The sequence below is a fragment of the Chiloscyllium punctatum genome, unplaced genomic scaffold (genome assembly GCF_047496795.1).
Source record: "Chiloscyllium punctatum isolate Juve2018m unplaced genomic scaffold, sChiPun1.3 scaffold_121, whole genome shotgun sequence".
NCBI classification, from domain to species: domain Eukaryota; kingdom Metazoa; phylum Chordata; class Chondrichthyes; order Orectolobiformes; family Hemiscylliidae; genus Chiloscyllium; species Chiloscyllium punctatum.
Genome location: NW_027309855.1, coordinates 402,680 through 474,768, shown reverse-complemented (window position 1 = coordinate 474,768; position 72,089 = coordinate 402,680). Strand labels below are relative to the sequence as shown.

General features: G+C 43.3%; 1 long non-coding RNA gene across 5 annotated transcripts; it reads left to right on the top strand.

Moving 5' to 3' along the window:
* The first annotated feature begins 27,187 nt into the window (after positions 1-27,187).
* On the top strand, positions 27,188-59,745 carry LOC140471566 (uncharacterized). 5 transcript variants are annotated; one of them, XR_011957103.1, is made up of 7 exons: positions 27,188-27,272; positions 29,130-29,236; positions 35,554-35,642; positions 38,065-38,172; positions 44,247-44,391; positions 54,882-54,999; positions 58,976-59,745. It is a non-coding gene; the product is annotated as an uncharacterized lncRNA (long non-coding RNA). The 5 variants fall into 5 exon arrangements; XR_011957100.1 differs by lacking the exon at positions 44,247-44,391 and adding an exon at positions 38,440-38,619; XR_011957102.1 differs by lacking the exon at positions 44,247-44,391.
* The last annotated feature ends 12,344 nt before the right edge of the window (positions 59,746-72,089 follow it).

Here is a 72,089-nt window from a genome sequence, read left to right as displayed (position 1 = left end):
TCTGCCTTTCACCTTGTATTCTGCATTCAAATGCAACCTTCCAGAATGAATCACTTCACACTTTTCCAGATTGAACGCCATGTGCCACTTCCAGCCCAGCTCTTCCTTCTGTCAATATTCCATTGCAACCTACAACAGCCCTCTACATTACCCACCACTTCACCAGCCTTCATTGACAAACTTACTAACCCACTCTCAAACATCCACATGCACGTCATTTATGAAAATCACAAAGAGCAGGGTTCCAGAGCCGATTGTTACAGAACACCACTGGTCACTGAACTTCAGGATCAATACTGTCCATCTGCTGCCATACTCTGTCTACTCTGGGCCATCCAATCCTGTATCCAGACAGATAGATTTCCCTGTTTCCCATGCCTCCTCATTTTCTGAATGAGCCATCAACATATTCTGCCATATCCTCAAAGGATTCATTTTGAGGCATGACCTGCCCCTCACAAATCCATGCTGACTGTCTCTAATTTTTAACTATGGTTTTCCAAGTAGTCATATATCCTGTCTTTAGAGTCCTCTCCAATAATCTGCACATTACAAACACTGGACCAAATCTGTAATTCCCAGGATTCTACCTCCTTAACATGGCCAGGACTCCAAAAGTCTTCCCTCCTCTGCCATGCTCCCCAGAGATAGGGACGAATATCAGAACAGGAGGATTTTGCAGACATTAGGAGGTTTGCAGTTTCAAAAGGAGGCTTCAGTAATTATGAGTTTTCATGATGATGAAGGCATTTGAGGATAGAGGGAGGGAGGATTGTAGGGAATTAAGAGGTTTCAGAGTTTAGGTGTTTTGTTAGGGCTGCAAGTGGTTACTGAGTTGGGGAGGGTGTAAGCACTGGTAGATATTACATAAACATGTGGTTTTGGTTGCAATGGCAGGAAGAGGATGCAGGAAGCGGGAGAGTATGGGGTCTGAACGAGGTTACACAAATGGGAAGAGTTTTCAGGAGTGGAGGTGTTTACAGAGATATCAATGGTCTGATCTGGAGCAGAGGACCCAGACTGGGCGGGATGTGGGTAGGGGAGGTAGTTTCACAGGGTGGGAGTACCTTTGAACCACAGGAGGTTACAGAAATGTGGAGGGCTACAGGGATGACAGGGGTTCATGAAGTTTGGAAATTTGGGAGGGATGGAGACGTTTACAGGGATAAGGATGTTTGTAGGACAGGGCTGGATCACAGACAGGGAGTGTTTTATGGAGCTGAGCCGATTACAGAGATAAAGATATTTGTATCGACTGGACGAACAAACAGAGATATGCAGGGTATCGTGACTGAAGATGGTTATAGATATAGGAAGGCTTAGGTTGTGCAGGTTGTTTAGACATGGAGGATGTGGAATCTGGAATATTTTTCAGAGATTAGTGCAGGAAGTTTGGTTGGAGACAGTTTCACAGATAAGGGAGCACAGCACTAACAGGAGGAGGTTGTAGAGGAGGGTGATGTTTACACAGATGGGGGTATAAGAGTTGGACAAGGTTATGGAGATGGGTAGATGGTGGAGACAGTGGAGGAGCTAATATTGACGGGGGATGATAGTGACAGGAAAGTGTTAAATAGATACTGGATTTTGTAGAAACTTGATTGGGAGAGTCACAGGCATGGAGTGAGTTCGACAGATCAGGATTACTGCAGAGACTGGAGAGGATTACACTGATAGGGATACTGGTCGGGTCTCCCCAGACTGTTGGTGTTTAGGGACTGGAAGAGATTTGGTAGATAGGGAGGGATGTAAGAGCTGCAGGAGCTTATGGAAAGTTGAAGAGTTGGAGCAGTTCACAGAGGGAGGTTTCTCAGATAGGAGTAGGTCACAGATAGTGAGGGTTGTGTGGTCTGAGAAAGTGAAAGAGAGGGAGAGTTTTCAGGTCTGGAAGAGATTACACTGACAGGAACCGTTGAAGAGAGTGAAGCAAAAATGCATGGAGAAGGTTACACAGATAGGGAGGTGAGGAGGGACTGAAGGTGAATACACAGACATGGAGGGTTATATTGTTAGACAAAGCTGAGAGGGATAGGGACTGGTGTAGTGATTTACACAGATAGGGAAGGTTGTGTTTTGGTGAAGGTTACACTGATAAAGACAGTGTTAGGGAGTGTTTCATGGACTACAGAGGAGCTCAGAGAGAATGTATTATGGGGAGTGGAGGAGATTGCAGACACAGAGATGACTGTCCAGTTGAAAGGAGCTTCTACAGACCCTCAGTGTTGTAAGGCTGGAGGGAGGTTACAATAATGAGAGAGACCAAGACTTAATTACTTCACTGATATAGAGCAAGTCTCAGCACATAACTGTCAAAGGGAAGTTGAGACAATTCAAATGAGTTTCAGAGATCTGAATGTTCATGGGAGTTTCAGGAGGGAACAGTGATTGGGAGTGGTGTAACAAATGGCAATAGTTATAGGTAGGGTTCTAAGAACAGGAAGAGGTGACAGATATATCGATCTTTGTAAGGACTGGAGAAGCTTACATTTGAAAGGAGTGTCTTAGAGACTGGAGGAGGTTACAGTGTTAAGAAGAATACTGGGGATGAGGCAAGGTTCAAGAGACAGGGATGGTTGGCAGGAGTGGACAAAAATCTGAACAGAATCTCCACAACCTGGAACCAGGCCATTCGGCCCAACCAGTCCATTCCAAACCCCTGAAGAGCATCTGACCCAGACCCACCCCGCTACCTATCCATTAAACCCTGCATTTCTCATGGTTAACTCATCTAAACCACACTTTACGATCATCAATCCGCCGATCGTGCAACGTTTGGATTGTGGGATGAAACCAGAGAGCCCAGGAAAACCCACACAGTCGGAGGGAGAACATGCAAAGTCCACACAGACAGTCGCCCAAGGCTGGAATCGAAGCCAGGTCCCAGGCGCAGTGAGGCTGCAGTGTTAACCACTGAGCCATCCCTGTGTTATACAGAGCACTGCAGACATTAGACCAGGTTCCAAAGTTCACAAGGGTTTATTGGAAAAGGAGGAATATATAGTCAGGAATAGGACAAGGTTACATAGATGGTGTCCATGAGAGGGACTGGAGGAGGTTAACGCAATAGGGAGGGCTGTGGAATCTCCAGGCAATAAGAGGTAGGGACGGTTGGGGAGACTGAATGAAGTTAGTACTACTCAGAGATGTACACACTGGGTGAGGTTCCAGAGTTAGCAAAGATTCTATGGACTGGCTGAGGTTATAGACAGAGGCAGTTGTGTGAATGAAAGTTGTTACAACAATTGAGAGGAGGTTTCAGACACATGAATGGTTTTAGTGGCTGCAGGATGTTCGAGAGCTAGAAAGGCTAGTACTGACTGGAGGTGGTCAGAGGTAAGGAACATTGTAGAGAAGGGAGTTTGTTACAGAGACAGAGAGGTATGGAAAGAGAAGGCAAGGTTACAGATATTGGGACAGTTCAAGTGGCTTCAGAACGTTACACAAAGGGAGGGTTGGCAGGAAACGCTATAGAACTGAAGGACTCTGTACATAAAGGGAGGTGAAATGGATGGTGGAAGGTTAGAAGTAATGGGATGCTGTAGGACAGGATAGAGGAGTGCTGTGGGGACTGGAGAAGGTTAGAGTGACATCATGTGCTGGAGAGGCTGGAGGAAAGTACGCAGATGGGGAGGTCAGTAAGGGCTGGATGTTACAGACAGATTGGGCTGTAGGTGCTGGACAAGATGGCAAACATAAGGATTTTTGTAATGTTTTGGCGATGCTGGTCATAGCACTAGGTTTCAAAGTCATTTTGGAAAAAGAATAGTGCCAAAGTGAAGAGGCCAAATTTGGGGAAGCCCCGTAATCGTTCTAATCTGACTGTCACTGGGCATTCTCACTATCAGGAGACAGGGTCTGGCAAACACAGACACGGAGGAACTATTTGCAGTTACGTTCACATTCGGAAAGAGGAAGTATGTTAAAGTGATACAGTGAGAATTCAGGGCCGGTGTGATCCCTGAACAGCAAATACTGGTCAAGCAATACTGTCAGCTGGATAAAGGAGGTATGGAACGATGGAAACAGGCGAAGCTCTTCAGAAGTATCAAGTGTGCAAGGGGGTCCTTAAAAATGAGTAGCAAAGAATGGCCATGAAATATCCTCAGTAAAATACTGTTAAGGAAAGGTCACAAGGTATTTTATGAGTGTAGTTTGAGGAAGAGGATTCCCAGCTAAAGAGTGGGGCCTGTTAGAAACCAAAGGGACAAACTGTGCATGGAGCCAGAGGAAGGAGTTGAGGTCTTCAATGAATACTTCCCATCTGTATTCACACAGGAGAAAGACATTGTAGCCACGGACTTCATTTTGGATGGTGAGGTTCTATAACATGGTACGATCAATAACGAGGAGATATTAAATGTTTTCTTTGGCGTAAAGTTGGAGATAATTCCCAGTGCCCAATGAAATGTATCCAAGGCTGCTATGGGAGGTAAGGGAGGAGATTGCTGGGTCCCTAGTGGATATATTTAATACTTTGCTGGCCACAGGTGAAGTGCCGAATGACTGGAGGATCGCTAATGTGGTTCCTTTATTCAGGAAGGAGGAGAAAGTGAGGACTGCAGATTCTGGAAGAAGGGCTGATGCCCGAAACGTCGATTCTCCTGCTCCTTTGATGCTGCCTGACCCGCTGCGCTTTTCCAGCAACGCATTTTCATCTTTATTCAGGAAGGGCAACAGTGGTAGGCCAGGGAATGACAGAACAGGGAGTCTGACAGCAGGGGGAGGGACATTATTGGAATCAATTCTGAGGATGAATCAACACTTGAAAAGGCAGTGATCAACTCAGCTTAGTCATCACGGATTGAGTAGAGGAAGATACTGTCAGTGGAATTCAGATTTTGAAGTGGTGTCTAAGAATATTGATGAGGGCAGTGCAGATCATGTTGTTTACATGGACTTGAATAAGGCCTTTGACAAGGTCCGTCATGGAAGGCTGATCCAAAGGTAAATAGCCATTGGGATCCAAGGCAGGTTGGCAAATTGGATGTAAAATTAGCGGATAGACGTCTTTGTGTTTGAAATTCTTTCACCAGCGGGTGTACCACAGGGATCTGTGCAGGAACCTCTGTTGTTTATGATGTACATTAATGACTTGGATGTGAAAGCGGAAGGTGTCATTAATTGGTTTCCAGATGCCATGAAAGGGGAGGGTGTTGTCCACAGTGAGGGGGATGGTCTCAGGCTGCAGTCCGATGTCAATCAGATGATAATTTGAGCAGAGCTTATTTCTGATCAATGTGAGGTAATAACTTGTGGGAGGTATGATAAGCAACGGACAGACACAATGAATGGTCAGTCCTTGCGGCGTACTGAGGAACACAGGGACCTTGGTGGATAAGTCCATTGATCTCTGAAGGGGTCAGCACAGGTAGACAGGGTGGGCAAGACACCTGAACTGGGAGCGGGAGGGAGACCCATATCTTGATGGGGTAAATCACTAGAGCTGCTTGAGAGGATATAAACTAGTCTGGCAGGGTATTGGACCTTAAACAGTTGTAAGGTTAGATCGAAGATTGAGGCTGGCACACAAGTTAAAGAGAGTGATTTCAATAGACAAGGCAGGCAAGAACATAGCAGGGAATGGGGGGAAACTGATGATTAAACTGCATTTATTTCATTGCAAGGAGCCTGACAGCTAAGGAAGATGAACTCAGGACATGGATTGGAACATGGGACTGGGATATTATAGTTATTACAGAAACAAAGCTGAGGGAGGGGCAGAACTGGCAGCTCATTGTTTCAAGGTAGAGATGCTATAGGAAGCATCGAAGGGGAGGCAAGAGAGGACACGTGGTAGTGGGTTTTGATTGCATGAATCATCACAGCAGTACTTAGAGAGGATATTCCTGAAGCATCGCCCAATGAAACTATGTGGAACTCAGAATTAAGAACGTGTCATCACTTTGATACAATTGTCCTACTAACCCCGAATAACCAGTGGCAAATTGAGGAACAAGTATGTCGAGAGATCTCAAATATCAATCAGAATAATAGGTCTGTAATTTTAGGGATTTTTTAAACTTTCCAAACTTAGATTGGGACTGCCAGTGTTCAGCGTTTGCAAGGGATGAATTTGTTAATTGCGTTTCAAAAAACTCCCAGTCAATATATGAACGGCCTAAAAAGAGAAAGGGACAAATCCTGACCACTCCTTGGGAAACAAGATCAGGAAAGGGACAGAGGTGTCAGTGGGAAGGCATTTTGCGAAAGTGACCACAGTTCTACTAGTTTGCAAATAGCTCTGGAAAAGGACAGGCCTGATCCAGAAGTTCAGTTTATAAAACGGGGCCACCCCAATCTTGATAGTATTAGCGAGGTACTTTCAAAAGGTGACAGGGGAGTGTATTTGCAGGGAAAGGGAACTCTGGCAAGTGAGAATATTTTAAAAATGAGATAATTTGAGCGTTCAGCGCCAACATGTTCCTGTTTTTTGTGTAGGTCAATGCTGACAGCATTTGGAAATGCTGGCTGTCTATTGAGGGTCTGGTCACGGAAAAGGGGGCAAATGTCAGGTATAGCCAGCTGGATCAAGGGGATCCTTGAGAATCATAGGGACTGTAGGAATACACTTTGGGTAGAAATCAGTAATGCAGAAAAGATATATGAAAAAGCCTCGGCAGAGAAGGATAAGGAGAATCCAAAAGTGATTGTATAAAATATTAAAAGTAAACGAGTACCTCAGGCCAAAATTGGGGCCCTTAAATATCAATGAGGCAATTCATGTGTGGAACTGCAGGATATTTCCTAAGACCCTAAACACATTTTTCACTCCAGAACTTACTGTGGACAAAGACTGGGGAACTCAGGGAACAAGAGTAATAGGTTAGACCACAATTGGATTTCTCTGCAATTCCAGTCTCCCTGCTATAGGAATGATGTTGTGAAACTAAAAAGAGCTCATAAAAGATTTACAAAATGTTGCCCGGGTTTCTGCTGAATAAGCTGGGGTTATTTTCAGTGGAGCATCGGAGACTGAGGGGTGACCGGACAGAGGTTTATATAAACATGATGGACATGGATTGGGTAAACAGTCAAGGTCTTTTCCCAGGGGTTGGGGAGTCCAAAACTAGAGGGCATAGGTTTAAGGTTAGAGGGGAAAGGTTTAAAAGGGACTGAAGGGATAGCTTTTTCATGCACATGGTGATGTGTGTATGGAATGAGCTGAGAGAGAAAGTAACAAAGACTGATATTATGACAACATTTATAAGGTATCTGGATGGGAACATGAATAACAAGGGTTTTGAGGTACATGGGCCAAATGCTGATAAATGGGAGCGATGTGCTAGATCTTCTGGTCAGCATAGATACGTTGGACCGAAGGCTCTGCTTCCATGGTATCCATCTCTATGACTTGAAAAGAGTGTATGTTTTAGAAGAGGTGATGCTGGAGGTTTTAAAACACAAAGGTATGGAAAGCCCTCGGACCTCATTAAGTGTATCACAGGACATTGTGGGATGCTAGGGAAGAAATGGTGGAGCCCCTAGCAAAGGTATTTGTACCATTGACAACCAAGTGTGAGGTGCTGGAAGGCTGGAGGGTGGCATAGTGGACAGTGAAGGAGGTTTACTCAGATTACAAATGGACCTTGATAATATGGGTGAATGGGCTGAAAAACCGTAGATGGTATTCAGTCTGAATAAATGCAACGAATACATTTAGTACAACAAACAAGGGTAGAACTTATACAATTAATGTTCGGGGCCTCAGTTCGTGTTTTAATGCAGAGGGACCTCCAGGTTCAGGGAAATAATTCTTGAAGTTTGTATCACAGAATGGATAAGACAGTGCTTGGTATGTTTGACTATTGCTGAGTCTATTGATTGGAGGTTTTGGGACGTCATGTTGAGATTGTATGGACATTGGTGAGGCCTCTTCTGCAATACTCCATGCAAGTTGTGGCCGCCCAGTTATAGGGAGGATATTATTAAGCTGCACGGGTTCAGACGAGATTAACCAGGATGTTGCTGGGTATGGAAGGCTCGAGATTGAAAAATGGCTGGATAGGCTGAGTCCTTTTTATGAAAAAAATTAGATATATAGACCAATTTAATGGTAGGTGCCTTTTCCTCAGGGTGTGGGATTCTCAAGAGGAGAGACCACATTTTTAAAGTTAGAAGAGAGAGATTTAAAAAAAAAGGCATGGGGGCAAATTGTCACACAGAGGGTGGTTTGAGTGTAGAATGAACTTCCGGAGGAAGGGGTGCATGTGGGTACAATTACAACGTTAAAAAGACATTTGCATGAGTATGTGAGCAGGAATGGTTTGGAGGGATTTGGGCCAGCAAGAGGCAGCTGGGATAAGTTTAGTTTGAGATTATGGTGGGTATCAAGTGAAGGGTCAGCTTCCATTCTTTATGGCTCTATGACAAGGATATGGGTTAATTCCATTATTTAAGAAAAGCTGCAATAGAAAACCAGGGAACTAAAGACCAATTAGCCTAATGGTGGGTAAGTTGTAGATGTGATCCTGCCAGACAGGAGTCACATTCATTTGGAAAAGGCAAGGATTGATGAAAGATAGTCAGCACGGCTTTGTGCAGACAAAGTCAGGTCTCATTAACTTGATACTTTTGTTGAAGTGGTGACCATACATTGTCTACACTAAAGTCAGCAGGGTCTTTGACAGGATTTAGCAAGATATACTGGTTCATAAGATTAGTTCACATGGGATCAGGGGGAACTAGCCAACTGGATGCAAAATTGGCTTGACAATAGGAGACAGAGGGCGGTGAGAAAGGGTTGCTGTTCAGACTGGAGTCCTGTGACCAGCGGTGTGCCAGAAGGTTCAGGGCTGGGTCCACTGATATGCATCACCTACACAAACGATTTGATTGAGAATATAGGAGTCATTGTTAATAAGTTTGTAGATGATCAAATTAATGGTGTAGTGGGCAGTGAGTACAGTTATCGAATACAGTGAATACACTGACCAACTGGGCAAGTGGACCAGGGAATGAAAGATGGAGTTTAATTCAGGTTTTGGATTTTGTTAAGACAAACCAGGGATGAATGACACAGTTAATGGGAGGGCCCCGGCCAGTGTTGTCGAACAGTGAGAGACCAAGGGGTACAGTTACAGATGGACAGGATGGCGAAAGTGGCATTTAGGACACTTGCTGTCATTGTCCAGCGCTTTGTTAGATACGTTGGAGATATTTGTAACATTGTCCTAAATAGTTCTCTTGGGCAGAGGAGGCTACGGAGTGACGTTATAAAGTTTTACAAAACCATACAGTTCCTAAGAATGGTGAATAGCCAAGGGGAAGTGAGTCTAAAACTAGAGGCTATAAACGGGAGGTGAGAGAGCAAAGATTTAAAGAGGGAGCTGAGGGGCAACGTTATCCACAGAGGATGGTGCATAGACGGAATGGACTGCCTGAGGTACATGGGAGAAACAAGAATAATTACAACATGGAAAAGACATTTGGGCAGGAACATGGAGAGGTACATGGAGAGGAGAAGGTCAGAAGAGAAAAGAGGCAAATGCAGGCAAATGAGAGTCGTTCGGTATAGGAAACCTGGGCAGCATTGAGGAGTTGGACCACAGATTCTGTTTCCGTGCTGTATGACTCTGTATGCAGTTAAAGAGGATTGGAGTACCGAAATAAAGCATGTTGTAGACACTGAAGCACTTTACAGCAATACGGATGGTAATCTAGAATGCAGTACCTTTCAAATATGCAGGGGGAGTACAGGGAAGGGAGGAGGTTACAGGGACAGGAACTGTTCTAGGAGTTACAAATTATTGAAGACACTGGTGCACAAGCCATGCCACAGATACAGTGTTACAGGTACTGAGTCTTAGTGCAGTGTTGGAGGGAGAACACAGAAGAGAAAGATCCCATGCAGCATTCCAAACGTCTTGTGGGAGGCCTGCTTGAACCTCTGTTGTACTGATGCTCACTAAGACAGCAGAGGCCTGGATTGATAGCTCTGAACTCCCGATGCTGTCTCACAACGTAAGTTAAAGTAGATGTGGTGATTGAGCCTGGGGTGTGTCTGTACAATGCTTCCCCCTCCAGCACTGCATCTGTGTCATGTCTTGTTTGCCGGTGTTTGGAGCCCACTCATTGCTCCCTGCTCTGTGCACTGTGAGTGATCTCACCTCACTGCAGGATTTATTGAAGGCTCCAGATCTCTCTTCCCTTTGTCTCTTTGGCTGACCAAACATCTTCAATGTGGTGACAGACGAGACACCAAGCAGTTGGGAAGTCTATTGAGCCAGGAACTTCCCGAGTACCTACAGGAGACAGGGAAATAGACAGAATGGGACATTAGACAGAATGGGACATTAGACTGATGCAGTGAGGGTTACACAAGGAGAATGGTACTGAGTCCCACAGAGATCTGGAAAATCCCAAACTCCATCCCTGCTCTGTGTTGCTGTGTCTTTCTGGAGGTAGAAATCTGTTGACCCAGGATCTAGACTAACTGCAAGAGCAGGAAGCACTGACAGAGACTGCAATTAGACCCACACCGTGAGAGATACGACATAGAGAGATACCGAGTGATATCACTAGAGTGCTGGAAGGTATTGGGATCACAGAATCATGGGTTTAGCTTCATGATGCACTGGTTTCAGGGATGAGCAACCAGTGAGCAGGTGAAGTGATGCCCTAGTGGTATTATTGCTAGAGCATGTATCCCAAACCACAGCTAATGTTCAGGGGAGACAGATTTGAATCCCACCACAGAAATAGAGAATTTCAAATGAATAATTTCAAAAATAGTAAGTAAGAATCCATAAGTAAGTATGAAACCATTGCTGATGTACAAAAAACCCAAACACTTGTCCTTTAGATAAGGACATCTGCCAATCCTCACGTGGTCGGCACGACATACCCACAGCAAAGTGCTTGCCTCTCAATTACCCTCTGAAATGGCCGAGCAAGTTACTCAGCTCAAGGGCAGCTCGGGCTGGGCAAGAAAGGCTGGTCAGCCAGAGACACCCACATCCCATAACTGATTTAATAAATCGTCCATTAGGATGGTCCCACTGGAACTGGGTTGGGAGCAGTGTCCTGGCCAATCATGTCGGTAGGTTTATGGACAGGGCTTTAAACTGACAGAGAGGATGCAGGGCCAGGGTTCAGGTGAAAGGAGCTTTCCAAATCCAAAAAGAAAAGGTGAAGCATCGGAACAGCATGGGAATGTGGCTAAAGACAAGCAGAAAGGAACAGGATGGGACAAAGTTTAACTAAAACTGTACATCAGGGAATCGGTTTGTGACAGGAAATTGTGGGAAAGAGTAAAATATGACTTTTTTTTGGAATTGACGAATTCTCATCAATAAGGTAGATGGATTTGTGATGCAGTGATAAGAAGAGATTTCGTCACCAGGGAGACGTGGTTACAGGGCGAACAAAAGGTGAAACATAAATATTCAATGGTTCACAATCTTGTGGAAACTCAGGCAAAATCAGTAACGCTAACAATAATGGATAACAAAGGCATTACAGAGAAAGCATTTGGCAGCAGATCATGAAGTAGAGTCAGTCTGAATGTAAATTCTGGCTACTACTTGCCAAGGACACAAGCAGCAGAACAGTTTTTAGCCACCGAACAGTATTTCATTGCTCATCACTGCATTGAACAGGAACTCAATGGAATTTTTAACTAAGGCATTGTGATAATTTTGGGAAACTTCAATTTTCGCATAACCTGGGGCAGTCAGTTGGACAACTGTGATATTGGAAGAGGAGTTCCAAGAATTTTTTTTCAGTGTTGTTTTGAATAACACATTGGGCAACTGGCTAGGAACGTAACGATCTCAGATTGACCGTTGTGCGATGAAACTTAGTGAATGAGTCATATCACCTTAAGAGATCCTCTAGGAAATTGTGCTAAGTGCAGTTTTAAGAAATATAATGTAAAGAGACTCACAGAAAGGACAAGTTACAACTAGAAATGAAAATAGCCAATTACTTGTGTTTGAGCAGACAAGTGACCAAGGTAAACAGGCTAAACAGACTGAAATATGTGTCTGTAAATGAACAGTGGAAAACATTTGAAGGAACAGTGTAAAACACTCAACAAAAGGACATTCCATTGAAACAGACAAAACCTCAGCAAGAAATTCCCACTGGTCCCTCACTCAGGACAGAATGCATCATATTAGATTATCAGGCTGAGAGGATCACCAAATTCTGCAATAAGGGAGTGTTTAGGTGTAATTTTTAAAGGAATTACAAAGGGTCGTCTAGCAGGAGGAAGTCAGATGGAAGGGGTACAATTGTCAGGGCTTATTGTCACAAAAGGAACAGGGAGAGATGAAGGGGATGGAGGTGGTGAGTGTTACAGAGAGTGGTCAGGGCCTGAACGTTGTTACAAGGTCAGTACGGATTGCTGCAGCTGGAGGGGTTTGCAGAGGTAGGGAGCGCCATGGGTATTTTTAGTTATTTATTCATGGGATGTGCGTGTCACTGCCTGGACTAGCATTCTTTGCCCCCACTGGTAATTACCCAGACGGCAGTTCAGAGTCAGCCATATTGCTGTGGGTCTGGAGTCACATGTAGGCCAGACCAGGATAGAATGTCAGTGGTCTTCCCTAAAGCAGGTAAGTGAACCAGGTGAGTTCTTCCTACTGATCAACAATGTTTTTTATGGAGGCCTCACCGATGTTTTGTACAGAGTAAACATGACATCCCAACTCCGACTCTCAATGCTCTAACCAATGAGGGTAACCATCCCAAACACCTGCTTCACCAGCCTGTCTACCTGTGACACTACTTTCAAAGAACTGTGTACCTACATCCCTGGGTCTGATTGACCACACCACCCAGGGCCCAAGCATTAACTTTACAAGTCCCACCCTGACTTGTTTTACCAAAATGGCACACTTCACATTTATCAAATTAAACTCCATCTGCTATTCTTCAGCCCACTATCCCAGCTGGACTGTTCATCCTGTAGAATCACAGATAACCTTCTTCACTGTCCACTTTACCACAAATTTCAGTATAACTCAAAAACAAAATCTTACTTTCCAGGATACCAATATTCCCATCCAAACCATTAGTCCAAATGACAAACAACAGGGGACCCACTGCACCGCTGGTCACATGCATCCAGTCAGAAAAACAACATGTCTCTCATCACCCTCTGTCTCCTACCATCAAGCCCAGTTTTGTATCCAGTTCCCCCACTCCTCCTGAATGCCATATCCTTTTACATTGATCTGAGCTCATTACCCACTTAACCATATGGAACAAAGAACACAGGACAGTGCAGCACCAGACCCTTCGGTCATGATGCCATACCAATATTTTATCCAAACGTAAGATCAAACTAACATACACACCCTTCATTTTATTATCCATGTGCCTATCCAGAAATATAATAAATGTCCCTAACTTTACTGCCACCTCTGGCAGTGCATTCCACTCGCCCACCACTCTGTATGTAACGAACCTACCTCGGAAATCTCCCCTTAACCACTCGCTAATGACCTTAAAATTACACACCCTTGTAATAGCTATTTATGTCAGGGTAAAAAATGTCTCTCACTATTCACTCTTTCTATGCCTCTCATCATCTTGTTCACCTCTGCCAAGTCATCCTCACACGTCTTCACTCCAATGAGAAAAGCCTTCGCTCCCTCAACCTTTCTCCATAAGACATACTCTCCAGTACAGGCAGCATCCTGGTAAATCTCCTCTTTACCCTCTCTAAAGCTTCCACATCCATCCTGTAATGAAGAGACCAGAACTGAACACAATATTACCAGTGGGGTCCAGACAGGGCTCTATAGAGCTACAGCATAACCTCGCGGCTTTAAAACTCGATTCCCCCAGCTAATGAAATCCAACACAATATGTTCCTTCTTAACAAGACTATCATCTTGGGTGGCAAACTTTGAGGGATCTCTGGACCTGTTACCCAAGATCCTTCTGTTCCTCCACAGTGCCAAAGATCCTGCCTTTAACATTGCATTCTGTATTCAAATTCAATCTTTCAAAATGGATGACTTCACACTTTTCCAGATTGACTTCCATCTGCCACTTGTCAGCCCAGCTCTGCATCCTGTCATTGCCCCCTTGCAAACTACAACAGTCCTCCACACTATTCACCACTCCACCAACGCTTGTGTCATTGGCAAACTTACTAACCCACTCTTCCACTCACACATCCAAGTTATTCATAAACTCACAAAGAGCAGAGGTCCTGGAACCTCTCCCTGCAGAAAAACACTGGTCACTGAGCTCCAGGATGAATGCTTTTCATCTGTAATCACCCTCTGTCTTCTGGGAGCCATTAATTCCATGTCCAGAAAGAGAGGTTTCCCGGCAACCCATGTCTCTGTACTCTCGGAATGGAGCCTAAAAGGTATTTTGTCACATTCTCAAAAGATTCAATAAGATTTATAAGGCATGATCAGCCCCTTACAAAGCCATGCTGACTATCTGTAATCAAACTATGGTTTGCCAAGGAATCATAAATCCTGTCTCGGAGTCCTCTCCAATAATCTGCACACCACAGACATAAGACTGAGAGGTCTGTAATTCCCAGGATTCCATTTCCTCAACAAGGGAATAAAATTTGCAACTCTCCAATCATATGGTCCGACTCCAGTGAACAGTGAGGGTGCAAAGTCATCGCCAAAGTGCAACAATCTCTTCCCTCGCTTCGTGCAGTAACTTTGGGCACATCCCATCTGGTTCAGCGGACTTATCTATCCTTATCTTTTACAAAATTCTCAGCATATCCTCATTCTTAACATCAACGTGTTCACGCATATCAGCCTGTTTTAGGCTGTCCTCACAAATGTCCCTCTCAGCAGTGAATACTGAGGCATAGGATTCATTGAGGTCCTTCCCAACCTCCTCCGACTTCAGGCACTAGTTCCCTCCATTATCCCTGACAGGCCCTACTCTCACTCTGGCCATCCTCTTGTTCCTCACTTAGGTGGAGACTGCCTTATGGGTTTCCTTAATCCTTCCCAACAATGATTTTTCATGTCCCTTTCTCGCTGTCCAAAGTCCACTCCTAAGTTCCTTCCTGGTACTTTCAGAGAATCCCTACAGTGTGGAAACAGGCCATTTGGCCCAACACCTCCATATCAACCCTGCAAACAGTATCCTACCCAGACTCATTCCCCCACCCTATTACTCTCCAATTGTCCTGACTAATGCACCACACCTACACATCCGTGAACACTATGGCTAATTTAACTTGGCTGAGTCACCTGACATACACATCCGTGGGCTGTGAGGGGAAACTGGCGCACCTGGAGGAAACCCAAGCAGACGCAGGGAGAATGTACAAACTCCACACAGACAGTCGACTGAGGCTGGAATCAAAATGGAGTCAGTGGTGCTATGAGGTAGCAGTGCTAACCACTGAGCCATCGTGCTGCTCTATGTTACCCTCGAAAAAGCTTTCTGACCCTTGCTTCCTCAACCTTAAATAAGCTTCCTTCTTCCTCTTGACTGGATGTTCGAAATCCCTTCGAACCATGTTAAATGCTTCGCTGTCCATGTGGACAATGTTGACTGCTCTGCCTTCATCTATCTCTTGGCCACCTCCTCGAAGAGTCAAACTGGTTTGTGAAACAGTGTTTTCCACTCACAAAGCGATGCTGACCACTTCGAATCAACCCTCGCCTTTGTTAATATATGTGGTAGCTTTTTCTCATAATCTCCTCCAACAACTTCCCTACCACTGGGCTCACCTGGCTGTAATTTCCTGGCTTTTCCCTGCAGCCCTTAAGTGATGGAACAGCATTATCCTCCCTCCAGTCTTCCGGCAACACACTGCATCTGTTGATAACATAAATATTTCTGTTAGGGGCAGTGCAATCTCTCCCCTAGATTTCCACAATATTTTAGGATACACCTAATGAGCTACTGAGGATTGATCTAACTTTATTTGTTTTAAGATTCCAGCACTTTATCTTCTCTGTTGAGGATTCTTTCTAAGACATCACTATTTACTTCCCCATTTTCCCGAGCTTTCATGTCTTTCACCACAGTAAATACTGACAACACTATTTTGTCTAATATCTCACCCACCTCCTCTGGTTCCACACATAGGCGAACTTATTCATATTTCAGAGGCCCTATTCTCTACCAAGTTACTCACAAGCCCTTAATGAAATTTGTGTAAAGGTTTCTGATAATTCAAAGACACCATATCCCACGTACCACTACACCCCTTCTATACCCATTCAATTCAGCCATTTATATTCACACAAACAAATTAAATCCAACAGGCTGAAAAACAAATTCTCTTTTATAAAATGTGTTTCTAAATGGCCAGTTATTGCATTTTAAAATATTCTTTCTAACAGTTTTAGTATGCTCCCGACTTAATGTCAGGCTAACACTATTTGGTTTCAGACTGGCAGGAGAAAGGGTTATGGGAGTTCTTGTTCATCAATCTAAAAAGGTTAGCTTCCAAGGTCTGCAGGTAATAGAGAAGTCAAATCAAATGCTGGCATTTATTGCAAAGGGAACGGAGTCTAAAAATAGGCAAACTAGCTAAAATTAGGCAAGGTTCAAGTTAGACCACACCTAGAATATTATGAACAGTTTGAGTGCCCGAAGAAAAGATACTGACGCATTGGAGGCAGGTCAGAGAAGCGTCACTCGGCTGATCCTGGGAATGGAGGGATTTTCTAGTGAGAAGAGGTGGAGGACGTGGACGCTGAATCCATTGAAGTTTAGACAATGAGAGTGAAATGGAATGAACCATCCAAGATTCTAAGGGGCTCTGATCGGGCAGATGCTGTGAAGTTAGAAAATAGAACAGTAGAGAACAGCAACAGGCCCTTCGGCCCACCATGGCTGTGCTGTGTAAGATGCTATTCTAACTCTTATCATCTGCCTGCACATGGTCCACATCCCGTATCCCTGTTCATGTTTCTGTCTAAATGCCACTTTGAAACTTTATTCACATTCTGTTGCTGCGACCTCCCTCGGTAACCTCCACTCTCTATATTAAAAAAAACTTGTCACACGCATCTCGATTACATGTCCTCTTTCTCACCTTAAACCTATGCATTCTAGTATCTAAAACTTACACTTTGGAAAAGAGATTCCGACTATCCACATTATCTATCCCTCTCCGTATGTTATATTCTTGTACCTGGTCACCTGTCAGCCTCTGATACTCTCGCAAAACAATCCAACTTTGTTTAATTTCCTCTTACACCTAACACACCTTGAAAAACATAACACAGGCAACGTGCTGATAAACACCTTTTGTACCCTCTCCAAAGTCTCCCCATAATTCCTATTGCGTGGAGATGAGAACAGCACACAGTACTGCAAATGTGGCCAAGCAGAAGTTTCCGACAATTACAACATCCGATGCAAACCACTATACCCAACGCTGTGACCGATGAAGGCCAGTGTTCTATTTGTTTTCTTTCCTGTCTGAAACACTTCTGTTGTCATTTTCAGGGAGTTAATGTCTTGCACCAAGATCTTTCTATTTATCAACTTCCCTCAGTGTCCTTAATTTCCGCTTGAATCTGACATCACCTCACACTTGTCCAGATTAAACTCAATTTGCCATTTCTCTGCACATCTTTCCAACTGATCTGTAAAGCTCTGCAACCTTGGACATTCTTGTTCGTTAACCCCATCTCCACCAATTTTCATTTCACCTCCAATAATTATCTTTGTCATTTCCCTTCGTTTCAGTTGTGTGAGAATCTGGAACCAGAGACCCTAAAATCCCATCGAGGGCTCACCTATTTAAGATGGAGATGAGGAGGAATGTCTTCGCTCAGATTGTAGTGACTCTTTGGGAATTCCTGACTGGAGGGGGCTGTCGAGGCTGGGTCATTAAGAATATTTCCAGCAGAGATGGTCAGATGTAAATGAATCAGGGAAACAAGGGCTTGGGGAAAAGGCAGGAAAGTTGAGTTGAAGAGTATCAGGTCAGCCATGATCACATTGAAAGGCAGAGCATCCTCAATGGGCCAAATGGTCTAATTTCACTCCTACTTCTCATGGTCTTAGCTCAAACTGAGCATCTACATTACAACATTGTGGGTCTCTGCTCAAAAAAACACCTTTAGATTAGGATTTTTAGATATTTATTATTACACAGTATTTGATCTACAATAGACAATTTTGTTGATGGCTCCTTGATATGATGTCATGGAAAACCATCTCGTATACAATCCAGGATTCCATCCATTATAGCCCTGATATTCATTAGTTAACCAGTCGGGATGGAGACCACCGTCACACACAGTAACTGTACTGCCCTTGCTACAAGTATATTCAGTGTCCTGATCGTAACCATATTGACATTACCATCATTTTCTGGTGCCCATAAAATAATTCTTGCTAACGGTTGCTGCTGCTTGCTCCACCCAAATAGACTCCAACATTTGATCTTCAGATCCACATAACTGTCTCATTAATGCATTAACCTCATCATTTCTTCACAACTTGTTGCCTTTTTGTATAGATCCCAACAATCCTTCAATATTCCCTTCCCAGCGATGGTGATTCTGCAGCTACATCTCCGGAATGACAGTTCCATCATATCTGTTCCCTGTCATTCCATCTGCCTTGTGGCGAATACAGGGAGTCATTCCTCAGTAGTGGGGGTTGAACAGATGGATAGAGGTTACAGACATAGGGAGGCTTACAGGGACACAAGGATGTTAGAGTTAAACAGAGTACATCTGATCAAGAATGTCAGCGGGACAAAGGTGTTTGGGGATTTGAGGAATTTACAGAGATAGAGGGAGCTGGATTAAATTCTGGAGATAGGGATTGGGATGGGTGTAGGGTGAGGCAGGCAGACTGAGAGGGACAGACAGGGGGTGTTTCCAAGAGAAGAGTCCTAAGAGAGGTATGGAAGGTTGTAGTGACGGAAGACGTTTACAGATATTCGAAGGCTTCTAGGTTCTGAAGGCTCATAGATAGGAAGGCAATGGAGAATGTCAGGTTACTTGGTTAGAGACAATTACACAGATGGGGAGGGTTGCTCAAACTGAAAGAGGTTCCTGTGGTTGTGAGGGTTTGGGGAGAACTAGGGTGAAATGTAAAGAGATTAATTTCTAAGAATTGGAGAAGAATAAGCAGATTATAGGTAGGTTTTGAGACTAGATAAACTGGCATTGAAAGTGAGTCTTATCGGAATTGGAGAGTCATAAAGATTGGGGAAACTGCTAAAATTGGGAAATCGCCTGGAACTTCAAGAGATTACCCAACAAGGGAAGATCAAATGGGCTCCATAGTTTGGGGGTTTCGAAAGGACTGGAAGAGGTAATACAAATAGAGATTAATTTAGGGGTAGCAGGTGTTTATGGAAATAGTGAGGGGTTGGAACAGTTTACATAGACATGCACGTTTTTAGGCAGTACTAAGATACACAGGCTTTAGTTAATGCAAAAATGGGAAACTTAATGGGACTGGAAGACCGAAGAAAGTTACGGACAGTAGTGGTGGCTGCAGATATTAACAGATTACAGAGAGACTTGCAGATTAGAGAGAGTGTGGGCATCAGATTCTGACAGACATTGTAGGAACTGGAGTAGCCTTGGCAAACGGGCAGTTTGCAGTTATAGAAGGTGCTGAAGGGACTGGAAGCAGGAAAAGGTGTGGGGAAGGTTGTGGAGGCAGCTTGTGGTTTGAGATACGGATGGCTACAGAGACTGCAGGAGATCATACTGACAGGGAGTGTTCTCAGAGCAGGAGAAAGTAGCAGAAATAGAGAAAGTGCAGAGCCTGAAGTAGGTTCAGCAATCAGGAGGTTTCAAGGTGCAGGATAATGTTAACAAAACAGGGGCAGTTGTAGGGATTGGAGGACCATACAAATATAGGGAGAGCTTTTGACACTGCAGGATATATTACAGACATGGGGAGAGTTTCACAACTAAAGGGAATTAGAAACACCAGGAGGCTTTGAGGTTATTGGAGCAGCTTTGACTGCTCCAGGGAGAGATGTGGAGGCTGGAACAGGAGACAAAGTTAGGGAGGGTTTTAAGAATAAGGAGGACTTTTCAGAAAAACGGAGGGATGTAGGGATGGGACATGGTGAGAGTCACAGTGAGAATTACGGAAGCTCATGAAGGTAACGGAAATAAATAGTGTAGTCACATGGGGAGGACGTTAAAGATATAAAGGTATGTAGTGACTGAAGCAGATTACATGCACAAGGAGGGGAGCAGGGACCAGCAGAATTTACAGAGATTGAGTGCGCTTTAGAGAGGAAGAGTTTATCATCATCATTAGGATAATAGAGACAAAGTTCCATGATAGGGACGGTTGAACTGGAAGGTTTCTTCAGACATGGAGGATGTTATCAGGTGGAGGAGGTTCCTGAAGTCAGGGGTTCCTTGGGAGATTACACGGATAGTGAGATTCTCAGGTAGGAGCCTGACATAGTTTCAAAGACAGGGAGGTATTTAGATCTGGAAGGGATTACACAGATCGGGACAGCTCAATGGAGTGAATAATTTTTCACAGACGAGGAAGGCTTGGAGGAGCTGGAGACGTTTACCCAGATAGGAAAGGATGGAGAGGTTAAAGGCAAATACATTGACATGGAGGGTAGTATTGGTAGGAGGGGCTTTCAGGGATAAACAGGACTCTCTGGGTTAACCAGGATGAAGGAATTTAGTTTCTACTGGAGACGTATAGGGATTAGGTTGTTAGGGATTGGAGAACCTGTCAGAGATAGAGAGCATTGTGTGGACTAGAAGAGATTCCAAACAGAGGAAAGATGATAGGGAATGGAGGATATTACAGGGATCACTAATACAGCATGGGCCAGGATTGATACCTGGGATCACCTGGGTTGTTTCAGTGAGGACCATACATCAGAGGGGAAAGAAATGTCCTCACAAGATAGTGGGATTGAAGCCACGAATATAGCTGTTCCTTGCCCAGCAGTGTCCCCACTCCCAACAATACAGAACCTCATTACCTCAGGATGTCTCCCACCCACAGCTTCCAACTTCATAGTCCGGGAACTCTGCACGGCCCGGTTCTAACTCCTTCCCAAGATCCACAAGCCTGACCACCCTGGCCGACTCATTGTCTCAGCATGCTCCTGCCCCACTGAACTCATCTCTACCTAACTCGACACTATCCTATCCCCCCAGTCCAGGAACTCCTCACATACGTTCGAGACACCACCCAAGCCCTACACCACCTCGATGACTTCCGTTTTCCTGGCCCCCAACGCCTCATCTTAACCATGGATATCCAATCCCTCTGCACCTCCATCCACCATGACTAGGGCCTCCAAGCCCTCTGTTTGTTCCTCACCAGACGTCCCCAACAGTACCCTTCAACCGACACTCTCATTCGTTTTGCTGAACTGGTCCTCATCCTTAAGAATTTCTCCTTTGAATCCCCCCACTTCCTCCTGACCAAAGGCGTAGCCATGGACACACGTATGGGTTCCAGCTATGCCTGTTTCTTTGTTGGCTACGTTGAGCAGTTGATCTTCCGTAATTACACCGGCACCACTCCCCACCTCTTCCTCCGCTACATTGATGACTGCATTGGCGCCACCTCGTGCTCCCGTGAGGAGGTTGAGCAATTCATCAACTTCACTAACACATTCCACCCTGAAATTAAAGTTACCTGGACCATCTCTGACACCTCCCTCCCTTTCCTGGACCTCTCCATCTCCATTAATGACGACCGACTTGACACTGACATTTTTTACAAACCCACCGACTCCCACAGCTACCTGGATTACACCTCTTCCCACCCTACCTCTTGCAAAAATGCCATCCCGTATTCCCAATTCCTCCGCCTCTGCCGGATCTGCTCCCAGGAGGACCAGTTCCACCACAGAACACACCAGATTGCCTCCTTCTTTAGAGACCACAATTTCCCTTCCCACGTGGTTAAAGATGCCCTCCAACGCATCTCATCCACATCCCGCACCTCTGCCCTCAGACCCCACCCCTCCAACCGTAACAAGGACAGAACGCCCCTGGTTCTCACCTTCCACCCTACCAACCTTGGCATAAACCAAATCATCCGCCGACATTTCTGCCACCTCTAAATAGACCCCAACACCAGGGATATATGTCCCTCCCCACCCCTTTCTGCCTTCCGCAAAGACCGTTCCCTCCGCGACTACCTGGTCAGGTCCATGCCCCCAAACAACCCACCCTCCAATCCTGGCACTTTCCCCTGCCACCGCAGGAATTGTAAAACCTGTGCCCACACCTCCTCCCTCACCTCTATGCAAGGCCCTAAAGCAGCCTTCCACATCCATCAAAGTTTTACTTGCACATCCACTAATATCATTTATTGTATCCGTTGCTCCCGATGCGGTCTCCTCTACATTGGGGAGACTGGGCGCCTCCTAGCAGAGTGCTTTAGGGAACATCTCCAGGACACCCGCACCAATCAACCACACCGACCCGTGGCCCAACATTTCAACTCCCCCTCCCACTCTGCCAAGGACATGGAGGTCCTGGGCCTCCTTCACCGCACCTCCCTCACCACCAGACGCCTGGAGGAAGAACGCCTCATCTTCCACCTCGGAACACTTCAACCCCAGGGCATCAATGTGAACTTCAACAGCTTCCTCATTTCTCCTTCCCCCACCTCACCTTAGTTCTAAACTTCCAGCTCAGTAACTGTCCCCTTGACTTGCCCGGACTTGTCCACCTGCCTATCTTCGTTTCCACCTTTCCACTCCACCCTCTCCTCCTTGACCTATCACCTTCATCTCCTCCCCCACTCACCCATTGTACTCTGTGCTACTCTCTCCCCACCCCCACCCTCCTCTAGTTTATCTCTCCACGCTTCAGGTTCACTGCCTTTATTCCTGATGAAGGGCTTTTGCCCGAAATGTCGATTTCGCTGCTCGTTGGATGCTGCCTGAACTGCCCATCTCCAGTTATGATGTTTGAGTCTGGATGACTCAGACAGACTGGCTAATGAGGCGGAGTTACACATTTTAATATCTGGCAGTTTCTCCGCAGTTTCGGCTGGTGTTGGGCTGCTCTCATTCCTTCTGCGATGAAACAAAGAAATGACAGTCGATACTCCCCACTAAATCTCTAAATTCAATTGCACAGCAACCAAAGTAATTTATTTTAATTCAAAAATGTTTCAGTGAAAGACATTTCAGCAAGCTCACCACCTCCTGTCTCAGTTTAATGGGAAATGGGATCAATTCTGTAGCGCCTAATGTCCCAGTGGAAAAGGCCACTGGTTTAAACCCCTGAACAGGCTATCAGCTGATCGGAGTTTTCAATCTTGTTCTTTGACAGATTGCAACATGTTTTGCACAAGGGGGCATGCAGACAGGACAAACTTCAATTATATTCCATACAAGAAAAGGCAATCCCATTTAAATGAGGCAGATTAATTGAGATCAGGCCTCAGGTGAGGATACAAAACAGTCAAGTTTGGAACTTCCAGAGACCATCAAGATTGTCCATTCAATTACTGAAGTTTGTCTCAGTATTGCTTTCCCAATCAAACTATTTCAATGCATAATGACACCTCTGGAGCAGGTGGGACAGTTTCAGGCCTTCTGGCTCAAAGTTGGAGACACTACCACAGCATCACAAGAGCACTGTATTTTAGGCTGAGTAACTGGTGGGTTAATTTGCCCAATTATTTTACTAATCCGGAAGATACTGTTACCATCCTAATGCTGGGAAATAAGCAAGGTATTAAATGGGAGCAAAGATGTTACAACAGTCTCTCTGACAAGGGACAAAATATCTTCCATCTGTTGTTTTGTTCATCCTTCGATAGTTTGAAATTTTTAAACTTTCTTGTCTACCATCATCTTTGCAGTTTTGTACATCTTTTCTTTCAATTTGATGTCACTCATAATTCCCTCAGCTATGCACCGCTGTTCATCGTGCATTTCTTTCACAAGTTAATATATATTGTTGAGAATAATAAAATAACTGAATATATTCTTCTGCGTTAACATTCTATCTATAGTCCCATTCCAGTTTAGCGAACTACTATCTTATTCCCTTGTGACTGCCTTTAAGTTTAGATACGAGTTGAAGAACCAAATTCCTCACCCTAAAGCTAGATTCTATCACGCTGCATTGCATCTTACCAAAACGGTCTTTTACATTGAGCTCATTAATCAATCATATTATCAGGTCTAAAATAGCTGTTCCATGATTGGTTCCAGAGCATCTGTTCTGTGGAATTGCACGGAGCAGTCTACCTCAAATTGCTTCAGAAGGTAACATAAGCTGAGTGTGCAATACTATTTTAACTAACAGAGAACCCTCTGAATACCAGGATTCTGTTAGATCCCCAAAATTACTCATAGCAAGGAATCCCTACGTTGTGGAAACAGGCCCTTCAGCCCAACAAATCCACACCAACCCTGCAAAGAGTATCCCAACCAAACCTAATCCTCAATGTTTACCCCTGATTAATGCACTGAAACTGTGCATCGCTGGACACTATGGCAATTTAGCATAACCAATTCACCTAACCTGCAGTTCTTTGGATTGTGGGTTTGCAGCCCTGGTTCGCAGTTGCTTCGTGAAGTCTGAATGTTGTTGCCTCTATTAGTCCAACAGCACTGTCACTGACACAGGAGCTGTTCCTCCAGATCGGTTTGTGGCAGTCAGAGATCCTGCTACAACCTGCGCACATGCCAACCCAGTCATCTCAATCAGAAAGAATTAGTACAGCACAGATTAGAAGACAACTTGGATCACATTGTGCTTTTGAAATCGGAGGCCCCTCTTCAACCCATCACAACTGTGCTACCTTTTTAAAATAGGTATTTGGCTAGATCCCTGCTCTCACAGTAATACAAACAATTTCTTTTTGCAAGTATTTAAATTAATTTTGGAAATTAACAGTGAATCAGCTGTCACTTCCTTTGCAGCTGATCTCAGATCTTCTTTGAAACAGCAAAACCCAATGAGAACATTAAGGCATCCAATGTTTAAAAAAATCACATGCTCAGTCACTGTAATATGATGAGTTTTGTTTTACATAATTCTTAGCAAAAGTTAATTTGAAGCAAAAAGGAGAAGAGAAAGGTGAACCGCCCGTGGGTAACACAGGCAGTCAAGAGCAGTACCCACAAGGAAAAGAATGACATAGCCGCGGATGACTAAAAAGGGAGAAAACTGATCATGTAATTAAATTGACAAGAAACAAAAATGAATGACAAGAGTTGTACAGGTATATAAAAATTGAGTATCTAACGTCAGCATCGAACCCTTGGAGGTTCTGACTGTGGAATTGATAATGGGCACAAGGAAACAGCAGATAATTTAAACCGATATTTTACATTGATCTTCATGAAGGAGGATACCGTTATCATCCTAAAGGTAGCAAATAAGCAAGTTAATCATGGGTAGAAAAATGTTATAACAGTCTTTGTCACAAGGGACAAAGTATTGACCAACTAATAGGACTAATGGCAGACAGGACGTAATGGCCTGGATCAAACACTTTTAGGGCAACTGACTGCAGAGATATTCAAGGCATCAATTGGAATATTCCAGAATCGGGGGATACAGGAAAAATCCAGTGGATTGATGCACCTGTTCAAGAAGGGAAGGGAGACAGAAATCAGGAAACTATAGATTAGTTAGTTTAATATCTGTGTTTGTAATATGGCAGAGTCGAATATTAAAGTAATAAATAGCAGGACATTTAGAAAAGCTTATCATTTAACATTGTAGACTGGGTTTTGTGAAAGAGACACTACGACAAATTTGCAACAGTTCATTGAGGAGATCACAAGCAGGGCTGATAAAGGGCAATCCAATGATGTTCTGTATTTGGGTTTTAAAAAATGCATATGATAATGTGCTATAGAAAAGTTAATTGCATAATACAGGAGCTCACTTTGTCAGGGGTAACCTATTTGCATGGAGTGAGGATTGGTTAACCACACTGGCTGTTGCTGAGACCTCACTTGGAGTACTGTACACAATGTTAGCTCCCATATTTAATAAGGGATAAACCAGTATTGGAGACAATTAAAAAAAAATTCAGCTAGCTGCTTCAAGGATGAAAAAGTTGACCTATCAAGAATAGCTAAACAGGTTAGGTCATTATTCAATAGAATCTCGACAAACAGATTACATACAGTGTGGAAACAGGCACTTTGGCCCAACAAGTCCACACCGATCTGACGAAGCACAACCCACCCAGATCCATTCCCCTACATTTACCCCTTCACCTAACACTACAGGCAATTTAGCATTGCCAATTCACCTACCCTGCACTTTTTTTGGATTGTGGGAGGATACCGGAGCACCCGGAGGAAACCCACGCAGACAACGTGCAAACTCCACACAGAGAGTCACCTGAGGCAGGAATTAAACCCAGGTCTTTGGCACTGTGAGATATCAGTGCTAACCACTGTGCCACCCACGTAATATAAGGGGTGATCTTATGGAAACAAGATTCTGAGGAGCTTGACAGGGTAGATGTTGACTCGATCTTCTAGCACCAATGAAGTCTCAAACTAAACATTACATAAGGGAACATTCATTTTGTAAAAAATGTAAAGAATTTTTTTCTCTCAGTGAATGGCTAGAATTTTCTAGCCCAAAAAATTGTGAAAGTTAAATGTGGAAGGGGAATGGATCTGGTTGGGTTAGTCATCAGAGGGTCAGTGTGGCTTGTTGGGCTGAAGGGCCTGTTTCCACACAGTAGGGAATTTATGATTCTGTCTCAAATTATTCTAAAAGAGGCCAGATAGATTTTTGAAATATTGAGCAGTTGAGGGATATGCGGATCAAGCATAAAAGAGGTGTTGAGGTCTGGGTTGGCCCAGCCATGATCTGATAGAATGGGGGAACAAGCTGAAGGGAATGAATGCCCTATTCCTGTTCTGATTCCTTGAGGCTCCATTTCATGCTTTTTTTATCTCCAAAGAAGAGTGTGATACAATGTGCTGAAGATCTCAGATGTTGTGAAAATGGTGTGTTTATGTACTGGTTCAGATGGCATTGATTCATCAATCACAGCGATACAGTCATGAGTAGGAAGGGAATTCCCTCCATGAATAATGGAAATCTACTGCAGAGCTCACACAAAGGGATCCTTCCCCTCAGTGAACTCTCCCATCACATTATCCAACATAGCAGCTAAAGCAGCACGCACTCCGCATGCTCGAGCCAACAAAGGGACCAGGGGTGATTGATGTCAGCACCGGACCAATGAAAGGACGGTGGGCGGAACTGGAGGACCAGGGGAGGTTGGTCCTCCAACCAATCAAAGTGAACTAGGGGCAGAACTAGACTAAACCACGTGGTTACCCTCGCGCGCAGCGGAGAGTCGCTGTAATGAATTTTCCGGAAGTTATGGAGCGAAAGGATACGGTAAGGAAAGAAACAAATAAACAGAGGGAAACGGGAGAAAAACTGTATTGCTATGAGGGGAGAGGTTTTACAAGCATGTTGTGCACGTCGGAAAACACAAATTTGAACTTCCCAGTCCCGTGTTTGTAGTAAAAGGGAAATTGCCTCAGCGCGGCTGCAGGCCTGAGTGAGCACCGCCATCTTTATTCGGGGCAACGATTCACTGGACACGTGCGCAGCCGCCATCTTTGTAGGGGGCAAGGTGCAGCCAGGCGCATGTGCAGCCTTTCTCTGGGACAGAGTCATTGGGCAGGATTTTCACAGAGTACATTCAAACTCAGAGAAATGGATGTTTATTTCTGGATTTGTTTCGTCATTCATTTAAAGGACTTGCTATCGTAACTGAGTTTGCAGGTCAATCAAAATTGGAGGTATTGTGCATAGGGAAGAAGGTTACCTCAGGTTACAGTGAAATACTGATCAGATACGGATTAATTTAGATAAATGTGAGGTGCTGCATTTTGGAAAAGCAAGTCAAGGCAGGACTTATACTCTAGGGGAAAGTGAAGACTGCAGATGCTGGAGATCAGAGCTCAAAAATGTGTTGCTGGAAAATCACAGCAGGTCAAGCAGCATCTAAAGATCAGGAGAATCGACATTGCGGGCATGAGCCCTTCTTCAGGATTCCTGAAGAAGGGCTCATGCCCGAAATGTCGATTATCCCGATCTTTGGATGCTACCTGACCTGCTGTGCTTTTCCAGCAATACGTTTTTCAGCCCAGGACTTATGCACTGAATGGAAAGGCCCTGGAGACGTTTGCAGAACAAAGAGACCTTGGACTGCAGGTTCACAGTACTTCCAAGTCAAGTTGCAGGTAGATAGGATGATGAAGAAGGTGTTCAGTGTATTTTCCTTTTTTGGCTAGAGCATTGAATATAGGATGTGGGAGGTCATGTTGCTGTACAGGACATTCATTAGGCCACTTTTGGAATATTGTGTGCAATTCTGGCCTGCCTCCTATCAGAAGGGTGCTGTGAAACTTGAAAGGTTTCAAAAAAGACTTACAAGGATGTTGTTAGGGTTGGAGGATTTGAGCTACAGGATGAGGCATAAAAGGCTGGGGCTGTTTTCCCTGGAGTGCCATAGGCTGAGCGGTGATGTTATGGAGATTTATACAATCATGAGGAGCATGAACAGGGTAAATGAACAAGGTGTTTTCCCTGGAGTAGTGGTGTCCAAAAGTAGAGGACATTGCTTTAGGGTTAACGGGGCAAAAATTCAAAGGGGGCTAAAGAACAACTCTTTCATGCAGTGGGTGGAATGAGCTGCCAGAGGAAGTGGTGGAGGCTAGTACAATTAAAACTTGTTGAAGGCATCTAAATAGACACATGATATGATTAGGAAGCGTTTACAGGGATATGGGCCAAGTGCTGGCAAATGGGAATAGACTAGGTTCGGATACCGGGTTGGCAAGGATGAGTTAGACCGAAGGGTCTGTGTCGGTGCAATACGTCTCTTTGACTGTGGGATCATAACAGCTTCTACAGCTCTACTTCATCTCTGGGCTCCCTTATGAGCACTTTGTCAATATCTAGCTTGCTCAGTATCAAACAATGGGTGTATTTTTGGTCTGTTTCGTATTTTACGATTACTTTTACAGACATTTTTGTAAGTTAATTTTTCTCTGCCGCCCAGCCCCTGACCATGTGCTGCTTATTAATTTTCTTTCTGGAAAATCTTTGACACTCAAGAATTCTTTTTTCCAATAAGCAAGTGTATTTTCCTTCCATTTCGGACTATCAAATTCTGCACCATTTTCATTCCCTGTAATCTGTTTTGCACTGCCTGAAACATCAACTGTGTTTCTCCTTCCACAGATACCAGTGATTAATGCCAAAGTCCTGTTGCTTGTGGAGAGGGTGATGTTTGACTTTCTTGTACAGCTGCAGTTTGTGTGGTGAAGGTACTCCCACAATGTGGTTAGGTAAGAGATATTACAGAGTATTCATTACAGCAACAGTGATGATTTGAAGGTAATGTCCAAATCAAGAACAGTTTGTAGTTTTATCATCATGCTTATAATTTCACAAAAATATTATTGGGAACTTTAGACATAAGGTCAGAGACTGATGGTATTAGGTCAGGTGACCAAAAGCATTGCCAAATAAGCAGGCTTTGAGGAATGTCTTAAAGGAGGAAAGCAGACCTGTGAGGTTTTGGCTGCGAATTTCAGAAAATGATGCTTTGGCAACTGTAAAAGCAGCCACACAGGTGAAGTAATGAATTAATAGATCATTGGGAGTCTCGAACAGAATGGGTTGTCGAGGTCTTCACGGATGTGTGATGCGGCAAGCTAGGGATGATCACAACCAGGAATTAAATCAAGGGTCAGAATTTTAAATTGAGGGATGTGGGCCGGATGCTGGCAGGTGGGACGGAATTGGGTTGGAATATCTGGTTGGCATGGACGGGTTGGATTGAAGGGTCTGATTCCATTCTGTACGTCTCTGTGGCTCTATGTTGTTGATTATGAATAGGAGCCTTGTGATGGATCAACAAGTTTTGGTACGAGGGAGTACTTGGGCAGCAGAGATTTAGTTTTTCTTTAGATTACAGGGAGATTGAATGTGGGAAGCTGGCCAGGAGTGTGTTTGGATACTGACGTCTGGAGATAACACAAGGTGGATGACAGTATATGAGCTGAGACAAGGGTAGAATCAGCTAGAAATAGTGATCTTGGAGTGGGACTGGGCTGTCACCCTCACCTCACCTCTGGGATTCAGCTGGTTGTCAGGTTGTGAATCAGGGCCGTAACACAATCGGGAGCTGAGTGACCCTGGTGGAGCCTAAAATGAGTGTCACTCAGCTGGCTATTGCTGTGCAGATGCTGCTTGATACCCCTGTTGATGACATCTTCCATCACTTTACTGCTGATCGAGTGTGGACTGATAGATGGAAATTGCTTGGGTTGCATTGCCCTGTGTTTTTGTGCTGAACATCCCTGGGCAAGGTTCCACATTGTCGCTAGATGCCAGGGCTGGAGCGGTCCTTAGCTTGGTGGGTGGCAAGTTCTGGAGCTCAAACCATCAGTATTATTGCCAGAATATTGGTAGGGCCCGTAGCCTTTGCACTACTTAACCATTTCTTGATGTTATTCACACTGAATCAAACTGGCTTAAAACTCACATCTGTGATGTTGGAAATCACTGGAGAAGGCTGAGATGGATCATCCCACTTTGCACTTCTGGCTGAAGATTGCTGCAAATGCTGTCATCTTATCTGGTGCGTGGGCGTGTGAGACCCCTTCACCGGTAAGGGTGGGGATATCTGTGATGTTTCCTCCAGTGAGTTATTTAATTGTCCATCACCGTTCACAACTGGGTGTGGCAGAACTGCAGAGCTCCGATCTGATCTATTGGTTGTGGGATCGTTTAGCTCTGTTGCTTGCTGCTGATGCTGTTTGACATGAAATAGCTTCAGGAAATGGTTTAAGTAGAATCCAAAGAGATCAAACAAATATATCACAGACAAAAGATTAACTGGACCAGAGAATAGGACCCCTTAAAGATTAACGAGGCTGTCTATGGAACCACCAGGGGTGGGAAAGATATGGAAATATTTCACGTCATTTTTACTGGAGAAAGATATGGAAGCTCGAGAGTTTGGAGAAATAAACAGAGAGAACTTGAAAAGTATCCATGTTACAGTGGAGGTGTTACTGGATGTCTTGAATTGCATCAAGTTGAATAAAGCCCTGGGACCTGATCAGATGTATCCCGGAACTTTCTGGAAATCTAGGGAAGTGATTGTTGGGCCTCTCCTGAGGTATTTGTATCATTGATAGCGACAGATGAGGTGCCATTTTTTTAAAAAGGTGGTAAGGAGAGGCCATGGAACAAGAAAATAGTGAGCCTGAAGTCAGTGGCAGGCAAGTTGTTGGAAAGGATTCTGAGGGACAGGATATCCATCTATTTGGAAAAGTAAGGAATAATTATTGACTGTTCTCAATGTGGCTTTGTACGTGCACAATAGTGTCTCACTAACTTGACTGAATGTTTTGAAGTGACAAAGAAAATTGATTAAACCAGGCTGTGAACGTTGTTTATATGGACATTCGACAAGATTCCACAAAGCAGACTGGTTAGCAGGGTTACATAACATGGAATGAAGGGGAACAAGCCATTTGGGTACGAAACTGGCTTGATGGTAGGAGACAGAGGGTGATGATGGAGATTTGCTTTGTGGACTGGAGGACTATGAGCAGCAGTGTGCTACAAGGATCAATTATTGGGTCCTTATATAAATGACTTGGATGTGAATATATGAGATATGGTTAGTAGCTTTACACAAGACACCAAAATTGGAGGTGTAGTGGACAGCGAAGAAGGTTAGTTCAGAATACAACAGGATCTTGATCAGATGGGCCAGTGGAGCAAGGAATGGCAGATAGAGTTCAATTGAGATAAATGTTAGCTGTTGGATTTTGGAAAGACAAATCAGGGCAGGACTTATACACTTACTGGTAAGGTCCTGGGAAGTGTTGCTGAACAAAGAGACCTTGGAGTGCAGGTTCATAGTTCCTTGAAAGTAGAGTCACAGGTAGGTAAGGGAGTGAATGCAGCGTTTGTTATGCTCTCCGTCATGTTGTTGCTGTACAGGATATTGATTAAGGCTCTTCTGGAATTCTGTTTTCAGTTCCAATCTCCCTGTTCCAGGAATGATGTTGTGAAACTTGAAACATTTCAGAAAATGTTTGCAAGGACTTTGCCAGAGTTGGACAGTTTGAGGGCAGTGCATGTTTGGAGTGAGCTGCCAAGGGAAGGGGTGAAGGAGAGTACAATTACAACATTTAAAATACATTGATTAAGCCACTTCTCGAATTCTGTTTTCAGTTTGATTTTCCCTGTTCTGGGAAGGATGTTGTGAAACGTGAAAAGGTTCGGACAAGATTTACAAAAACGTTGCCAGGTTTGGAGGATTTGGGCTACAGGGAGAGGCTGAATAGGTTGGGGTTAATTTCCCTGGAGAGTCCAAGACTGAGAGGTGACTTCATGGAGATTTATAAAATCACGAGGGGCATGGATAAGGTGAGCAGACGGGGTTCTTTTTCCTGAGGTTAGATGGGTCCAAAACTGGAGCACATGGTTGAGAGGGCAACGATTAAAAGGAATCTAAGGGCAACGTTTTCAAGCTGAGTGTGGTGTGTGTATGGAATGAGCTGCCAGATGAAGTAGTGGAGGCTGATAAAATCACAACATTTAAAAGGCATCCGATTGGGTACGTGAACAGGAAGGGTTTTGATGGATACAGGCCAATAGCTGGCAAATGGGACTCCAGTAGTTTAGGATTCCTAGTTGGCATGGATGAATTGGACCGAAGTTCTGTTTCTGTGCTGTATATGTCTATGACGTTAATAAACTAAGATGCATTCCTCTTTTGTGGAGAGCAAGCTGAAGCACAGATAATTGTCCTTGGAGCTGAGAAGGTGAAACAGTGATTTTGACCTGGTGCAGATTTGGTTCCAAGGTCTTGAATTTGAGGAGAGAGAGGAATTGTTAACACTGTCATAACTTTTAGTAACTACTTTCAAGTAATTGGCAAATAATACAAAGTGAAAATGTGAACATTATTGTACTCAGTAAGTTCTGAGCATCTGGAACAGTCTGAATGACACAGATTCAGCAGGTATTCTGAAAGAGACTTGGAATTTTAATTTTTAAGGAAAGATTTGGGGGGCTGTGGGCAAATAGGAGGGGATTTGGGACAGATTTGCAGCATCTCCAGAGGGAGAGAGTACAGCCCCAATGGGCTGAATAGCCCCCAGGCCCTGTGCTCTGTGGTACTGCCCCATTCACTGTGAATGATGAAGCTCATCCCAGGGCAGAGAGAGGGATTAGCCCTCCACTCTCATCACAATGGGGCCTGGCTGATTGACGGCAGCTCCAGACCAATGGGAGGAGAGTCTGTGTGGTCCTGCAGCCAATGGGAGTGAATGAGGGGTGTGGCCAGCAAGATGACACAGGTCCATGAGCTGTGCAGGTGCCGTGTCACTGGGTGGGGTTGGGAGAGACAGCAGAGACTGGGACAGAGGCTGTGGGACCTGAATTACAAACTCCCGGTAAATTAGAACCAAAAAACTGTGGAAGATGTAAATCAGAAAAAACAACCAGGAGGTTCTGGAAAAGCTCAGCAGGTCTGGCAGTATCTGTGATGAGAAATCAGAGTTAACATTTCAGATCCGGTGTCCCTTCCTCAGAACTGATACTGAGAGAAAAAAATGTTGGTTTATATGCAGAGGGAAGGGTTTAGGGGAGGATGTAAGGATTAAAGGATAGGTGGGAATAGAGCGAGAAGAAGGGTTGGATAAAGGAGTGGATAACGATCTAGCTGGGGGAGGGCTACTAGCTGTTAGTGGCTAACCATAGGTAGTGTGTAATGACAGGCTGTGAGAACAAGGACTGGTGTGTGGGGTAGGGGGGCTAGGACATGGGGTTGCTAAACTACGGTTAGCCACTAACTGTCTACGTCGTAAGCTGTTCTCCACAGACATCACTCCATGATTGGAGCTGCAGAGGACAGAGTTGCAGATGGGCGGCACGGTGGCATTGTGGTTAGCACTGCTGCCTCACAGCGCCAGATACCCGGGTTCTATTCCCACCTCAGGCAACTGTCTGTGTCGAGTTTGCACATTCTCCCAGTGTCTGCGTGGGTTTCCTCCGGGTGCTCCGGTTTCCTCCCACAGTCCAAAAATGTACAGGTTAGGTGAATTGGCCATGCTAAATTGCCCGTCGTGTTAGATGTAGGGGAATTGGTCTGGGTGGGTTGCTCTTTAGACGGTTTGTCTGATCTAAAAATCTCTTAAATATCCTTCCCAACCCCCTCTATACTCCTCAAAGATGTATCTTAAAGTTGTTCTCTTTAATCAACATTTCCAGCATTCGTGAAGCACTTTAGGAGATTTGTCAGTGTGAAAGGCTCCATACAATGCAGGTCGTTGTTGTTAATGTCTGACATTAGGAGAAACAGGAATGAACACTCTCTCTCTTATACCTGATAAACAGCAGCAAAAGCAGGAAGCACTGAGCATGCTCCAGCCCACAAAGGGCCTCTGGTGATTGATCTCAGTGCAGGACCAATAAAAGGATGGGGACGGTGCTGAAAGACAAGGTAGTGCCGGTTGGTCTGAGTGAATGAGGGGCGTGGCTACACTCAACCACGTGATAAGCCTCTCGATTAGTGGTGCTGGAAGAGCACAGCAGTTCAGGCAGCATCCAAGGAGCAGCAAAATCGACGTTTCGGGCAAAAGCCCTTCATCAGGAATAAAGTGATACCACGTGATAAGCTTCACTGGCAGCACTGTGATGTTGTGATCAAGGCATTGGAAATGTGTGAAGGTGCAGGGCATGGTTAAGGAAAGACATATTGATCAGGAAGAGAAGGAAATTTTAATGGAACGGGCTGAGACGTTTTACAGAACTTAGTGCACATCGGAAAACACAAATTTGAAAATCCCAGGCCTGTGTTTGTGGCAAACGGGAAAATGCTTCAAATGGTGAAAGGTGTGAGTGATCGCCGCCATCTTTATTGGAGGCAGTGATCCACGGGACATGTGTGTGGCTGCCAACTTTGAGAGGGGCAAGCTGTAGGGGGACGCATGCACAGCCTTCCTTGGCAGGGAGTGATAGGGCAGGATTTACACAGTGTCAGAGTCAGGATGTTTTCAATGTCAAAGAGTGTGATGCTAGAAAAGCACAGCAGGTCAGGCAGCAGCTGATTGGTGGGAAGGAAGATGGAAACGTAGGACAGGTCAAAAGGGCAGTGCCGAGTTGGAAGGCTGGATCTGGGATAAGGTGGGTGGAGTGGAAATGAGGAAACTGGTGAAATCCACATTGATCCCATGTGATTGGAGGATCTGAACACCGATGATGAGGCGTTCTTCATCCAGCCATCAGATGCCTGGGATTTGGCGGTGGAGGAGGCCCAGGACCTGCATGTTCTTGGTGGAGCAGGAAGGGGAGTTAAAGTCTTTGGGCACAGGCTGTTTGGCTTGTTTAGTGTTTTACTGTTACTTTCACAGACCTTTTGTAAGTTAATTTTCCTCTGCTGCCCAACCCCTGACAATGTGCTGCTCTCTCAACGGACTAAATTTTCCACAGTATCTTTGCCAGTGAATAAATCTTTTTTTCAACAAAAGAGTGCATTTTCCTTCCATTTCTGACCATCAAATTCTGCAACATTCTCACTTCCTGTAATGCATTTAGCACTCCCTGAAATATCAACTATGTGTTTCTCTCTCCACAGACACCAGTGATTAATGCCAAAGCCCCATTGCCTGTGGAGAGGGTGATGTTTGACTTCCTTGTACAGCTGCAGTTGGTGTGGTGACTTGGGTAAGAGATGTTACAGATTATTCACTCAGTGACAGTGAAGAGTTGACAATGTGTGTGCAAATCAACAACGGTTTGTATTTTTATCATTTTTATAATTTCACAGAAATTGAGAATTTCTGACATAAGGCCACAGATGGGGATATTAGGTCAGGTGATCAAAAGTATTGCCAAATAAGCAGGTTTTCAGGAATACATTAAAGGAGGAGGCCAGTCTGAGAGGGTCAGGGTGCGAATTCCAGACTGTGTTCCCTTGACCGTGTCGAAACAGCCAGACTGGTGAAGCAATACATAAATGCATCTTTGGGAGTCTGAAAGAAAATGAGTTGTCGAGGTCTCTCAGGTTGTGTGGTTCAGGGAGACAGGGATGTTCACAGCCAGGAATTACATCAAGGGAGAGAATTTTAAATTGTTGCTTGGAAGGAGCCTTTTGATGAATCAACAAGTTTTGGTGCAAGTGAGCACTCGGGCAGGAGGGTTTTCGATACTCTTGGGATTATATGTAAGTTGAATGTGGGAGGCTGGCCAGGACTGTGTTTGGATAACGTAGTCTGGAGATAACACAGGGATGGACGAGTATTTCAGTAAATGAGCTGAGACTAGGGTGGAGTTGGGTGATGTCACTGATGTAGAAATAGCAGTTTTGGAGTCGGGCCCCTCCTCATCACTCCCCCTCCCCAATTCACAAATATTTTTCGTTGTTCTGTCTGTCTTTTTTGGTTATGTCCTTCTCTCCAATTCTGCTAAGAACTAATACTTGACCTCAAGGTTGTTGGAAAATCCTGCTCCATCTCCACTCTCCCTTTCCTTTCTGAATTCCTCATCTGTGGTGTCCATCCAGGATCTATCTTTGTCCCCTCCTGTATCTCACCTACACACTGCCAGGAGGTGACATCGTATTGGTTTCACATGTACACTGACGATGCCCAGCTCTCTCTCCCTATCATCCCTCTCTATTGCTCCACTGTTACTCATTCATCAAACTGCTTACCACTCGATTGGCTGCAATTTCCTCCACTGAAACACTGCAATGGTTAAACCCATTGCCTTCAGTTGCTATTACAAATTACTTTCCCTTACTGCTCAGCCCCTCCCTCTTACTGGGAAATGCCTGAGGCAGAACTTAACAATATTGCTCTCATGTTCTGACCCCAAGGTAACCTTCTGATCAGACATCTACACAATTGCAAACACCTGGAATTCCAATCTCTAAAATGTTGCTTTTCTCCACCTCACCCCAGCTCCATTGCTACTGAAACCCCTTACCCATGTCTGTGTTGCATTAAAGTTGACAAATCTAAAACAGAACCCTTGATTCTGCAACTGACCCAGAATCTGGTTCTAGGATCCCTCATGATGGGACACATCCTCTCAGTATTTACCCTGACATACCCCTTAATAAGCCTATGTTTCAATAAGATCGCCTCTCATTCTCCGCCAAATCCAATGAGTCCAGTCCCAACTTCTTCAGCCTTTTCTTAAAAGATAGTCCCTGCAAACCAGGGATCATCCCAGTAAATCTTCTCTGAATGCTTCCGATGAAGTGATGTATTTCCTTAAATAAAGGGACCAAAATTTCTCTCATTACTCCATATGTGGTCTCACTCGCATATATAAAGTGGCTCTCAGGTATATACTCCAAACGCTTATACTGCAAATCCCCTGAAATCAGGAATAATATTCCATTCCCCTTCCTGATGACCTGTTGTAACTGTGTGCTAGCTTTCTGTGTTTCCTGCACAGTTACCCCCTGGGTCCCTTTTGTGTTGCAGCTTTCTACAGTTTCCACCATTTAAATAGTCCTCTGTTCTTTTATTACCTCCTCCAAAATGAACAACTTCACATTATCCCAAGTTATGCTCCATTTACCAACTTGTCCACTTCTCCGAATCCATCTCTGTAAACTGTTTATAATCCTTTTGGAATTTTACTGTTCTACATTTTCTAGGAGACTCCCCCCTCATTCTTCTAAATCTTTCCAGGGAGCACCAGGCAGTGGGAAGCATGCTGAGTTGCTGTCTTTTCAGAGAGACTCTTTGGAATGACTGGGAGGATCTTGCTGCCCTTTGGTCAGAATGGAGACAACTTGCCCATCGAGCTGCATGAGCCTTTCACCCCCCCCCCCCCCCATGTCTTATTGATGAGGCACAGCGGCAGAACGGAAGGAAAGAAAAGGAAGGAAATCCTGCTCTCCAAATCTCACTGACTCTTGGAACATTCTGTCCCATGTGTCAAAGATCTGCCCTGTTCAGTCACATGAAGTCCCAAGTTGGAAAATCATAGAAACCCACACAGATTTCCCCCTGAACTGACTACTGACCTCCACAAGGGGTAATATGTACAGTCATCCTGGACCAGGAGGAGGGGATGGTGTGAGTTTCTAACCTGAACTGACAGTGACAGATTTTATAAATTTGTATTACAGGATACTACAGGTGGATATTCAGATGGCAATCTCAGTAACTGTAATGCCAAACTCTGATTGAATTACTCCATTCATCAGGACCTCAGGACCTGGATATTTGCACTGTGTGTGAGTATTTTGTTCCAGCTCAATTCCATTTTCTGCATAAAAATTCTCCTTTGAATCAAACCGTCCTGTCAATAGATCTCCCCAAAATCTTAAATATGTGTCCAGTAATCCTTTTATGATGAGTTGATGAGTGCAAGGTTTAACATCCTGTTGTATATGTTTTGTAAGCACTTGTCTCTCAGCTCCCCTCAATTTCCTTTGCTACAACGAGAACACCTCAGTTTCCCCAAACCCCTGATTCCCCAGTGTCTGTTTGCTCTCTATAAGGTACACATCAGGATCGTGTTGGAACATTCTCCACTTGCCTTCATCAGTGCAGCCCTCAACAGTATTAAAGAAAGCGAACATCCTCCAGGACAAAGCACTGTGCCTGAGTGGTGTCCCATCCACCACCTTCAGCATTCCCTCTCTCCACCCCCGATGCACAGTGGCATCACTGTGTAAAAGGTAAAGTCAGCATTGTCCTACCAGACCATAGGGCTGCTCTCTCATTAGGGAGAGATGTCTGGTGGTGGTTTAACCTGAAGGTTACCACAGCCCAGGCAAGGGGAGAGGTTGAGAACAAGAGTCCATCTATTGTAGATGGATATTCTTGATATGTATTAACAACACCCATGTCCCTGCAACTAAAATCCCCCATTCCTTGAACCATCCTGGTAACTCTCCTGTGCCCCCTCTCAGGGACCCTGCCATCCTTCCCAATGTGTGGGCAAACTCTGGTTTGCACAGACCCAGCTGCTCTGTGTTCCTGTGGGTGATGTCATCATCGAGCAACACTTGCACTAAACCTCACTGTCTGTGAGGGTGGGAGACACAAATCCCGAAATCATTTGAGATGTATTTAGTGTGCACTTGCTATGCCATGATAGATGACACTTTTCCACATGTACTGGAAAATAGAGGAGGATAATAGTATGGTGGTAGTTTTCAGTCGTAGTTTTCTTTCTCTCAGATTCGATGGACCACCAGAGCGTTTTTCTGTTCTGTAGACCGCTGAGATGTTTATTATAGGAATATGACAGGCTCCATTGGACATCAGGTCAGAAACGGTGATACTAGAATAGATGACACATGATTGGTCGATTTTCTTGGGAGGAAAGTGAGACGCAGAGATTTAAGAGGAAATTCAGAAGCTCAGCGCAGGAATTGTAAAGGGCAATCATCAAGTGAGAAATAAACATTGGGCATCCTGAAAGCTGGAAATAAAGAAAGGCACATTTAGCAGAGCTTTGAGAGACTGGAGGGGATTAGACAGGGGGAGGATAATGAAGCTGGAGGAGATGCAAGTTGGAAAGGATTGTGAGGATGGAGGATGTTACAGAGATAGAGAGATTTGTGATAGAGGTTTTTGAATTTTGAGGCTGGAGTGGAATTATAGAGATGAGGAATATTTGTAAGGCTGGATGAGATGGCACTGATAGGGAGAGTTCCAAACATAGAGGAATTTACAGAGGTAACGAGTCATAAAGTTACACAGCATCGACACAGAACATGTGGTCCAACCAGTCCGTGTCGACCATAAATTCGAACTGAACTAATCGCACCTGCCTCCACTTGGTCCAAGTCCATCCTAGCATTCCCTGTTGATATACGGGTCCAAATGTTTTTTTCCTATTAGAATCCCATTCCCCTACCCTTTTGCTCTACATTTACCCCGACTAATTCACTCAACCCAATCATTCCTGAACACTATGGGCAATTGAGCACGGTCAGGTCACCTCCCCTGTACATCTGTGGATTGTGGGAGGAAACGGCAGCACCTGGAGGAACCCACACTGTCATGGGGAAGAATATGCAAACTCCACATGGACAGTCACCCAATACAGGAATTGAGCCTGTGTCCCTGGTGTTGAGAGGTAGCAGTGCTAACCGTTGAGCCACTGTGACACCCTGAAATTGTAATTGCATTCACATCTACCACGTCCTCTGCAAGTTTATTCCACATGTGAACCACTCTTGTGCAAAAACAAAAAATAACATCGGAACTTCTTTTTAAAGCCTTACTTTTTAATTTGAGAAAAGGATGTCCCCAATCTTGAATCGCAACCCCTCCTGGAAAGGGCACCTGCTGTTCACATTACCAAAACTCTTCAGGATTTTATAAACCTCTAATAAGTTCACCCCTCAGCCTCCTGTGCTCCAGTGAAAAAGGACCCAACCTATCCAGACTCTGCTTATAATTCAATCCCTCCGTTCCCATCACCATCCTGGTAAATCTCTTCTGAACCTGCTCCGATTTAATAATATCCTTCCTATAACAGCACAAGCAGAACTGGGCACAGTATTCCAGAAGAGGCCTCCCCAACATCCTGTACAACCTCAACATAATGTCCCAACGCCTATATTCAAAGATCTGAGCAATGAAGGCAAATGTGCTAAACCCCTTCTGAACCACCCTGTCTGCATGTGACACATAGTTCAAAGATCTGAACCCCTCGGTCTCTTTGTTCCATATCACTATCCGAGGCCCAACTTTTAATCAGTCTAAGTCCAGCCTTCGTTTGTTTTACCAAGATGTAATATTTTGCATTTATTCCAATCCAAAAATCACAAACATCCTTCGAGTATAGAGGCAAGAATGTTACAGAGATGTTACAGGTGCATGGTTCTCTGAAAGTTGATTCACAGGTAGACAGGACAATGACGAAAGCTTTTGACACACTGGCCTTCAGCAGTGCATATCACTGAGTATCGAAATCAGGGAATTACGTTACAGTTAATAGGATGCTGGTGAGGCCATACTGGTAGCGTAATGTTCAGTTTTCCTTTCAATTTACTATAGGAAGTGTGTTATTAAATTGGAAAGACGGCTGAAGACATATACAAGGATGTTACTGTCTCAATAGTCTGAGTTATAGGGAGAGTTTGGACAAGCTGGGATATTTTACTTTAGCCTGTATGAGGTTGAGGGGGATCTGACAGAAGTGTATAAGATCATGACAGGCATGGACCGAATGAATGTACTCAGTCTTTTTTCCCCAGGGTTGGGCAATCACAGACTAGAGGGCATCAGTTTAAGGAAAGAGGGGAAAATCAGTAAGGCAAAAAGGGGACAGGAGACCGCTTTGGCGAATAGGGAAAGGGTTTTTACAAATACATTAAGAGCAAATGGGTCACTAGAGAGAGAATAGGCCACCTCAAAGATCAGCAAGGCAGCCTATGTGTGAAGACACAGGAGATGGAGTTGTTGGGGGGGATACTAAACGAGTGGCATCAGTGTTTACTGTGGAGAAGGACAGATTTGTGGGGGTTGTCAAGATTAGAGATCGTGAGGGTGGGTGATGAGATGGGAGGCAATTGGAGGATGTTACAGAGATGCTTGTGATACCAGAGATAGTGATGTTTCTGAGGCGAGAGAGGATTTCTAGAGATAAGGAAGAGTTTAGTCTGGATGAGGTGACAGTGATCTGGGGAGTTGTGAGCATGGAGGAATTCAGAGATAGCGAGAGTTTGAGTCTTAAAATGATACAGAACAGAGACAGACCCTGTGGTTAAACCAGTCCGTGTTGACCATAATTCCCAACTAATCTAATCGCACCTGCCTCCGCTTGGTCCACATTCATCCAAATATTTCCTATTTATGGACTTGTCTAAATGTCTTTTAAACATTGTAATTGTATTCACAGCTGCCTCTTTTTCTGGGAGTTCACTTCACACATGTAAAGGTAAAAATAAATCCCCAATTTATTTTTTAAACCTTTCTCCTCTATTTTCAAATTGTATGCACCCAGGTCTTGAATCCCCCCCTCCCCCTTATCTACACGCTTCATGGTTTTATAATCCTTTAAGGTCATCCCTCAACCTCCTACGCTGTAGTGAAAAAGCATCCCAGCCTATCCAGCTTCTCCTTGTGACACAATCCCTCCATTCATGGCAACATCCCGGTTAGTCTCTTCCGAATCCGCTCCAATTTAATAATATCCTTCCTATCACAGCACAACCAGAACTGGACACAGTATTCTAGAAGAGGCCTCCCCAGCATCCTGTACAGCCTCAACCTAAATTCCCAACTCTGGTACTCAGAGGTCTGAGCAATGAAGATAAGTGTGCTAACCACCTTCTTAATCACCCTGTCTACATGTGACACAGACTAAGAAGACCTGTACCTCTCAGTCTCTTTGTTCCATATCACTACTCAAAGCCTTACTTTTAATTAGTGTAAGTCCTGCCCTCGTTTGTTTTATCAAGATGCAATATTTTGCATCAGTATTTACTGTGGAGAAGGACACGGGAGATGTAGAATGTGGGGAAATAAATGGTGACATCTTGAAAAATGTCCATACTACAGAGTACGGGATGTCTGGAAACGCATAAAGGATGGATCAATCCCCAGGCTTTGATCAGTTGTACCCTAAAATTCTGTGGGAAGCGAGGGAAGTGATTTCTGGGCCTCTTGCTGAGATTTTTGTATTATTGATAGTCACAGCTGAGGTGCCAGAAGACTGCGGGTTGGTTAATACGGCGCTACTATTTAACGAAGGCAGTTTGGACAAGCCCAGGAACTACAGATGCTGTGCTAGACTAGGTGTTGGAGGGAGCCCTGAGCGACAGGATTTGCGTGTATTTGGAAAAGCACAGACTGATTAGGGATAGTCAGCATAACTTTCTGCATGGGAAATCATGTGTCACATACTCGATCTGGTTTTTAAGAAGTAACAAAGAGGATTGATGAGAGAAGAGTAGTAGATGCGATCTATATGGACTTCAGTAAGGTGTTCGACAAGGTTCCCCATGGGAGACTGGTTATCAAGGTTAGATCTCACGGAAGTAGCCATTTGGATATAGAACTGGCTCAAAGGCAGAAGACAGAGTGTGGTGGTGATGGATGATTATTTTTCAGACTGGAGGCCTGTGACTAGTGGAGTGCCACAAGGATCGTGCTGGGTCCACTACTTCTCATCATTTATATAAATGAATTAGATGTGAACACGGGAGGTATAGATAGTAAGTTTGTAGATGGCACTAAATTGGAGGTGTAGAGGACAGTGAAGAAGGTTACCTCAGATTTCAATGGGATTTTGATCAAATAGGCAAATAGGCTGAGGAGTGGCAGATGGAGTTCAATTCAGATAAGTGCGAGGTGCTGCATTTTGGAAAAGCAAAGCTTAGTAGGACTGATACACGTCATGGTCAGGTCCTGGGGAGTGTTGCTGAACAAAGGGACCTTGCTGTGCAGGTTCATAGCTCCTTGAAAGTAGAGGCGCAGGTAGATAGGATAGTGAAGGTGTTTGGTATGATTTCGTTGATTAGTCAGAGTATTGAGTAAGAGAGTTGGGAGGTCATGTTGCGGCTGTTCAGGACATTGGTTTGGCCACTCTTGCAATATTGTGCGCAATTCTGTTCTCCACCTATCACAAAGATGTTGTGTAACTTGAAAGGTTCACAAAAGATTTATAAGGATGTTGCTAGGGTTGGAGAATTTGAGATATAGGGATAGGCTGTACAGGCTGGGGCTGTTTTCCCTGGAGCGTCAGAGGCTGAGGAGTGATCTCAAAGGTTTATAAAATCATGAGCATGGATCAGATAGATAGACAAGGGATTTTCACTGGAGTGGGGGAGTCTAGAACTAGAGGGTATAGATTTAGCGTGAGGGAAAAGATATAAAAGGGACCTAAGGGGCAACTTTTTCATGCGACGGTGTTGTGTTTATGGAATGAGCTGCCAGAGGGAGTTGTGAAGGCTGGTACAATTGCAACATTTATTCGGCATCTGGATGAGTATATGAATAGGAAGGGTTTAGAGGGATATTGACCAAGTGCTGGCAAATGGGACGAGATTAGGTTCGGAAAACTGGTCGGTATGGACGAGTTTGACTGAAGGGTCTGTTTCCGTGCTGTATGTCTGTGACTCACAGCCGGGGATCAGCTCAGTGGGTTTCAGTCTCTTCAAAGGTAAATCTTACTCTGTTTTACTTTTTCAAATCTGCAACATTCAGTAGGGTGAGTGTTTACTAGTTTAAGTGCCTCTGTTATGATCTTTTGGTTGAATGTTTTAAATGTAAAATACAGGTACTAATGTATTTGAGAGTAGTCTTTTGTAAAGCTGTAAGACTCTGCCTTTTTCTGGGTCTACAGATTAAGGTGCAGAGATGGCCATTCGTACAGTGATGTGCACTTCCTGGAGGAGAGTAGGGGGAGTTTGAATGATCCTGAGGATAGCCTACAGGAAGTGATGCAAATCCTCTTGGATCACATGGATCAGATGGAGCGGTGCTTAATGGTAATGAAGAATTTACAAAAGTCAGGATGTGTGATAGGTGGCAGTTTCAGGCCGAAAAACTGCCGATACAGTCAGGTAGATGGGTTACCTCTCGGAAAGGTAGGAGAGGGAGGTAGGTAGAGAAGGAGTCTCCTGTGGCTATCCCCATCAAAAACAAGTATACTATTTTGGATAATGTAGGTGGTCATAGACTCTCAGGGGAATTTTGCACTGACAGCCAAGTTACTGCTACTGAGACTGGCTCGACTATAATGAGAGGTATATCAGATTCCAAACGCTCAAGGATGATAAGGGACTCTGTAGTTGGGCACAGACTGCCCTTTCTGTAGCTGACAGACATCAGAATGGGGTGGTACCTCCCTGGTGTCAGGATCAAGGATGTTTCGGACAGGTAGCAGAATATTCTCAAAGGGAAGAATGACCAGTGAGAGGTCATTGTACATTGGTACCAATGACATAGGAAGGGGAAGAGATGAAGTCCTGATGAGAGAATATAGCAAATTAGCCTGGAATATAAAAAAGTAGGTCCTCGACCATAATATCTGCATTACTTCTGGTGCTACATGCTAGTGAGAGTAGGAATAGCAGGATGGAGGGGATGAATGATTGGCTAAGGAGCTGGTGTAGGGCAGAAGGATTCACATCTTTTGATCATTGTAAGCTCCTCTGGAGTAGAGTTGACCTGCATAAGAAGGATGGATTGTACCTGAATTGGAAAGTGTCTAATATCCAGGCAGGGAGATTTGCTAGTGTTACTCAGGTGGCATTAATCCAGTAAGGGTAAACCCAAAGAGATAGTGAGAAAAGAGGTAAGTCTGAGGCTGGTACAGTTCAGAAGTCAGACAGTCAAGACAGGCAAGGGCAAGGCACAGAACCAGGTGGAACTGACAAGTTACACTACATTTACTTCAATGCAAGAGGCCTGACAGGGAAGGCCGATGGGCTCAGGGTATGGTTTTGAACGTGGCACTGGGATATCATGGGTATTACAGAAACGTTACTCAGAGATGGGTAGGACTGGCAGCGTAATGTTCCAGGGTATCGATGCAAGAGGAAGGATAGAAAGGGGGACATGAGAGGAGGCGGAGTGGCCTTTTTGTTTAGAGGTAGCATTCCAGTTGTGCTGAGGGAGGATATTCCTGGGAGTACGTCCAGTGAAGTTATTTTGGTGGAACTGGGAAATAAGAAAGGGATCATCACCTTGTTGTTACTATCTGCGTGGGTTTCGTCTATTTGCTCTGGTTTCCTCCCATTATCTAAAGATATGCAGGTTGTGTGGATATTCCAGGCTGAATTGCCCATATTGTTCAGGGATGTGCACGCTAGGTGGATTAGCCATGGGGAATGCAGTGGTAAGGTAGGAGTCTCTGAGGGTCCGTGTGGTTGTGATGAGCTGAATGGCCTACTTCCACGCTGTCAGGGTTCTTTGATAATTCTACTAGTTTTAAAATAGTTACAGAAAATAATAGACCAGATCTAAATGGTGTTCTAAATTGGACAAAGGCGAATTTTGACAGTACAAGGTATTCCTTTGCTATTCCCAGGCTGGAAAGTGGGAACATAAGAACATAAGAAAGAGGAGCAGGAGTAGGCTACATGGCCCCTCAAGCCTGCTCTTCCATTTAATAAGATCAGGGCTGATCTTTTCATGGCCTCTGCTCCACTTTCCTGTTCTCTCACCATAACCCTTAATTCCTTTCCTGTTCACAAATCTACCTTTTGACCTAACGATAGTCAAGTCGATAACCTAAACTGCTGCACTCAGCAGCAAATTCCACAGATTCACAGATTTAACTGAAGAAGTCCATCCTGAACTCAGTCCTAAATCTGATACCCCCTTATTTTGATGCTCTGCTCCCTAGTTTAAGCGACCCCAAGCGGAAATCACCTCCCTGCTTCTATCTTATCTACTCCGTTCATAATTTTATTTTTTTTCCCATCCAACCTCCCATATTTCGAAATTCCAATGAGCATACTACCAGTTTCCTCAATCTCTCTGCATCCGCCAACCCTCTGAAATCCTGACTGAAACTAGTGACCCTCCTCTACACTCCCTCCTGTGTCAGTACATCTTTGCGAATGTAAGGGGACCAAACCTGTACACAGTACTCCAGGTGTAGCCTCCCCAGCACCCTGTACAGCTGCAGCATAACCATCCCTCTAGCAATGAAGGACAATATTCCCTTCACTGTCTTAATTACCTGCTGTACCTGAAAACCAACTTGCTGTGATTCGTGCATAAGGACACCCAGCTCCCTCTGCACAGCAGCATGCTGCAAGTTTTCACCATTTCATCATCAGTTTGCTGTTAGTCTGACCAAAATGGATGACTTCACGTTTCCCAATCTTGTCCTTCATCTGCCAGATCCTTACCCACTCACATAGCCTATCTGTATCCCTGTGCAGACTTACAGTGGCCTCGGCACACATTGCTCTACCACTCATCTTAGTGAAGTCTACCTTTCATGAATCGATGCTGTGTCTGCTCAATGAGATAATTTCTATCCACATAGCTCACTATTTCTTCCTTAAGAGATCGGGCATTTTCCCCACCAAAGAAGTTATGCTAACAGGTCCATTTTAAAATATTCGCATCACATTTGTAGCTTGCCAATCTGTCAGAGCTGTCCCAGAGTCCAGCAAATTTTAGTGAATTATCACGAGTGCATTTGCTATTTACCCACTGCCATCTGTTAACGTCCCCTGGGATGCACTCCATCACGGCCAGGAGACCCATCTACCTTTCGGCTGTTATCTTTCCCAACACCACCTCTTTACTGAGAATGATTGCTTCTTTGTCCTCATCTGCCATTGCGTCCATAGGCCTGCAACAACGAGAGTACACAGACAGTATGTTCCTGTTAAGGCCTTAATAGGTAGTGTAGGGAATGCTGCCTGTCGAGAGAAATTGAGAGTCTCGTCAAGAAAATGAAGGAGCGATACGGCAGGTGCAGACAGCTGGGTTTGTGTAAATTCCTGGAGGAGTATAGGGGCAGTCGGAGTCTCCTCGAGGGAAACCAGGAGAGCAAAAACGGGACATGAGAGAGCTTTGGGAAATAGGTTCCCAGAGAATCCAGAGATTCCAGAAATACACTAAGGATAAACGAGTAAGCAGGCAGAGAATAGGGACCCTCAAAGATCAAGAAAAAGGTCCTATTTGTCCGAGATAAGTATATACCTGTCAGGCAGGGCGGAAGCTGTAGAGTGCAGGAGCTGTGGTTTACAAAGGAAATGGAATCTCTCTTCAAAAGGAAGAAGGCGGCTTATGTTAGGATGAGATGTGAAGCGTCTGTTAGGGCGCTTGAGGGTTACAAAATAGCCAGCAAAGTCCTAAAGAAAGAGCTCAGAAGTGCCAGGAGGACACATGAGAAATTGTTGGCGGATAGAAACAGGGTAAACCCTAAGGCTTTCTATAGGTATTTAAAGAATGACGAATAAGATTAGGGCCAATCAAGGATAGTAGTGGGGAGTTGTGTGTAGAGTCAGAGGAGATAGGGGAAGCACTAAATGAATATTTTTCAACAGTATTCCCTTTAGAAAATGACAATGTTGTTGAGATTACTGAGATACAGGCTACTAGACTAGGTGGGATTAAGGCTCATGAGGAAGAGGTATTAGAAATCTTGCAGAGTGTGAAAATAGATAAAACCCATTTGGCCCAGTGAACTTATCCCAGGATCCTCTGGGAAGCCAAGGTAGAGATTGCCGAGCCTTGGCATTGATCTTTAAATCATCATTGTCTACAGGAATAGTGCCAGAAGACTGGAGGATAGCACATGTGGTTCCCCTGTTCAAGAAGGGGAGTAGAGACAACCCTGGTAATTATAGACTAGTGAGCCTTACATCAGTTGTTGGTAAAGTGTTGGAAAAGGTTATAAGAGATATGATCCAGAAAAGAATAATTTGATTAGGGATAGTCAGCACGGTTTTGTGAAGGGTAGGTCGTGCCTCACAAACCTTATTGAGTTCTTTGAGAAGGTGACCAAACAGATAGGTGAGAGTAAACCGGTTGATGTGGTGTATATGGATTTCAGCAACGCGTTCGATAAGGTTCCCCACAGTAGACTATTGTACAAAATGCGGAAGGGTGGGATTGTGGGAGATAAAGCAGTTTGGATCAGTAATTGGCTCGCTGAAAGCAGACAGTGGTGATTGATGGGAAACGTTCATCCTGGAGTCCAGTTGCCAGTAGTGTACCGCAAGGGTCGGCGTTGGGTCCACTGTTGTTCGTCATTTTCATAAACTACCTGGATAAGGGCGTAGAAGGATGGATTAGTAAATTTGCAGACAACACGAAGGTTGGTGGAGTTGTGGATAGTGACGAAGGATGTTGTAAGTTACAGAGAGACTTAGATAAGCTGCAGAACTGGGCTGAGAGGTGGCAAATGGAGTTTAATGCGGACAAGTGTGAGGTGATTCACTTTGGTCAGAGTAACTGGAATGCAAAGTACTGGGCTAATGGTATGATTCTTGGTAGTGTAGATGAGCAGAGAGATCTCAGTGTCCAGGTACACATTTCCTTGAAAGTTGCCACCAGGTTGACGGGGTTGTTTAGAAGGCATACAGGGTTTTAGCTTTTATTAACAGGGGGATCGAAATCCGGAACCATGATGTTATGCTACAGCTGTACAAAACTCTAGTGAGGCTGCACTTAGAGTATTGTGTACAGTTCTGTTCCCCACATTATAAGGAGGATGTGGAAGCTTTGAAAGGGTGCAGAGAAGATTTACTAGGATGTTGCCTGGTATGGTGGGAAGGTCTTACAAGGAAAGGCTGAGGGACTTGAGGCTGTTTTCGTTAGAGAAGAAGGTTGATACGTTACTTAATAGAGACATACAAGATAATCAGATGGTTAGATAGGGTGGACAGGGAGAGCCTTTTTCCAAGAATGGTGACGGCGAGCACGAGGAGATATAGCTTTAAATTGAGGGGTGATAGATATAGGACAGATGTCAGAGGTAATTTCTTTACTCAGAGAGTAGTCCGTGTATGGAATGCTTTGCCTGCAACGGTAGTAGATTCACCAACTTTAAGTACATTTAAGTCGTTATTGGACAAGCAAATGGACGTACATGGAATAGTGTTGGTTAAATGGGCTTCAGATTGGTATGACAGGTCGGCGCGACATTGAGGGCCGAAGAGCCTGTACTGTGTTTTAATGTTCTATGTTCTATGAGCAATATGCTGTAAGGATCGTTTCTGGGTCCACTGCTTTTCTTCATTTATGTAAATGTTTTCTATGTGAATATAGGAGGCATGGTCAGTGACTTTACATAGATACCAAAATTGGAGGTGCAGTGGACAGGGAAGAAGGTTACCTCAGATTACAATGGGACTTCAAACAAATGGGCTTTGGAGTGGCAGATGGAGTTTAATTCAGAAAAATGTGAGGTGCTCCATTTTGGAAAATCAAATCAGGGCAGGACTAATATACTTAATGGAAAGGTCCTGAGGAGCGTTGCTGAACAAAGATCTTGGAGTGCAGGTTCATAGTTCCTGAAAGTGGAGTCATAGATAGGCAGGGTAGTGAAGAAGGCGTTTAGTATCCTTGCCTTTACTGGTTAGTGGATTGAGTACACGAGTTGTGACGGCATTTTGTGGCTGTTCAGCACATTGATTCAGCCACTTCTGAAATTTTGCTTTCAGTCCTGGTTTCCCCGCTATCGGAATGATATTGTGAAACTTGAAAGGGTTCAGAAAAGATGTGCAAAGATGTTACTAGGGTTGAGGGTTTCAGCTATATAGGGATGGGCTGAATAGGCTGGGGCTGTTTTCCCTGGAGCATCGGATGCTGACAGATGACCTCAGTGGTTGATACAATTGTGAGGGACATGGATAGGATGATCAACCAGGATCTTATTCACAGGTTAGGTGTGTCCAAATCTATGGGGCACAGGCTTAAGGAGTGAGGAAAACAATTTATAAGGGATCTGAGGGGCATTGTTTTCAAGCTGAACGTGCTATGTTTATGGAATGAGCTGCCAGAGAAAGTGTGGTGGCTGGAACAATTGCAACATTTAAAAGGCAACATTTAAAAGATTGGGTAAGTGATTAGGAAAGGTTTAGAAGGTTATGGGCCAAGTGTTGTCAAATGGGACGAGATTAATTTAGAATATCTGATCGGCATGGACAAGTTGGACCAAACGGTTGGTTTCTGTGCTGTACATCTCGATAACACTGAAACATTAAAATAAGATACGTTTCTCTATGTGGAGAGTTAGCAGAAGGTCGGATAATTCTCCTTGGAACTCAGAAAGTTAAGCAGTGATTTCAACTAGGAGCAGATTTCTTACAGGCAAATGGGAGGTGAGTTGGGACAGACTGGCACCATCTCCAGAGAGAGAGAGTACAGCCCCAATGGGCTGAATAGCCCCCAGTCCCTCTACTCTGTGATACTGCCCCCTTTCACTGAATGTTGAAGCTCATGCCAGTGCAGAGCCATAGAGATATACAGCATGAAAACAGCCCTTTTGGTCAAACTAGTCCATGCTGACCAGATATCCGAACTTAATCTCGTCCCATTTGCCAACACTTGGCACACATCCCACTACACCCTTCCAATACATACACCCATCCAGATGCCAAATGGTCTAGTTTTACCAACTTCCACCACTTCCCCTGACAGAAGATTCCATACACACACCACCTGCTGTGAAAAAAGTTGACCCTCTGATCCCTTTTATATATTTCCCCTCGCACATTGAACCTATGCCCGCTAGTTCTGGACACCCCCACCCCAGGGCAAGGACCTTGTCTATTTATCCTATCCATGCCCCTCATGATTTGATAAACCTCTATAAGGTCACCCTTCAGCCTCCAATACTCCTGGGAGGAGCGCACAACTCGTGTCACAATGGGGCCGGTGAGATTGATGGCAGCTTCAGACCAATAGGAGAGTTGATGTGATCCTCCAGACAATGGGAGTGAATGAGGGGTGGGTCCAGTGGGCCAACATGTGACCATAAACTGTGCAGGTGCACTGTCACTATGGTGCGGGTGTACTCCGTGAGTGTGAAGGGAATGAGAGAGACAGCAGAGATTGGGAGAGAAATTGAGTTTGTATGGACTGGGAATGTTGATAAACACACGGTTTTAGGTGGCTAGACCTGAATTAGAAATTCCTGGTAAATTAGAACCAAAAGAGCTGCGGATGCTGTAAATCTCACAATAACCAAAAGGTACTGGAAAAGCTCAGCAGGTCTGGCAGCATCTGAGAAGAGAAATCAGAATTAACATTTTGGATTCGCTGAGCCTTCCTCAGAGCCGATGTGACTGAAAGAAATGTCGCTTTTTATGCAGAAGGTAGGGGTTAAGGAGTACATGATATGTGGGGATAGAGTCCAAAGAAAGAGATGGGAGCAGTTGGACAACGGAGTGGATAACGAACTGGCTGGGGGAGGGTGAATAGCTGTTTATGAGGACTGTTAGTGGCGAACCATAGGTAGTGTGTAATGGCATGCTCTATGATAACAAGGACTGGTGTGTGGGTTAAGAGGCTAGGGCGCTAGGACATTGGAGAGTTCAGGGCCTAAAATTATTGAATTTGATAGAGGTGTTCAGGATGTCCAAGTAGAAAATGAGGTGTTGTTCTTCCAGCTTGTGTTAAAGTGTGGCGCTGGAAAAGCACAGCAGGTCAGGTAGCTGACCTTCAGCACTTGATCACCCTGAAGCTCTACTTTCCAGGGACTGTACACTTGTTCTGAGCCCTTCAGAGGGATTGAAGGGGATAGGGAGAGAACAGGAACAGGGTTGTGTTGTAATCTACAAAATAACGGTCACCCTCCCCCTCTCGGTGTCTCCCCTCTGTCTCCCATCCCCCATCATGCCTCCTCCCCACCGCAGGGAAAAGATCTTGTGTATTTTCCCTATCCATGCCCCTACTGATTTGATAAACCTCTATAAGGTCACCCATCAGCATCTGACGCTCCAGGGAAAACAGTGTATTCATCCGCTCCCTTTGGTTCAAATCCTCCAACCCTAGCAACATGCTTGTAATACTTTGCTGACCCCTTTCAAGTTTCACAATATTGTTTTGATAGGAAAGAGATCAGAATTGCATGCAATATTCCAAGCATGACCTAACCAAGGCCCTGTACAGCCGCAATATGACTTCCCACCTCCTATACTCAGTGCTCTGACCAATAAAGGAAAATATACTAAACACCTTCTTAACTATCCTATCTACCTGTGATTCTGCATTTCAAGGAGCTATGAACCTGTACTCCAAAGTCTCTTTCTCAGCAGCAATCCCGAGGACCTTATCATTAAGTGTATTCACCCTGCTAATATTTGCTTTTCCAAAATGCAGCACCTCACATTTATCTAAATTAAACTCCATCTGCCAGTCCTCAGCACATTCAACCATCTGATCAAGATCCCATTATAATCTGAGGTAATCCTGTTCACTGTCCACTACACCTCCAATTTTGGGGTCATCTTACGAACATTACTTCCTATATTCACATCCAAATCATTTATATAAATTATGAACATTTCAGGATCCAGCACCGATACATTGTGACATCCCACTGGTCACAGGTCTCCAATCTGAAAAGCAACCTTCCACCACCACCCTCTGTCTTCTCCCTTTGAACAAGTTTTGTATCCAAATGGCTAGTTGTCTCTGTATTCCATGAGATCTAACCTTGCTAACCAGTCTCCCATGGGGAACCTTGTTGAATGCCTTACTGAAGTCCATGTAGATTATTTCTACCGCTTTGCCGTCATCAATCCTCTTTGTTGTTACTTCAAAAAAATTGAATCAAGTTCATGAGACGTGATTTCTCACACACAAAGCCGTTATTAATATCCCGGACTTAACTCTGTACATTGGGGTCTGCGTCACCCAGTTATGGGTGTTAATATTCTGGATAAATTTCACATACACCAGCTTTGTGTTGGTGACTGTGTACTGAGTCTTGTTAATAACAGCAACACAGATGAGTTCCTTTTGAAAGGCAGTCCCTATATCCCTAACCCCCTTCCAGTTGCTCTGTCTCCTCCATTCCCACCGTAGACAGTAAGTGGGAGGAGCTCATGGAGTTTCCATGTGAGTGAGATTGAGAAAATCTTCCCTTCTTTCCACTAGCCCACCAAGAAATGGCGGTAGTGTCCTTACCTCTGGACCAAGAGAATCGGGTTCAGAGTTTGGTAACAGTGGCTTTGAAGAGGCTGATTGGAAATCATGCCCAAGCCACCAGGCCATACTGTCTCCCAGCTGTCCCTGCCTGAGTCTCCAAACAGAACCATCCTGTCGTTTCTCTCCTGTCAGACTCTCCCATTGCTCAGTTTGTCCAGTATTCCCTCCTGCTGCTGCACTGCTCCTGTCCCTCACTGACCTGTCCATCCCCAAGTGTCCTCCACATTCATTCGTTGTTTACAATCCCATTGTTCCAGTCCTGCAGCCCCTCCCCCTCCACTCTATTGGGCACAGCTGCTGTCAATCACCCAGGCACCTGTGTGATCTGGAGCATGCTCTGTAGGAGGGGAGACCTGTGCACGGGCGCAGTGCTGGCCAATTGTTGGCGTATGTGCAGTATGGGTCAGTGCCAGCGAGGGAGGCTTTGGATGTGTGGGATTAATCTGTCATTGGCTGCTCCCTCCCTTCCTCCCTCTGAGAACAGGACCCAGGGGACTGGTCCCTGCCCTGGTATCGTGACAAGTGGTTGGCGTATCGGTGGGGGGAGCATTTTGCAGAAAGTTATCAGAACTCAGGTGAAGATTCAGGAATGTTATGGAAAGGAACAAAGGTAGGCCTGCAATTAAAGTTCTAATTTGGTTCATTTTAGTTCAACCAGATGTGATTTGTCCAGTGTGTGCAGGATGGTTCTTATCAGAGGGTTGGTGTGGAGGAAATAAATAAGAGGTTCCAGATTGGAAAAAAAAAATCAATGTTGGTCTGACTAGGAAACCTTGGGAGGTGGGGGGAGGATTCACCAACACCCAGGAGACTCCGAGTCAGATTCATTGATTTGATTAGATTAGACTTCCTGCAGTGTGGAAACATGCCCTTCGGCCCAGCCAGTCCACACCGACCCTCGGAAGTGTAGCCCACCCAGACCCATTTCCCTCTGACTAATGCACATAACACTATGGGCAATTTAGCCTAGCCGATTCACCTGACCAATGCATCTTTGGATTGTGGGAGAAAACCGGCGCACCCGGAGAAAACCCACGCAGACACGGAGAGAACATGCAAATTCCACACGGACGCTGTGGGGCAGCAGTGCCATCGTGCCACACCTTTGTTTTGGTCCTTAGTCTGCAGGCAGGAGCTAAGAAGCTGAATTCAACGAGAGGAGAGAGCATTAGAACTGGGTGTGGAGGAAAGGGGTGAGGAGATTGGTTTGGATTTCAGTTCACAGAAGGGAGAAATTGTGAGACTGAGAATTAAAGCTTTGGGGGAACAAAGAAACTACAATTTAATACTATAATTGTCTTATGAATTTCCATCCTGTGTTAATGGTGGTGACTTGTTTTCTCTGTTGTAGGGTACTGAAAGGGCAGATTTGTGAATGAGAAATTCAGATTGAACTTCATGTTCAGTTTTGACAGTTACTTAATCCGTGCCGCTCTGAATATCATTGGCCTTTTCATGTGGAAAGAAAGGTGTGTATTCTGTCCGTGGGCGAATATTTCAAGTGTCAATGTGACTGGAAAAATTACTGAGACACAGCCAAGTCCATGTCAGCGTGGTGAATGTGGAGAGAGCTTTCATTTGTTTTTAAAAGTCTGAAAATACGTGTCACATTTCCCAGGAATAATGAAGTTACAGATTTGTTTTGTATGAGGACAAGTTTTTAATTAACCATGCAACCAGAAAGACAGAAGGATACCTGCACCATGGAAAATACAATGAAAACGGGATTGTTGTAATGGGGTTAATTTTCGATCATGGCTTGTAATCCGTTGGCGATGTCACGTCTGTTCCAGCGCCGTGGGGAGACACTGGAAATGTGATGAATGCAGTGAAGATTTCGGTTATTCAACTGGATAAGGTGCAGAAGAAATGGGCTCAGGGGTCTGAGTTAGAGGGAGAGGTTGGACAAGCGAGGATTCTTTTTTGTTTAGAGCAGAGGAAACAGAGGGGAGATCTATTTCTGGCAGTGTATAATATTGTGACAGGCTTGGGTAAGGTGAATGCACTCAGTCTTTTTCCCAGGAAATCAAGGAGTAGAGGGCATCAGTTTAAGGTGAGAGGAGAAATTATGAAAGGGAACCTGAGGGGCAACTGTTTTACATAGAAGGTGGTATGTATATGGACTGAGCTGCCAGTGGAAGTGGTTGAGGTGGGTACATTAACAACATGTAAAAGACATTTGGACAAATACATGGATAGCAAAGGGTCAGATGCAGATGGGCCAAGTGCAGGGAAATGGGTTCGCGTGGATGGACATATTGGCCGGCATGGGCCAGATTGGGCCAAAGGGCCTGTCTCTGCTGTAGGACTCTGACTCCAAATATATTTTCTATTTCTCCCGCCACCTCTGGTAGTACCCTGGGATGTATTCCATCCTGGCAAAGAGACATGTCTACCTTTAGCTCCATTAGCTTGCCCAGCTCTAACACTTTCGTGATAATGGTTGTTCCTTGGTCCTCACCTTCCTCAGTCTCCTTATCAATTACTGGCATGTTCTTCGTATCCTCCACTGTGAAGACTGACTGCTGTGTACTCATATTCCTGAACCTTGCTGGATAGGAATAACTGGGCACAGAACTCTGAGAGGTCTTCTTTGAGTCTTTATTGATGAGACATGGCAGTTACCTGGATAGTGTACATGCAGAACACCTCCAGGCAGCATCAGGTAACTCCCCGCCTGTCCGATGTGCCGCTCCCATTCTTATACCTTTGTGGTTTGTGTTTTGAATGGACGCTGTCTCTCAATATTATCTCCATGGCAATGGCAGTTAAAAAAGTCGAGTTCAGCTCAGCACTTTGTGGTTAAACCACATACCCCTCCCTCACGGCCCTGTGGCTCAGCCAGGTATCTGACAGGCACTTCAGTTTCCGTGGGGCTGTCTATCAGGATTCTGATGTGGAAGAACTGGTGTTGGAGTGGGGTGGGCAAAGTTAAAAGCCACACATCACCAAGTTATAGTCCAACAGGTTTATTTGGAAGTACAAGCTTTTGGAGTGTGCTGAGATTTTGCACTTGATCAGGATTATCTCTATGGTAACAGTTAAGTGCTTCAACAATTACAGAGGCCATATGTTCCCCAAATAATAGGTTCCCCTCTAGCAGTGTAAACTGCTATTCCAGCCCTGGGGATAGCTACTCATCACTTTTCTCCCCCAATCCCATCCAGCTTTCTGTTGATCTTTAAAGTTTTTCTAATCTCCTAGTTTCTTCTTGGTCTTTGCCAATTTGAATGCTTTCTATTTCAGTTTGATAGACTCCCTTATTTCCTTATCCACCCACGGCAGATTATTCCATTTCCTACAGTCCTCCCTTTTCACTGATATATAATTTTGCTGAGCAGTTTGAAAGATTATTTGATATTCCCGCACTGTCCGTCAACTGTCCCACCCTAAAGTCTTTGCTTCCAGTCTACATTAGCCAACTCCTGCCTCATCCTATTGTAGTCTCCTTTGTTTAAACACAGGATCTTGGGATTGGATTTAATCTTCCCGCTTTCCAACTGTATTCTAAATTCAACCAGATTTATCACAAGTCTTTTATCAGATTACGAGGTGAGGTGATGTTACCTGGATGTTTTGGTTTTCATTGTCAGAGACCTTGGCTTTGTAATAAAGTACAGGATAGATGTTCAAAACAGAGTATTCTGGACGGTGTGAATGTACTGAACAGTCTAAAACCATAAATCACTGTCTCCCCTCAGTTTACATGATCTGGAGATGCCGGTGTTGGACTGGGGTGTACAAAGTTAAAAATCTCACAACACCAGGTTATAGTCCCTCAGGTTTAATTGGAAGCACACTGGATTTCGGAGCGTTGCTCCTTCATCATGATCCAATTAAATAAGTTGGACTATAACCGGTCTAACTCACCTCAGTTTAAAATTGAAAAATCATTTTCTCCCACATGCTTCCTTACTTTCGAAGTTTGAAACGCTAATCCACCTGACTATCCTGCTTTTTCCAAAAATCTCCTTTGGTGAAGGTGGTGAGTTTTGGATTCAGCTTTTCCGTTATTACCGCAAGAAGATAAGCACTGGGCACAGGAGAGGCAATGCAGCTCCACCATTTAATACCATGCTGATTGAGCTCACCTCGGTCTCAGCTGGATTTTCCTGCCTGCTCTCTCTTACCCTTCAATTCATTGCAAATTCAACATCTGTATTTCTTCAGTAAATTTGCTCATTGTCCTAGCATCTACCGCATTTTGAATAGGGAATTCCACAGATACACAGCACATTGAGATAGGTACATTCTTCTATATGAGAATGGAATAGGAGCCCTACCGTGCAGAAATAGGGTAATCGTCCATGGAGTCCACACCAACCCTATCATGAGCATCCCATTCACACTCACCCATTGCCTGTATTTCCCATGGTTAATGGCTTAACCTGCACAGGTATGGGCACTGGGAATTTTGCATAGCCAATCCACTTTACCTGCACATCTTTGGACTGTGGGATAAAACTCGAGCACCCAGAGGAAACCCGCAGTGACGCAGGGAGCACGTGTAAACTCCACACAGTTGCCTAAGGCTGTAACCAAATCCAGGTCTCTGACGCTGTGAGTCAGCAATGCTAACCATTGAGTCACCTCTGCTTAAAATCTCCTGCTCCTATTATTCTCGCCACACCCCAGTTGGCTGAATCTATATTCCTTACATCAGAAAATCAGGTTGTGGAAGCAGATGTTTCAATAAAACCCAGTGACAATCCAAATGTTACGTGTGTCTGAATGGGGATCAGATACACAACACCCTCCAGTCTACACTTTTCGTTGACTTTCCAGAGACAGGGCTCCAATGGCGTCATGGGGACTACAACTCCCACAATCCCTGAGGCAGGGACCACACGTGTGTGGGGAAACACGGCACTGTACATGTACAAAATGTGGGCGGGTTTTGGAGCATGTGCTTTGGGTAAATATGCTTTGCGGAAAGTTTTTCACACTGTGATTGGCTGGAGGAGGAACGTATTTACTCATAGTATTGATCTGTTGGGGGAGGGGGTCAAAGTATCACTACATCCATGTAGGACCACTCTCCATCCCCAATTCATTGTAATGGTCGGAATCAACTAATGGGGAACGAAGAAGGATCTGATCCATTCTCCCAGATTGAAGGTTCCTCTTCTGTCCAGGATCTGCCACCTCCCTTTCTTTCCTTTTGTTTCATTCTGCTGTTACATTATTCACTTGCAGCAACTGAAGGGAAAGGAAGTGAACCCAGAAAGGGTGCAGAGTCTAACCAGGGACGGGAAGTGGTGGCATGGATCTGTTTATCAGTTACTCCATGAGCATGGGGAGGGTGTACATTAGGGGGTAGCAGAGTCAGAATGGTGGGAGAGAGTAAGTGGGCTGGAGGGTTACAGCTTTGAGGGAAGAAAGGGAAAAAGAGTAAGTAGAATTGTCTGCTCTGAATTTCTAACATGTACATATTCCTTTATACAGGGTGCTAGATGGTGAAGATTTGCAGACTGAAATCTCAAAGTCATGTGCAGATCATGATTAAGTTAACCAGCATTTGAAGAAGCAAAGACAGAGAATCACTCAGCCAAAATCCTGCAACACTCTCTTCGCAGCATTTTCGATCTCTCTGCACCAAATGGACTGTGAATTGTACAAGACAGCAGCTCCCTACCATCTTCTCAAGGGTAACTAGAGATGGGGAATAAATGCTGGCTGAGCCAGTGATGCCCATATCCTGGAAATGGTTTCTATCTCTAGTTGCTGAACCCCAGTTGATGTTCCTGCAGGATGATGAGGGACGCTGAGTGCATCCTCCAGGAGGTAGCACCATCACATTACCCCTGCCTACAACCACACAGTAACACAGCAACATCACTGGAACAAAAGGCAGTGAAGCCAAAGGAGGACTTAGATATAGTTCTTCAAGGTAAAGTCATGAAAAGGGATTGGAACACAGCAGGAGACTGAGCTGGATGGTCAGCTGTTTCCCATTGAATGGTGGAGCAGGATTGAAAGGCTGAATGGTCTCCTCCTGCTGCTATCCCCCAGGTCTGTATATAGTCATGGAGCCTGGGCAGGAAGGAGTTCGCAGGGATTCTCCAGGAGATTGCACTTCCACAAGTTTTCAGTGAGGGATGGTTTGATGGATTTTATTTAACATTTATCTTTAACAAAAGGTTTGTAAATTTTGGTTTTAAAATGTTGTAAAAGTTATTTTGCACAGCAAATAAAATTAAAGAAAATAACGTAAACTGTCTGAATATAACAGTTTTAAAACTTTCAACCCTTGTAAAACAAAATCCTGTCTATTCCTGGACACAATCACTTTCCAGCTACTCAAACTCCAGGGAAATATTCCCTCCCTGTCTGAACCTTTGGTTTGATTTAACTGCTTTTCAGTTCTCGTTCTGTTAGCTGTGAAGCATTCTTTTTCCCCATTTCTCCGACCCAGAAATGTGAGCACAGCAATCTACCCACCATCAAAATCATCAGTACGCCATTTTGCTTTTGGTTAACATATAATCACCAGCAGTGCAAATGTGAGGACTGCAGATGCTGGAAACAAGAGCCTAGATTAGAGGGATGCTGGAAAAGGCCTTTTGCTGAAATGTTGATTTTCCGGCTCCTCAGATCCTGCCTGACCTGCTGTGCTTTTCCAACACCACTCTAATCTAGACATATAATCACCAGCAGTCAACCATTTGTGTAACCAATTGAATATTTCCAAACAAAGCCCATTTCGGGCCAAGCAAACCATTACAAGTGTCAGAATGAGAAGGGACTAAATCAAAGTAGAGTTGTGGGGAGGGGGCAGCGATGGAGATAAAGCACTATATCCCCTGCGGTGCCCACTTCTATCTAAAGGCATCGAGAGCATTGATCCACACCACATGCTCCTTTTCCAAGGACACCCTTCTGTGTAGCATTTATCCTCAATCATAGAATAGAATCCCTACAGTGTGGAAGGAGAGCATTGGCCCATCAAACCCTACCGACCATCCGAAGAACATCACGCCCAGAGCACTCCATCACTGTAACACTGCATTTCCCATGGCTGATCCACCTAGTCTGTACAATTCTGGATCCTGTGGACAATTTAGCATGACTGATCCACCTAACCTGCACATCTTTGGACTGTGGGAGGAAACCAGAACACCTGGAGGGGACCCACACTATCATGGAGAGAATGTGGGAACTCCACACAGGCCGTTGGACAAGGCTGGACTCCAACTTTGTACCTGATGCTGTGAAGCAGCTGTGCTACAATCACAATTTAAATCAAAACAGATGATCCCTGCTCATTGTCACATTGCTGTTTGTGGGGACTTACTGCCCAGAGAGACATCCTGAGGTTCAGAAAGTGGCAATGTAAGTTCAGTCACCTCCAGCCCAGTTAATGTGGTTAACAACAACATCAATACTCCAACAGTGTCATCATATACAAGGTCCACTTCTGACTCTGATGGACAGTAACATCAGAATCAGAGTCCTGCAGTCCACATGGAGCAGGGGGATGACCACTTCCCTGTGAGCACTCACTGGGCTCTCAATCGTGTTGAAGACGCAGCAAATCTCTTGTCACACAGAGGGGTGAACAGCTCCTACCCAGTGTGAACACGCTGGAGTCTCAGGGGGTGGGATGAATAACTGAATCCCTTCTCTTCACTGAGCATCTGAATGAGATCTGCCTCAGTAGATTGTGAGGTCGAGTAAATCCCTTCTCATACGTGGGGCAGGTGAAATGCCTCTCTGCAGTGTGACTGTGTCGGTGAGTGTCCCACTGTTCGGGTGAAGTGAATTCCTTATTCTGATTGAGCCCGTCCTCCTATTTCTCTCAATTATCATTGACAATCTCACACCAGAACTTGTTCCAGAGAGTGTTCCAGAACAGGCAGAATGGTCAGCTGCGGCTGGTCACCTGACTTGTCACTGGTCCTGAAAGGTTCACTCTCCACAAATGCTGCCAGATCTGCTGAATTTTTCCAGCAATTTCTTTTATTTTTTTCAGTTTTTCCCAGCATGTGCAGATGTTTAGTTTTCCAATTCTCATCTTGTCTGTTGCAGAGGAGTTTATTGATGAAATTAGAGGGTTTTGAAAATTGTACGTTATGTCACACATCAGCTATGATCATCATGAATGGCAGAGCAAAGTCGAGGGGCTGAATGGCCTCCTCCTGTTCCAAGGAAAGTTTTCCATTGTCAGCTTGTGGTAACATTTCCCGTCACTGCTCAATTCACCTCCATATCGAACACATTGTTACCGACTGAACAAACCTCCTGTGTTTGAAATAAACTTACTAATGCCCAGTGACTCCCTCTCCTACCACCCGGGTTTAACTCTCATCATGGAATACTGTCGTGTATTACTGCAGGAATGCCCACAAAGACTAATCCTGGAGTCTGTATCCCCTAGGATCCACAATCACCTTTTATTGACTTCTTCCTATTTCATTCTGGCTATTGAACTCTTGGTTTCAATCCAATCTCCTGTCATGCTCTTCAACATGTCCACATGGGTGGACTAGAGGTAGCTGGGATTTAATGAAGGGAAGTGGGGATTAAGCGGAAGCATGAGGAGCGGTGACAGCAAAGACAGTTCTCATTGTAACAGCAGAGTTTCTCCATGACCTAGTGAGTGGTGAGGCAGCTGAGTTTGTGGGCGGAGACAGTTTCAATCAGGGATTTGGTAAGACACTCAGACATTGACCTGTCCAACTGATTGTTAACTCAGACAGATAGAAAGAAAGATGCACATTTAGATATCACCTTTGATGATCTGGGGCAATGAAACATGCTTCCAACCCAAAGATTTCAACCTCAAAACTCTGAAAACACAGACACAATGCTTTCTGTTTGTACCAGGCTGTCTCTGAGACTCCTCTTTTCTTGTGAAAAGCGTTTCGACCTGTTCAGCCTTTCCTGGTGATTATAATCGCTATGTTCCTGTGAGATTTGTGACTGAACCTTTATTTTCCTCTTCCTTGTGAGTGATGAAAGTAGCAGAAACAGTTCCTGACCTGTGAGGGGTTTTGATTGGAGTATTTATATTTACAAATCCATTCCCACCCTCACATACAGTGTGAAATTGATGTAAAACTGAAGGAAATGAGTGAGTGAGCACCCACAGAATCATAAAGGAATCATATGTATCTGAGTTGAATGAACAACAATCAAAACTAGTTAGAATCACAGAATCCCGTGGGTGCAGAAAGAGTTTATTCTGCCCATCGAGTCTGCAATGACCTGCTCACCCACCCTACCCGCATAACCCCACATTAACCATGGCTAGCCCAACCCACCTAAATTGCACACTGCGACCATGTTAGCATGGCCAATCCAGTGACGTTACACATCTGTGGGAAGGTCACAAATTACATTCAAATGCTGAGAATTGTGGAAGATGGCTCACAAATACTAGACTCTGACACAAATGCTCTGCTTTTCAAAATAAAATCTGGGGGACACTGCAACCGGAAAAAGTTCTGATTTTCTTCGGAGGAAGAGAATTCAAAACTCACGCCACTGACCCAGGGGGCGCAGTGAAAGTTACAGAGGTCTCGGAACCATCAGAAATGTAAGAGGTTGTGAGCAAGGTGGGGGTGAGACAAGGACACAAAGACAGTCTGTCACACGGGGGAAGGCAGGAGAGGTTCAACAGCAGAAATGGTCGTCCCTCAAGGCCATGGAGAATGGAGTTAGAGCTGGGAAAGAAACAAGGAAATAAGGTGTGCAGCTGCCAAAGGAATATGTTAAAAAACAGATTATAAAAGCATAGAGGGCAGAGTTCAGTCTGAAATCTTTGCTCTCAATGATGAGTAAAAAAGCTGTAACGCCTGGGGAGTTGTATTTCAGCCAACACTTACCCAGGATTGGCCAAGTGTGCTGTCATTTTCTGATAATTTTTTTTCTGGCATTTGTAGTTAAAGTCTGATGACGCTAGTAACTTTTCAATTTGGACTGGAGTTTAAATTTCTGGAGAAATGTCAAATAAATCACATTGATCACATTCTGCACATCTTAGTCCATTACCCTGCATGTTCCAGTATTTCAGTGACATCCATGTCCTGCCGGTGGGACAGGACATACAGGGATGGTGACGATGGTGTCTAGGACATTGTAAGCTATGATTCTGTGCGTATGACTGTGTCGGCTTGTTGCTTGACTTGTCTGCGTTCCAGCTCACCCAAGAAGATGTTGGCAGGGTGAGACAGTACAGTTGGAGATCCTCTGCTCGCCAATTCCTTTCCTTTTTGTTTTTTTAGAATTTCATTCTCTCTCATTCTCCCCTTTGCAGACTCTGACAATCATGACAATTTTTTTTTTTTAAAAACATGTCTCTATTAGAAAACCAATCGAGGAAAATATATTATTCTTGCATCAACTGCATTTTTAAACAAAATCCATTGTGTTCAATAAACACTGTCTCATTTTTTCCTTCAATTCTATCAAGTGAGCTATTATATTTTGTCCCTCAGTTTACCGATCTTAATAAATATCCAATCAATTTCAGAGCAACATGCTGACAAAGTATTGAAACAATTTATCTGTTTAGGTTTTAGCATTAGTTATAACGTCATTACAATTACAACAATTGCAGAATAATTGGTCTGGGTAACAAGTATACTGAGGTTTACAATTTAATTTATTGATTGTTTGAAAATTGGTACAATATATCCTTTTTTCAGGATTCTAACAGTAATTGTTAAGGCATTTGTACGACAATAATTATAGTATGCTTTAGTTTAGTTTTGCTAACAACTACAGTGATGTTTATATTTGAATTTAATCCAATCTTCCATAGTACCTATATAGTAATATAAAACTCCATTTTATTTCCAATCAACACACCTACAAAAGAATCCATTATTTCTGATGCAATGCGCACTGTTCAAAATATGACTTTTGCTCATTTGAATGATCTGTGTAATCCCAGCCTTATAAATTTAGAAAATCCTATTTACTTTTCCCTGCAACAATTCCTGTTCATTTTTTGCAGATAGCACAGTCAAATAGCAAGATGAAATTTATCATTATTCTTAAGTATGCCAGTAGAATTTTGAAAATCTCTATGTTGCTAATATATAATAATTGTTCATTTCAATCCATAGAATATAGAACAGTACAGCACAGCCCTTTGGCCACGATGTAGTTCAGACCTTTTATCATACTCTAAGATCAAACTAACCAACATGCCCTTCATTTACTATCATCCATGTGCCTATCCAAGAGTCGCTTAGATGTCCCTGATGAATCTGAACGTACTACCACCACTGGCAGTGCATTCCACACACTCACCACTATCTATAAAGAAACTATCTCTGACATCTCCCCACAACTTCCCCCATTCATCTTAAAATTATGCCACTTTGTGGGGAAACGTCTTTCATTATCCACTCTATCTATGCCTCTCATCATCTTACACAAAGCTATCAAGTAAACTATCATCCTCTTTCATTGCAATGACCAAAGCCCCAGCTCTGTCAATCTTTATTCATGAGACATGCCTTCCAGTCCAGGCAACATCTTGATAAATATCATCTGCACCTTCTCTAAAGCTTCCGCATCCTATGTCTTATGAGGTGATCAGAACAGAACACAATATTCCAAGTGTAGTCTCATCAGGGATCCACGGAGCTGCAGCATAACCTCGTGGCTATTAAACTCAATCTCGCCACTAATGAAAGCCAACACCCTATGCACCGTCATAATAACCCTATCACCTTGGATGTCAGCTATGAGGGATGTATGGACGTGCACCCCACCATCCCTCTGTTCCTCCACATTGTCAAAAATCCTGCAAATAATCTGAAAATTTGCATTTAAATTTGAAATTCGAAAATGAATAACTTCACATTTTCCCAGGTTGAACTCCATCTGCCACTTCTCAGCCCAGTTCTGCATAGTCAATGTCCTCCAGCAACGTACAAAAGCCTTCCACACTATCCACAACTCCACCAACCCTCGTGTCATTGGCAAACTTCCGAACACACCCTTCCACTTCCTCATCCAAGTCATTTGTAAAAATCACGAAGAACAGAGATCCCAGAACTAATTCCTTCAGAACACCATTGGTCACCGTGCTCCAAGCTGAAAACTATCTATGCAATCTCACCCTGTCTTCTATGGGTCAGCCAATTTATTATCTAACCAGGCAGGTTTCCCTATATCCCATGCCTCATTACTTTCTAAATGAGCCTACCATGGGGTACCTTATCAAACACCTTGCTAAAATCCTTATACACCACACCCACTACTCTGTCCTCACCAATGTGTTTGCCACAACATCAAATAATTCAATGAGCCTTGTGAGGCATAACCTGCCACTCACAAAGCCATGCTGACTATCTCTAATCAATCTAAGCTTTTCCAAAGAATCATAATCCTGTCTCTCTGAATTCTCTCCATATATTTGCCCACAACTGATGTAAGACTGACTCATCAATCATTCCCAGGATTATCTCAATTTCCTTTCTTGAATAAGGGAATAACGTTTCCCACCCTCCAATCATCTGTTATGACTCCAGTGGACAGTGAGGATGCAAAGATCATTGCCAAAACACAGCAATCACTTGCCTCCCTTCTCATAACAAACTATGGCCCAGGGGACGTATCTATCCCCATTATGTTTAAATGTTTTCAGCACATTCTCTGTCTTTACATCAACCTGTTCGACCATATCAGCCTGTTTCATGTTGTCCTCACAAGGAAAAAGGTCCCACTCACTCGTGAATACAGAAGCAAAGTACTCATTAAAGACCTCCCCAACCTGCTCAGACTCCTGGCACAAGTTTGCTTCACTATGATGCGTATAAATGTGGAATTATGTCTCAGCACTGAATTACTGTAAAGATATTGCAGTGTACAATCACTCGACTACTTTGAATATTGAACGGTATTTTAACTGAGAAAACACAGTTGAATTCATTTGATTATATTTCACTTCATGCTAACATTTATTGCATTTAGGACAACAATAAGAGTTTCCTTTTTACATATATGAAACTTACTTAAATTAATCACACGTTTACGTGAAGAAAATAGAAATAACATCTCCTTGTTCCTTCCTTTATCAATGACTGTTCATTTTGAAATTGTGGAAGTTGTACATTGTTGAAAGGAAGGGAACTTGTCGTCAGCTGAATATTCACATTGAATGACTGATGTATATTTAAAATTAAAGTACAATGATCATGCAGTTTTGTCAATTTGTCTTTCAAAGAATTGCCATGAGATTCCTCTTTATTTAAGACTATCATCCATTTATTCTATTGTTATTGTAAAATATTGTTTAATTTCCAGTCCATTACACACAGAAACCAACGAATTAATTCCTATTCGAATTACTACAATAAACAGCTGATTAGTTTTCATTTGAGTAACCATATTAAACATAATATTGTCGTCCTACCGTCCTGAGTGGGAACATTATGAAAGGAGCCTGTGGAGCTGTGGCAGTGTCTCTATTACTAGACCCGAGGGAAGGTTTCAAATCACACCTTCACCACAACTATATCAAGAGCTATCTGAATGTTGATTAGAGAGTACCTGAGCACAGATTGAACTGCTTTTCAATCCAACATTAGATCTGCTTTTATCTATTATATCAATAATCACAAAATCTGATACTGATTTGAGTCAGGTTACCAAGAAATATGTGTTGGAAAATTCGCTTTAGCCACTTTGCTTTTACAAAAGACTTACATCTGTCCCTGTTTTCTCTAACTGAAATGAATCTGAAGAGGATTTTCACTTTTACGAAAAAAGGGGAGGTGTTTCCCATATAAATTAATGCTTCTTCGATTTACCCCTTTTCAGTTTCTGTAAGGTTTCATAATAACGCTCGACTTTCGGATAGTGGGGAGACCTGTATCTAATTCTGTTGCTTATAAGTTCCTGGGGAGTATTTGAAAATGCTGCAGAATTAAAGATTACCATGTCTAAGTAATGAGATTGATCTTTTTTTGTTGCAAAGGGGCAAGTCCAAACAATTGAAACACTTTAAACATTATTCTCTTGTGCTATAAATTTGAAATAAAGTTGATATCTTCTTCAGTAAACTAACGAATGCTACCACCTATTACTTGTCAGTCAGCTGATTATCTACTTTGTAACTAAATGTTGTGATTCATCTAAATATTACTCTGTCCTTTGATGAAAGTGAATTTGTAACTGTTGTTCAGTTTATGAATTGTCAGAAACTTGTTTTTATTTTCCCATTCACCTGTTCATTTTGACCGTAAGATTGAAATGCTTTGAAAATATTGGAGTTTGTTCATTTAAAAATAAGGTTTGCACATCTCTCACATATCTCACTTCTTTTATTATGATTCAAGAATGTTTTCTGGTGGAATTCTAGTAAAGACCAAACATTTGTTGGCTTCAAATAAGGTCTTTAACATCCAGTTATCCATCTGTTGTTAATGTTTCAGCTGTTACATTGACATTGATTAGGTACTCATTCAGAGAGATCAACTGACAATTATAAACTACTTGCAGGATTATTGAATTGAGAAAAAGATACAGACGTGGAAACATTTTTTAGAAGGAATTGCTTTTTCATTCAAATATGTAGGCTGTTCAAGCATTCTTTCACGCCTTCCATTGGTTTTGTTGTCGAGAATGTAAATTTATAATTCATGTGAATTTTAATGTGTTCTGTATTTTAAAATTTGTATCAGATTTAAGAAGAAAAAGAGGTGCAATTAACATGAAAACTTCAGTGAATAGAAAGCACAGTAAATTAAATTGACAGAGGTAACTTTTAGTATTGTCTCTGAATATTCAGTCAAATATTTCTAATGGCACGAGCATTGTGCCGGTAAAGCACAGCAGGTCAGGCAGCATTCAAGGAGAAGCAGAATCGACGTTTTGGGCATAAGTCCTTCATCAGGAATCTTTTCGATACTCCTGCTCTTTGAATGTGCCTGCACTTTTCCAACACCACAGCTTTCCTCACTTTCTCCAAATATGCTTAATGAACATGAACTGAAAATGTTAGCATCAGCAGTTGAACAAGACCAAATAAATGCAAATTTTTTTACAATATTTATCGTGAAAACTTGTTTGAGAACATGCAACAAATCAGGTCGAACAACATCTCTTGCCGTTAGAACCCTTGGCCATTCATAATAAAGAATAACCATGCTTTGAACAACCAGTATGGTGTATAACGACTGAACTGAAATACCAGAGGACATTTATTGAAGGGAATGATAACCAGATCCTTACTGTGATAGTGGGCATTGATCTCAGTAACAATAAAATTTTACTGTGATTATTCCACTGAACAGTAATTAGATGGTCGTGAAGATCTTTGTGTGGCTTTATGTGCAGTGTTTTGTTTGAACATTGATTTCAGTAACATTGAGATATTTTACAAGATTGACAAGTGACAGTTAAAGATAAGTTTTAAATGCAACATTTCAAAAAATTGTCAGTTTTGTTTAGCAAAACACAATTCTAATTATATGGAATCCCTACTGTGTGGAAACAGGCCATTTGGCCCAACAAGTCTACACTGACGTTCCAAAGAATAATCCACTCAGCACCATTCTGCTCTCAGATTACTGGACATTTACCCCTGACTCATGTACCTAACCTACACATCCCTGAACAGAATGTGCAGCTTAGCATGGCCAATGTACCTAACCTGCATATCTTTGGATTGTGGGAGAAAACCAGAACATGCAAACTCCACGCAAACATGTGGCCGAGGATGGAATCAAACCCAAGTGCATAACACTGTAAGACAGGCGTACTAACCACTGATCCTCTGTTCTCAATGCCCAACCCCATGCAAGAAGTGAGTTAAGTGAGAGACGTGCAAAGTCAAATTTCAAATGAACACTCTCTGATGTTGCCAAAGCATATCAATCTTGCATTCAATATGAATAGGTGAATGGAAAACAAAAAATAAAAACCCCTGACAAAGCATTAATGTACAATAATGAGAAAATTAATGTGATCAACGGGCACAACAATATTTACGTGAATTGCATTGTTTAATTAAAAATTTGGGAATTAGCTAACTTAGAATAATGGAAATTGACATTTGTTTATTTCACTGATGATTAAATTTACTTGCTTTTCATCTTTGTAACACTGCAGAATAGAAATTGATGTGCCTGAAATGTTTGAATTAGCTTTTTCCAATTAAAAAAATCAATAAAATTAGATTGACTTCTTCAGCTTTAAGACTGCAACAATATCAAATACTTTCCAGGAATTTAGAACCAGCAGAATTAATTAATTTGGTTGCTTGGGAACTCGAAGAGAATAAACAGCAGATTCTGTGAATTAGTCATTCAATGTTATTATTCAGCTGAAGGCAATATCCCTTCTTTGCAAAAATGCTCAACTTCGAAAAATGCAAAATGCATTGTCATTGCTAATGAAACAAAATAGAAATGTTAATTCTTTTTCATTTGACTTAACAAAACGCAGGAATTTTACATGATATTGTGTCATGAAAAATACTTAAATCTTATTATGGTTAGAAATATAGTAAATGTTCGCATCAAAGTGAAATATATTTAAATGAATTCAGCTATGTTTCCGCAGGTAAAATAAGAATTAATATTAACAATGATTGAGAGATTGCACCTTACAATAGTTATTCATGTAAAGAACCATAATTCCACATTCATAGCATGTACTGGATTGAATAATTTTTAGGTTTGAGCAACAACTGAATTATAAAATTCGACAAATGAATTTAGAAACAATGAGAAATCTCGTTTTGCTATGTGACTGAGGAATATGTGCAAACAAACCGGAATTATTGCAATGAAAAGTAATTGCAGGTTTGTGAATTTAAAGTCTGTGGTTACGGAGATCATTCAAATAAGCAAACATTAGGCATTCACAATTAATGTTGGATGAGAAGTCATTGGATCCATTGTGGGAAACTTGACCTGAAAATAAAGTTTCATATTGCAGTGTTGGTACTTAGAAACAATTGGTCAAATTAAAATGTGAATCTCACTTTACTTGTTCAAAAGATTTCCTCAAACAATTGTGCAATTATTATTATGACAATGACTTGATAATGTTGTTATATGAGCAATTAAAATGATTCATTATATCAAAAACACTTTGCTGTTATGTTGATAGGATATTTATTAAAATTGGTAAATTGTGGAAATAAATATAGTAACTAGCTTTATGAATTGAAGAAAAAATGAGCCATTCAGTGATTATGGAAACTTTTTTTCTTTCATTGCTAAAAAATGAAGGTAACACAAGAAATATGAATTTCTATCAAATGGTTTCATCATACAGACATATTATTTTAATTTAGATGATTAATGTTATGATCAGAGTTCAGACATTTGTGTTCGAATTTGGAAGCAAGTTAATAGATAATGAAAGTGAGCATGAAAGTGAACAAATGATGCAGTCAATGACATTTGGTACATAAAGGAATTATCATAATTTTTCATTATTGTACAGTGATGAATAGTGTTGGTATAGAAAAGACAAAAAGAATCGACATGTTCAAAACAGTTATTTTCTTACAATTAAATGAAACCAATAATCATTTTGCAGAGCGCGTGATTTGGAAAAAAAAACTGTTATTTAATGTGTTATATAAACTGAAAACTACTTCCGTTTTGCAAAAATGAAGACTTTCCCAAATTCAAATTTAGGATTGCTGAATTATGCAACAACAATGGTTGTAATTTGAAATATCTCTTGCAAACAAATTTAAAATAAGTAAACTTAAAGATTTTTAGAATGACAAACGTTTGTTGTTTGCATGATTGTATTACAGTCAATATCCGTAATAAAGTAGAAGCATTGTTTTAAGCAACATAAATCATCTTTAACTACTGAACTGAAATAGAAGATATCAATTGCACTTGTTGCATGGAATAGTAAACAAATGTTTACTGTTGTCATTGGTTTCAGGAGCAATAAGGTACTTACTCAGGTTATTCTACTGAAAAATAATCAGATGGCGATGGAAGTCTTTGTGTTGCTTTGTGTGTATTGTATAGTGTTAACATTGGGTTCGATAAAATTGAGGTATTTGTATGAATTAAGAACAAAGTGATAATTGGGTGCAAATGATCTGATTTAAAATCAGACAGTTTTTGATTTTTTCGAGGATTGCTGAGTGAAACGTTCTTAAACCATCATGCAATCAACGGGATAAGTGAGAGATATGCAAATTGAACTTTCAAATGAACAAACCCTGATATTTTCTCACCATTTCAATATCACATTCAATGTAAATAGATGACTGGAAAACTAAAATTAAATCTCACACAATTCATAAACTGACCATTAATTATTAATTGATAAATAATAGCAAGTGACATTTGTTTACTTTACTGATATGTAAGTGATCTTTTCTCATATTTATAGCACTGGAACATAAAATTCTGTGTTGTTTTAACTAAGATCTACAGAACAAGAGAAAATTAATGACTATCGTGACTTTGTATATTTCAGCTTTATGACCACAACATTCTCAAATATTTTCTGAGGCATATTGATTGAGTGGAATTAGATACATTTTGCTATGAGTGACCAGAAGAAAGAATATAGCAGATACTGTGATTATTGGAATGGACGATGATACCTCCAAATA